Source organism: Symphalangus syndactylus, chromosome 3 (assembly GCF_028878055.3).
Source record: "Symphalangus syndactylus isolate Jambi chromosome 3, NHGRI_mSymSyn1-v2.1_pri, whole genome shotgun sequence".
Lineage (NCBI taxonomy): Eukaryota > Metazoa > Chordata > Mammalia > Primates > Hylobatidae > Symphalangus > Symphalangus syndactylus.
In genome coordinates, this window is record NC_072425.2 from 105492457 (window position 1) to 105564545 (window position 72089).

General features: G+C 39.3%; 1 protein-coding gene across 1 annotated transcript; it reads left to right on the forward strand.

Annotated features, from left to right (window-relative positions):
- The first annotated feature begins 5646 nt into the window (after positions 1–5646).
- Positions 5647–40979, forward strand: PON3 (paraoxonase 3). Its single transcript, XM_055269980.1, has 9 exons — positions 5647–5745; positions 7315–7385; positions 14295–14350; positions 28472–28637; positions 33299–33425; positions 36719–36919; positions 37941–38022; positions 38292–38420; positions 40705–40979. The coding sequence occupies exons 1-9, from the start codon at positions 5672–5674 to the stop codon at positions 40861–40863; spliced, it is 1065 nt and encodes a 354-aa protein (XP_055125955.1). The 5' UTR covers positions 5647–5671; the 3' UTR covers positions 40864–40979.
- The last annotated feature ends 31110 nt before the right edge of the window (positions 40980–72089 follow it).

A 72089-nucleotide genomic window follows, 5' to 3' on the forward strand; every position in this document is an offset into this window, starting at 1 on the left:
AAGGAGTAAGAAAGATTAAATATAAGCTATAATACAGTATTTTTTTCATGTTGCATATGGATTAATCCTTAATTGCAACTCATATAAAGCTGATTCTTTTCTCTGGACTTTGATTTGCTCAGTTTGAATCCTATCTTGGAGTCACAGCCAACCTAGGCTAGTGAATATCTACTCTACTCAGCAAAGCAATGAAAAAGTAATAGAAGTAACCCACCGCCACACCAGCCACTTCTACCTTTCTGTGGCTACTTGTAATTTTCATTACTCACACTGTTTTCCAGGGAAGGATTTCTGGGTGTGAGAGAAGCAGCTGGGTGGGAGAATCCCAGTAGCATTCTCTCTTAGCTTTCTGCTCCTGTTTTTCAGCACTTTTCTTCTACTGTGTTTTAATTTTCATTCTCTTTTTATGAGTTTAAGTACACTTTGAGATATTTAAGGAGATCTGTATTTATTTTTCTGTGAACTTTTTTTTTCCCTCAAGGATGTTGGCCTTTTTCTATGAATTTCTAGGAGTTCTTCATGTGTAAAGGAGGGAATTATTTTTCCAGTTCATAACTAAATCATCCGTTATGCAATTCTTGACAGGGATTGAAAACATCAGGAAATGATGTTTTCCATTAGAAGAGAAAGCAGTACAGATATTTTCAAACTTTTAAAATCGTGTAACCTGGTTGTCCCATCATAGGCAGTATTGAGTGCAGAAGACATTACTCAGACCTTTCTTAAGAAAGGGCTAATGTAAAAAATACATTTATTACATGAATTGATTCAAGGCCTGAAAATGATGATTAGGATAAACATGACTTTTGTCACTCCACTTTGAAGAAAACTCTCCAGATTTCTCCTATAATATAAAATGGAAATCACGGCTTTAAATGGACCCTCTGAGGCTGGGCACAGTGGCTCACACTTGTAATCCCAGCATTTTGGGAGGCTGAGGCAGGAGGATTGATTGAGCCCAGGAGTTCCTGACCAGCCTGGGCAACATAGCGAGACCCCCATCTCTATGTTTAAAAAAAAAAAAACTTAAAAAAAAATTACTACAGCTTTATATATAAGATATATGGTGGCACTTGCTGTAGTCCCAGGTACATGAGAGGCTGAGGTGGGTGGATCACATGAGCCTGGGAAGTAGAGGCTGCAGTGAGCCATGATCACACCACTGCACTCAAGCCTGGGCAGCAGAGTGAGACCATTTCTCTAAAAATTGTTTAAAAATGAATTCCCTGTTTTTCTATTCATGTTGCTTCTGTTTCTTGGTCCCTATATCCATAAATACAGCCCTCTTGAGCAGATTCTCCAAGCCTAGACACCTTTCATTTCTCCCTCTCCCTCACTGCCCCTTTGCTCATATCCAACCAATTGCCAGTCCCTCCACCTAAATATTTCTCAAATCCATACAATTCTAAGAACTTTGAGAAACAATCTCCTCACCTTCTCCAATCACCCTCACATATCTCACCCAGAAAGGCTTCTAACTATCTCCTAGCCTCCAGGAAAGGTAAGTGCTCCACCTGCTCCATAATCCACTCTCATCATTGTGGAGCAATGTTTCTAAAACACCTGCCAAAACATGTTACTTCCAGTGGCTTCCCAATGCCCCTTAGAATATAATTCAAGTTTCTTAACTTGGCCTACAATCTGCCTTCCTCTCCAGATTCAATTCTCACCATCTTCTCCCAATTCTTTAAGCTCAGTGATTCTCAAAGCATGGTCCCTGGGCCAGCAGCATCAGCATCACCTGCAAACTTGTTAGAGATGCAAATTCTCAAGCCCCACCCAAAATCTAACAAATCCGAAACACTGGGTCTAGGACTCAGCAATCTCTCTTTTAAGGAGCCCTCCAGGTGATTCTTAGGCCTGCTGAAGTTTGAGAACCACTGCTGTATCCATACTGGACTATTTCTGTTCCAGTTCCCCTACTTGTGGATGCCCTGACCTCTTTCTGTGAACCTCACCACCCTTTCTCCACTTAATTAATTCCTTCTCCTTGTCATACAATCTGACAAGTTCATGTTGAATCAAGTAATGTCATATGTTGAGTCTACCTTGAGATGTGTTCCAAACTAGAGTCGCTGAGGGGCTACCAGATATTGATGAAAAATCCCCTGAAGACAGTTAAAGTGGAAGATAAATCTGGAAAGAATCTTCCTGGCAAAGTGTGGCCTCTCAAGGATCCCCCCATTCACTTGGTGCTTACATAGTGAAATGTGAGTCTGCTGGAACCCTGGTGCTCATCCTGCTAAATACACTCAGCGCAGATGATTCCTAGCACACTGCAGGTTGCACCTGAAGTCCTGAGTGGGGGCACCTTCCCCATGGTGAGTTGCAGGAAGTCACCAAACAAGGTATCAGACTTTCACTACCTGACTTCATTATTAGGTGCATCTTCAGAATGAAATTGAGAATTTTATTTAAATTCAGATATACCTAAATATTTAAGTATAAATTAAAAATAATAAATTTTCTAAATAATAGAAGTCATTTCTTCAAATAATACAAATGTCTGGTCCTCTAGCTTTTCTCTCTCCTGAGCAGCACTAGACACATTAATGACATGTAGTCATACCCAGGTTTTAAACAGTGGTTTCTATGGCTTAGGACAATGTTTCCTAATGTTCTAAAATCCATATCGTCTTTTTAAAAAACAGCTTTATTGCAATATAATCGTAATCTCTTCTGCTTTGTTGCTCTTTTTCTCTATCACCACCTCTTTTTCTTGGCAAGATTCACTGATACAATCTTTTTAAACTAAAAATGTAGCAATTGTAAACATGATCAAGATATAAAGTTTGAAAATTTGAAACATTACAGAGGGTCGTACAGTAAAAGCAAAGTCTCCTTCCATACTCACTGACCTCCCCACTCTCCATGACCCCAATCTTCTGCTCTCAAAGTAACTACTCTTCAGTTTATGTCTAGCTTGTTTATACACACACACACACACACACACACACACACACACACACACATATGTGGATATGTAATTCTCCTAATTTTATACCTTAGAATTATACCACATGTATATTCTGCATCCCCCTTAATGGCATTTTGATTATCAATGGTGTCAGACTCCCTAGATTGATATACAGTATTGTGTTACTTACTGTTTAAACGTATAGCATTGAATTTGGTCTACATTAGCTCTTTGAAAGCCCCACTATACATGTAAGGAAAGAAGGGTCCAAAGGTGGTGATAAGTGATTTCAAAAGATTAAAGGGCCAACTACAAATGGAATTGGATCTTGAATTTAGGCCTTTTGAATTTATTTGTCCTGCTCTTTCAAAGTCAACAAACCCCTTTTACAATACTGATGTACCTGTGGCCTCTTGACCAAGTCAATTTGGCCTATTGCCAAGAGCAGATTTAGATGGTGGCACTCGATACAGTGGCCTCCAAAGTTTGGAATTCTTTAATGCTAATTTACCATGCTGGGGATTTGAATTACTGATAATGGTGTTCAAATAAAAACTAACCTCCTCTAGGGTTTAAAGTTAATGTACACACACACACACACAGACTCTTCTGCCTAAAGTGAAGAATTTTTAAACAAATTATAGCTAATACAGAACTTCAATCAATTGCCCAAGAATACGCTTCTTTCTTTACCCCCTTCTTCATGGTATGCTGCAAACACAGTGATAAGGAACATGAGCTCTAGAGTCACCTGATCTGAGTCCAGATGGAGGCACTGACACTTCTTAGTTATGTAACCTTAAGTGAATTATTACTTTACCTCTCTAAGCCTCAAAGCCTCACTTTCCTTCTTTTTAGTCCCATCAAACTTGCAGCAAGCAATTCACTTTACTTCTTTGTAGGTAAGGTTAATAAGAAGTAATGTGAAAAGGCATGCAAACGCTGAGTGAAATAATAATATGACTATTATTATTTCATTATCCACTCCATTTATTTTTATTCTTCTAATTTTTCTTTCTCCCAAGTCCATATTTTACATCCATCCATCTAATCATATTTATTGAGCCATTATTAAGCACAAAGTTCTGTGGATGGCACAGGAAAACCCAGTGATCAATGCGATGGAGTCCTTCCCTCAGGAGCCTACAATCTCAAGCAAAGTTCAGAATGAATTAGTGGTTAATCTTTACTGGCTTCATAAAACGTTATCAAGCACAGTGCAGAGCACTTGACACTCATTATCACATTTAATTTTAAGCTACCTATGAGGTGGACGCTGTTTTACAGAAGAGGAATCTGTAGCTTAATAAAGCGGAGTACCTTATGTAAGCTGGATCCAAACCCAGGCAGCCTGACTCCCAAACCCTGCAAGCATGTCTACATCACACCCCAGGCCCCTCAGCTCTGTGAGCCCTCCTGACTTTGATTCCTCCTCTGCTTGCACTCTTTTAACATTAGGCATCTTAACAGGAACTCTATACAATTCAAGACGTTACACTGTCCTTTTAATACAACCCTTCTTCCATAGCTTTTCTAGAGGCAGCATGGTAGAGGCAGCTCAGTTAAGGGCTCAGATTTTGGAGACTGCTGCTTGACAGCTGCGTGACCTACAGCAAGCCACATAAGCAATCTGTGCTGCAGGTCTCACCTGTAAAATTGGGGTAAAGCTACCCACACTCCAGAGATTGTGTTGATAATTAAATGCGTTAACATAGGTAAAGGTGTCAGCACAGGCAAAGCACACAGTCAGTACTGCATAAGCGGTGGGCTTCATTATTCATCCTGTAATTACGTATTCATACTAGAATCACGTATCCCATAGGTCAGGGACCACCTTTTCTTTTCTTAATACCCCCAGGATTGGCAAATCTTGCTCTCTCAACAAATAGTTTACTCGGTGGAACCCAGCAGAACTAATATTTCTTTCTGTCCGTAAATAAAAATAGATCATGCTTGAAGATGCTACTTTGCCCGAACTCCTCAAGTCTTCCCCCATCTTCAGTTCCTCCCCCTCCAACCTGGTCTTCGTCAAGAGAGGGGAAAGCGCATTTCTTGCCTGGCAGGAACTCAAGACCTAGAAGAAAGAGGGCCTATCCTGCCAAGGAAACGACCTTCCCCTTCCTCGCCTCTGCTCCTCTTCCCGTTTCCTATGTCTTTTCCTTCTTTTCTCCTGGTGTTTCCTTCTCCTGTTAACTGTGGGGACAGACACAGATATTCACATGTCCGTCTGGGCAGCACACTCCGAGGTAAGGCACGAAGGTCAGGAGACAGGTTCCTGTGCCCCAAATTCTGGAGAAGATGAGTTAAAGGTCTTCGCTTCGATTACCTTCGCCCTTCCCGTGTCTCGGGAGCAATTCAGTGTCGCCTCACGTCTTGCCTTGCAGAAGTCCGGAGTTCCGGCCCTGAACTGGAGCTCCGGTTTCCCCCTCAGGCCATCTGAGGAACTGAGGTAGGATTTCGCGGGTGTTAGGAGCAAACTCCCACCACAACTCGGTCCCGGGCTCCCTCTCCGTTGAGCCTTGACTTCTGCCCAAAAAACAAGGAATCGTGTGCGTGAAGGTGGCCTTGAACCCGGGCGGTGGGGCTGGGCGGGACTCGTCAGCGCCCTGCTGCCGCACCCGGGCCGCTCACCTGAGTGGGAGGCGTGCGCGGGCGGGGCCGAGCGGGCCCCAATCCTTAGGCGAGGCAGGAACCGCCCGCCACGCCCCCGGGAGCTCTCGGCGCCGCGCAGTCCCCGCTGGGCACCCCGAGACCATGGGGAAGCTCGTGGCGCTGGTCCTGCTGGGGGTCGGCCTGTCCTTAGTCGGGGAGATGTTCCTGGCGTTTAGGTGAGTGGCATCTTGACGCGGCGTCTTCGACTCTCTTTCTCTCCTCTTCCAAGTGAGGTCAGGGGCTGCCTGGCGCCCCCTTCCTAGCGGGTAGGAAAGAGCAACTTTGGAATCTCACTCCTCCGTCGCACCCAGCAAACCGCCCCTTGAGACTCGCTTATGGGGAAAGTGAGCTACTTGAGTTTCCAAAGACTGCCGAGCCGAATTACTCCCATTTATTTTTTGAAGGTTATGATCCCCCACTTTGCTTTCTGAAGGTCATGACCCCCTTTTACTTTGTGAACGTGATGACCCCTTTCCCAGCTCGCCCTCAACATTCTGCTTGGGAAAAAAGGACGTCCATTGGAAACGCTGGACTTGGGAGAGAGGATCAGGCTACCAGTTGGATGTTTATGGCTGACTGAGACATTGCCCAGATCTAGCTAACCACACAGAAGTACTGGATTATGGAACCTATCCTAGATTTTAAGAGCTGGCCAGACAGCAGGGCAAGCCAGCTGAAACCTGCAGGCGGTAACTGGCATTTTGTAGGCATTTGACCTTTTGAAGTGGAAGATACAATGGTGATAGCCAGCCTAGAAATGTCTCAGGAAAAGTCAATACTGGGCTAGAAAGAAGAACCTTTAAGTGATAATAATATACATTCATGAGTGGATCGAAAGCCTCTGCTTGCTCTCAGTTGTCTTTGAGTGTTTATGTATTTCTCTTAGTAGAAGCTGGTCTTCTCAGAGGATCACGTCTAGAATCTGTTGAGGTGCCTGGTGCCTATTAGTAATACTTCCAGTTTGAGAGTTTTATTGTTACATTTGCTCCCAGTGCGACCACATGGAGAATCATAAAATAATAGTAATAATAATAAAGTAGATCTAAGGGTATTTTTTAAATAAATGACTGTAAGATAAGTATTGAGTCTTCCTGAATATACCTTAATAAAAATTTTAAATTATCCCTGATATTAGAAGAATGTGGAAACATTCCATTTCACTCTGGAAACAAGAAAATTGTGTTGAAAAATAAATCGGCCAATTGTTTAAATTGTGGTTGGTTTAATGAATTTACATACTTGCGGAGTAAGTCAGCGTAAAATTTAAAAATTAAAGCAAAAGTGATAGAGTTTGACAATTAGGAGACCCTGTTGAATTTTGGGAAAGCAGTCTGGAAGGAAAAGTTCAAAGGGCAAGACTGTAGGGGATTAAGTGCAGATTTATAACAGATGATACTTCAGAAAATTAAGTAGAGCTATTTTGTGCATTTAAATTAATAATATTGTTCAGTTACTCATACTATTAAATAATGTCTTTTATTTGGGCAGCAGAATGTTTTCCATGTTGAATCATATTATATAGTTTTCAGCAATAATTGGGTAAGGTTAGCTGATATAGGTAAAATACCCACATAATGTCTACATTATGTAAATAAACATAAAAAGAGGTACCTACTTACTTGTTATGTCATTCATAAATTATGATAAAGATAGTTAACCAACATGAAGATGATTGAAGTCCACATTTAAACGTACATTTTGAATGCTGTGCCTTGACTTCCAGGGTTGGGTTTTATCTTCTACAGAGAAAGGATGAATGCCTCTCGAGAAGTGGAGCCAGTAGAACCTGAAAACTGTCGCCTTATTGAGGAACTTGGTATGTATGTGACAGTACCAAGAGGAGCCAGCACACCTTCTCTACCAGCTCATTTAATTACCTGTCACTGCTTAAGCCCTCCCAGTGGGACATCTGCCCCGTCCACTCTGCCCCATGCAAGGTCTTCAGGGGTGTGCTAAATGACATTCTTTGTGGGTTTTTCTCAGCACATTTCCTTACTGACATCTCTCCACATTACCTAAAGAATGTCATTGATCACACCCTGGTTTTCCCCTCACTGAATGCTTCTCCTTTCCCATCTGTGGTATTTCACTCTCCTCCTTGTCCTCTGTTACATTTCTTTTTTTTTTTTTTTTGCTTCCTTTCTTCTTTCCTTCCTCCCTCCCTTTCCTTATTGTCATTCCTGGCTTCAAGTGTTATTTTTTTTCAAACAATATGACGTAGCCCCTCCCCTCAAGAACCTCACAGCAGGCTGGGCACAGTGGCTCACACCTGTAATCCCAGCACTTGGGAGGCCGAGGGGGAGGAATCATGAGGTCAGGAGATCGAGACCATCCTGGCCAACATAGTGAAACCCCATCTCTGCTAAAAATACAACAATTAGCCGGGCATGGTGGTGGCGCGTGCCTGTAATCCCAGCTACTCGGAAGGCTGAGGCAGGAGAATCACTTGAACCAGGGAATCATCATCGGAGGTTGCAGTGAGCCGAGATTGCGCCATTGCACTCCAGCCTGGCAGCAGAGCGAGACTTTGTCTTAAAAAAAATAATAAATAAAGGAACCTCACAACCTACCTACCTTCTTTTAAAAAAATTCATCAAAAATCCACGGCCCAGTCCCTAACCTTTCAAACTGCAGCCCTTCTTTTTTAGTCAGTTAAAGGGTAGCCGCACCTCAAACTCTCCCTAACCTGAAATCTATTTTACATTTCTGTCGTTTTCTGCCTCATCCTCCCACCCACAACCAGCTCTGCTTCTAGACTTTTCCTATGTATGGTACCCCCATTCTCAAAAGATTCAGTTCAAAATCCAGGAACCATTGTTCCCCGCTTGTCCCTCATGCTTCTACGTGAGACATGGGCTAATCTCACCTACTAGTTAATGCCACAACTGCTTATTTGGGCTCCACAGCTCCAATTCTTCCTGACATTGCTGACAGAAAAATAAAATAAAATCAGGCTAGATTGTGTTCCCTGTTCTGGGAATATGTTCTTTCACTTTCTCACCTTTGCTTATGAAATTCCCTCCAAACTTACTGATTCCTCTGTCTCTGCTTACTGAAATCAGCTGCAAAATTCATCTCCTTCCTCTGAACTCTCACAGCACTCTGAAGCTCCGATTCACTTATGACACCTGCCACCTGCCTTATATTATAGCTAGCAGTGTTCTCTCTTTCACTATCAGATTGTAAACTCCCTAGGGCCAATAACTGTGACTTATTTATTAGAATGTGATGAGATAGCTTATTTTGGGATATGATGTTCTATTTTATTGCTACATTTAAAAATACAGAAAAAGTACCCTTTTGATTTGAGTTTTCTGCCTTTTTTTGCCTCTCAATTTCTAAAAAATAAAGTAATCTGAACCTTGCACTCCCTAGTCTTAGAGGTGATTTGTGCTAGCAGCTGGAAAGCAGAAGAAACTGAAGAAACTGCCTTTCCTGAATTGTTTTTAAAAACTGAGCCCCTTCAAGGGATTCTGGTGGAGAAGGGATATGAATATGTGGATATCTTTGAATAATGGGGACCCTTATCCCACTGGCTGACAGCATTCTGGGAGAGGAGCAGGACCTCAGAAGGAATGGTTGCAACGTATCTTTAGGGACGCTGGACCCTGTGTTCCAGCTAAGGTAAAGACCTTGTGTCAATGCATGACATGGAAGTAGCAGAATTGTCTAAATTAAAGGGGCAAGTAACTTTGGCAATGAATAATTCGATGATACGTAGTGTAGAATGAATGCCAGTGGCCTTTCCAAATCATTCTGCTTAGGTTTAGAACCCACCACCTAAAATGATTTCATAACCCTAACAGAGAAACCCAGTAATGACTCAGATTGGATTTTCCATCAACTTAGTGAAATGGGATATCAGAGTGATTTAATTTGATTTTAAAAATAAGGAAATGTGACATTTACTCATTTGTTTACTGTTTTGTGGTGTAGTAGTATTCATATTCACTATACAAATAACTGTCAAAATATATAAGCCTGCAAATAATTAAGAGGTATAATTAGACTAGATGATTGGTAAGGTCTAGTCTGACTCGAATTGTATCACTCAACTAGAGTTGAGAAGGTAAAATTAGAGTTAATATTGTAAGTCTTAGGTCAATGTTCTGATTATCCAAATATTTTGAAGAAAGTGACTTAAATAGTTGGAAGCAGGCTGGGAGCAGAAGAAAGAAATGCCATGTTACTTCTCATGTCTATTGGCATATGTTTGGTGAACTAAACAAGTTAGAATGATGATGGGTCATGTGTCAGTAGGACAATACTGATATATATCTTTTGAAAAAGCTGCTTTATCAAAGGCCTGGTGACTATGAGCAGCCTGTTGAGTCCTTTACGAACGTCTACATCATCCTCATAACCAATTTGTAAAGTGGATGCTGCTATCTATGCTTTGCAGATTAGGAAATTGACATACAGAAGAATTAAGTTGCTTGCCCAATGGTCTGGAACTAGGGGGTGATGGGCTTAGCTTATGAGCCAAGATCGTTTCCTTCTATGCCTTTGTACTCTCGGTTGTGTAACATTACCTTTCTGATCTACTGACAACACATTTTTTATTTTGGAAGCTTCAGGAAAGTATTGCAACAGTGGAAAACAGAAAATCTGAGATGCAAACAGCTGAAATATCACTAGATATATGTTAATCAAAACAAGGCAAACTAGATATTTAAATTAAGATAATGGATAAGATAATATTCAAAAGTCACAACTAGTTGAGGAGTAGAGGCTTAATAAAGCCCTGAAAAGCTGCTGAAGGATTTTAGGTAGGGTACAGTAGGCTGTAACAGAGCTGGAGAAAAATTCTTACTTGTGTTTTCAAGACCCAGACTTTTGAGGTTTATTTTATTGGTGGAAGAAACCCTTATTTTGTTTTTCTTCTCCAGTATTTTTTTCTGGGAAGAGAAGTTGAAAGGTGAAATATATCTTTCTCTGGAAATCGTATCTCATAGATCTTTTTGTGTTACGTTCATCTTTTTTTCCAAGGCTTTGAGGGTCAAGGATTGTTTTAACCAGGACGTTATCTGGCTGCCCTTGGCATCTAATCAAAGCTGCACTTGAAATATGAATACTTCAGTAGGGCTTTCACTGAGCAGGATTATCGAGTAGGTGGCTTCTGTATTTAATACCTACGTACCTTCCCTTCCACTCCTTTCCATTCTATAGCTTCCCATGTCTCCAGTATATGCTTCTACTCCATAATAGTTTCCATGTGTTTTCTTAGCTGGCTATCAGAAACTTCTCTCCAAGATGTGAAGTGACGATAATAAAATTAACTGATAGTAATGCTTTGATGTGATCCTTTATCAGAGTGCTTGTAGGGGATGACTGGAGAAATGAAGAAAAGAGTAAAGAAATGAAGTTATGCCAAGTAGCAGTAGGGTTGGCAGGCTAAGAAGCAGTCGGCACCTATTCATAAGACTGATTTTAGACTTAGCTGTGGGGTTTTAATGATAGTTGTGCATAGGCTAATAAGTGTGTGGGAAAGACTCAGAGGAAGGTATCCTGGGGGCTTTTGCTCCCACAGGTGCCATTGTTGCTGAGATGCATGGGGCCTGTCATGCAGGCACAGTGTAGGTGGGAAGGAGCGGTGGTGATACTGTGCAATCTTGTGTGGTAATTCTTTTCCACTGCTGAGTGCAAAGCACCAGCTTTTCCATGCTCTGGATGGAGCAAGTAAATAAAGACAGGCACAACACGTCTGAAAAATGCCCACTCTGTTTTAGGTGAGTTATTGAAGTAGGTTTATGCTGTCAGAGGAGACATGTAAAATTGTGTTTGGAAGAGAAGAGGAGCCAAACACAATTCAGGATATCTTGGACTCAGAAATCATCACCCACTTTTCAATAGTTTAAGCTGAATACAAGACAAAGTTCAAAAAACAAAAAGTGTTTATTTCTTTTTTGAACCAGCCAGCTTCATTAAGAGCTTCTGCAGTGAAAAGGAAGTATTATGTTGGGTATAAGGATACAACACTGAATAAAACCCAGTCCTTGCCTTCAGAAAGCAGACCATCTAGTAGGAAATTAACAAGTAAACAGAAGGGTGCAGCTCAGTATGAGAAAGATCATGTAGACATAGTCATAGATAACCATATTATACATAAAATGGATGCTGAAACCAGGAAAGTTTGCATAGGTTGAGAAGGTGGCCCCGAAACTCCGGGAGCCTGTGGCCTTGGCCAAGTAGAGGTAAGATTAGGATGGGGAAGGTCTGAGTGTTGCAAGGAGAAAGGAACATATGCACAGATGTGCTGGTGAATGAGTCTGGCCCATTTCACAAACTACTCACAGCACAGTAGTAAGTACCACAGCATAGCTGCAATGTAGAGTGGAGTGTGGGGCCACAATAACTGAGACTGGAGCCAAGATGTTTGGGACCTAGACCAAAGAGCTTGGGATTTATACTGCCAGCCCTAGTGGGCCTCTGGGAGGTTTTAAGCAGGAGGGTAACAAGGTCAACCTTAAATTTTAAAATATGACTCTCAGCAGTGCAGAGAATGGGTCCAGGGAAGCAAAGCTGAGTTATTGGGAAACTATTGTAGAAATCCAAGAGGAAGTCCTAGAGCTTGAATGACTGGTGATCAGTTGGATTTGGAAATTAAGGAAAAGGAATGCATCAAAGATAACTCCAAGCTTCCTGCTCTGGGTGTTTGTGGAATGGGGGCACCATTCATTGAAGTAGGAATATAGGAAATGGAGCAGATTCGAAGGAGAAACATTCCGATCAGTTTGGGACCTGTGGAATATAAGAAATAAAAGACCCAGGTAGAAATGTCCAACCTGCAGGTTAATACAAAGGTCTGGAACTTGGAAGAAAGCTTTGGGCTTGATTTAGAGATTGGGGATTCAAGAGCATCCAGGTGGAAACTGAAGCCATCTGCCATGACCCATGTGGGACTAGAGTGCGTCATCTGGGGAAAATGAGTGCTCTGCCATGAGAAAGAGCCATGGTCAGACAGATCCTGGAAAATATCCACCTTTAGGACAGAGATGGGAATGAGATTAAGGTACAAGGAAACCAAGAAGAGAGTGCAGAGAGGAAGGAGAAACACCAGAAAAGTAACCAACCAGTATTCAATGCAATTTTTTAAATGGCTTTATTCAGTTTGCTGGATTCTTCTGATGTCTATGCCATTTCATGTGGAAATAGCTATCGAGGTACCATATATAGGTAAATCTTGATTAACTGCAATGCCTAGGAAATGGGAAGTTCTGGTTAATTTGATTTTCATATTTCTAGGTGGGGATTACTTTCAACCTTCAGTATACTGAATAAAATAAACTCTTTCTCAACTTCTAAGTGCCTATTGTTCACCATTTTATTGATTTCAGTTTGCATCTTCTTTGACTTTGCTGCAATTTTCTTTTTCATATTTTCCCCTATACTTCCCCCATTGCCTTTTAACATTCTAGTAACCCAGTACCCTAGGCAGCCATTTCCCCACATGTTCCAATAACTATGACTGTGTAGCAAACCACCCCAAAACTTAATGACTTAAAACAACCACCATTATTTTGCTCAAGAATGTGCAATTTTGACAGGGCACAGTGTAGGCAGTCCACTCTGTTTCATTTACGTCAGCTAAAGTGACTCACAGGTTGGGAACTAGAGTCATCTCTAGCTCCTATGGCCTGAGCTAAAGATAATGCTGACTTTCCACTTTGGGTGATCCCTCTGTACTCTTTCCTCTGTAGTTTTACAATAGCCAGACTTTTTACATTTTGATCCAGAGTTCCCAAGGTGCATGTCTTAAGAAATAGAGAGACAGCCAGTGGCAGCTATGACTATGACTTAGCCTTGGATGTTATGTGGCATTGCATTTATCTTATTCTATTTGTCAAGGCAGTTACAAAGTTCTACCCAGCTTCAACAGGGGAGAATATAGACTTTACCTCTTGCTGGAGGAGTCTGAACATCACATTTTAAGAACAAATGGCTGTGGTACATATTGGTTTTGATGTATTTGTAGAATATAGTTTGCCACACTAGATAACCATTGCCTTCAATCTCACTTCTGTCTACTCGGAACCACGTCATATGCAGATCTCAGTTCCTACTAGAAGCCATGACAGCTCCTTTTTCATCTTGTCCTCAGTCAAAACTTACTTATTATATGTCTCTTTCCATAGAAAAAAATGCTGAAAACTAGCTCTTACTGAGAAAAAAGATCTAACTAAACTTTCATATTAATACTCAGTAATCTTTCATATTCATTTATACTCATTAATTTATGACTTAATAATTTCCCAATATGATTGTATAATATAGTGTTTTAGGCTTTATGTTGGAAGAGAAGGAATGCTTGGCAGAGAGGCCTGTAATAAAAGACCTTCACGATTATGACTTTCCAGATTTTATCACTGAGTCTATAGAGCAGCCTTCTATGGGGGATAAAGCTGAATCTCTCAGGACATGCCCTGTAAATTGTTACTTAAAGAGTAAATCTAGGATATGAGTTTATTTTCTAGGTATTTGCCTTTTTCTCCTGAAAATGGGGTTCTAAAAAAGGATTTAATATTTGAGGAGTCTGACTCAAGCTTTACTATAGAGTAGCATGCCTGTGAGATTCCCCAAAGTTAATATAGTTTCCCAAGTAAATAGTTGAACAAGTCAACAATTTCTAAAAGAAGTTTCCAAAAGATATTTGTAGTTTGGACTGTGAGATGTATTTTTTAAGCCTTTGTATATGCATTTTTCTGATTCTACCCTTCTTTTGCAGAAAATGGCTCTGAAGATATTGATATACTTCCTAGTGGGCTGGCTTTTATCTCCAGTGTGAGTATTTTCCATGCTTCTCTGATGCTCACGTCAATAGCTGTATAGACAGTGCATTAATATTGTCCTCTGGAGCTGCCAGATGGATCCCTATGCTCTCATCCCACCTTTGGGTAAACCAGTCAACTAAAAAAGCCAAAACAGGATTTTGGAGGGCTAATTAGAACACCACAGGAATGCCCAGCTTTGACTGCCTCATGGTGGGCAAGTCCCTGTGGGTAGTGACGTACTCAGTAGGGTCTTGATAAATGTGTATTGATTTCCACTCGATTCCTAGGCTAGTCTCCAGTTCTGTCCTATTGCTATCCATTCTCATCATTGCCCTATTTGACTGGGCTTCCACTCTGGTAGTCATCTTCCCACTAACTGGTATTCCTCTCACCATGTCTGCCTTTATTTGGAGCTCTGCAAATGTTTGTGGATCGAATATTAACCGTGTTACTCGATTTAAAACTCTAAGCACTTTCCATCTTGGGTTCCCTGCCATTCTTAACAAGTCTTTCAAAGAGAAATAGAGAAGAGACTGCATTTTAATTCCCAATACTGTCTTCACAGGAATAATCAAGAAGTTACACCAGGTACAGCATTTCGGTAAACAAAAAAATGTGTATTTATGAGATGTTGAAAATTTTCATATATTAATATTTGTTAAATCAATTGCATTTTGGAATGGGGATATGATTTTGAAAAAGTATATTTACCACATTTTCAATGTGAATTCTGATTGCTGGAATTGGATGTCTAATATTCCATTTGGGGCAATAAAATACCACCAAAGAACATGGATTTTGAATTTAAATATTTTTGGCCAAAAAAGGGGTACATATAATAACTGTGGCCTGAATTTATAAATTCATAAGTACATACAGTAGAATAGAGTGAGGCTCTCATTTGGACCTTAAACTGCTGCTGGTGTCACTGCTGGAACTGGTGCTAGTCTGTGTGGGCAAGATTTTATTTCTTTATTTTTCCTTCAAAATCAAGGATAAAACAAAATGGTCTAGAAAAGCTTTTTCCTTGTTGACTTAAATTTTCTATTGTCAGTTTAGTGTTTTTTTTATTATACTTTAAGTTCTAGGGTACATGTGCACAACGTGCAGGTTTGTTCCATAGTTATACATGTGCCATGCTGGTTTCCTATACCCATTAACTTGTCATTTACATTAGGTATTTCTCCTAACGCTATCCCTCCCCCAGCCTGCCATACCCTGACAGGCCCCAGTGTGTGATGTTCCCTGCCCTGTGTTCATGTGTTCTCATTGTTCAACTCCCACTTATGAGTGAAAACATGCGGTGTCTGGTTTTCTGTCCTTGTGATAGTTTGCTGAGATGGTAGTTTTCAGTTTCATCCATGTGCCTGCAAAGGACATGAACTCATCCTTTTTTATGGCTGCATAGTATTCCATGGTGTATATGTGACACATTTTCTTAATCCAGTCTATCACTGATGGACATTTGGGTTGGTTCCAAGTCATTACTATTGTGAATAGTGCTGCAATAAACATACATGTGCATGTGTCTTTATAGTAGCATGATTTATAATCCTTTGGGTATATACCCAGTAATGGGATTGCTGGGTCAAGTGGTATTTCTAGTTCTAGACCCTTGAGGAACTGCCACACTGTCTTCCACAATGGTTGAACTAATTTACACTCCCACCAACAGTGTAAAAGCGTTCCTATTTCTCCACATCTTCTCCACCATCTGTTGTTTCCTGACTTTTTAATGATCGCCATTCTAACTGGCGTGAGATGGTATCTCATTGTGGTTTTCATTTACATTTCTCTGATGACCAGTGATGATGAGCATTTATTCATGTCTGTTGACTGCATAAATGTCTTCTTTTGAGAAGTGTCAGTTCATATTCTTTGCCCACTTTTTGATGGGGTTGTTTGTTTTTTTCTTGTAAATTTGTTTAAGTTCCTTGTAGATTCTGGATATTAGCCCTTTGTCAGATGGGTAGATTGCAAAAATTTTCTCCCATTCCGTAGGCTGCTTGTTCACTCTGATGATAGTTTCTTTTGCTGGGCAGAAGCTCTTTAGTTAAATTAGATCCCATTTGTGAATTTTGGTTTTTGTTGCCATTGCTTTTGGTGTTTTAGTCATGAAGTCTTTGCCCATGCCTATGTCCTGAATGGTATTGCCTAGGTTTTCTTATAGGGTTTTTATGGTTTTAGGTCTTACATTTAAGTCTTTAATCCATCTTGAATTAATTTTTGTATAAGCGTGAGGAAGGGATCCAGTTTCGGCTTTCTACATATGGCTAGCCAGTTTTCCCAGCACCATTTATTACATAGGGTATAATTTTCCCATTGCTTGTTTTTGTCAGGTTTGTCAAAGATCAGATAGTTGTAGATGTGTGGTGTTTTTTATGAGGCCTGTGTTCTGTTCCATAGGTCTATATATCTGTTTTGGTACCAGTACCATGCTGTTTTGGTTACTGTAGCCTTGTAGTATAGCTTGAAGTCAGGTAGCATGATACCTCCAGCTTTGTTCTTTTTGCTTAGGATTGTCTTGGCTTTGCGGGCCCTTATTTGATTCCATATGAACTTTAAAGTAGTTTTTTCCAATTCTGTGAAGAAAGTCATTGGTAGCTTGATGGGAATGGCATTGAATCTATAAATTACCCTAAGCAGTATGGCCATTTTCATGATATTGATTCTTCCTGTCCATGAGCATGGAATGTTCTTCCATTTGTTTGTGTCCTCTTTTATTTTGTTGAGCAGTGGTTTGTAGTTCTCCTTGAAGAGGTCCTTCACATCCCTTGTAAGTTGGATTCCCAGGTATTTTATTCTCTTTACAGTAATTGTGAATGGGAGTTCACTCATGGTTGGCTCTCTGTTTGTCTATTATTGGTGTCTAGGAATGCTTGTGACTTTTGCACATTGATTTTTTTATCCTGAGACTTTGCTGAAGTTGCTTATCAGCTTAAGGAGATTTGAGGCTCAGACAATGGGATTTTCTAAATATACAATCATGTCGTCTGCAAACAGAGACAATTTGCCATCCTCTTTTCCTAATTGAATACGCTTTATTTCTTTCTCTTGCCCGATTGCCCTGGCCAGAATTTCCAACACTATGTTGAATAGGAGTGGTGAGAGAGGGCATCCTTGTCTTGTGCCGGTTTTCAAAGAGAACACTTCCAGTTTTTGCCTATTCAGTATGATATTGGCTATGGATTTGTCATAAATAGCTCTTATTATTTTGAGATATGTTCTATCAATAACTAGTTTATTGAGAGTTTTTAGCATGAAGCGCTGTTGAATTTTGTCAAAGGCCTTTTCTGCATCTATTGAGATAATCATGTGTTTTTTGTCATTGGTTCTGTTTATGTGATGGATTACCTTTATTGATTTGTGTATGTTGAACCAGCCTTGCATCCTAGGGATGAAGCCGACTTGATCATGGTGGGTAAGCTTTTTGATGTGTTGCTGGATTCGGTTTGCCAGTATTTTTTTGAGGGAGGATTTTCGCATCAATGTTCATCAGGGATATTGGCCTAAAATTCTCTTTTTTTGTTGTGTCTCTGCCAGGCTTTGGTATCAGGATGATGCTAGCCTCATAAAATGAGTTAGAGAGGATTCCCTCTTTTTCTATTGATTGGAATAGTTTCAGAAGGAATGGTACCAGCTCCTCTTTGTACCTCTGGTAGAATTTGTGAATCCGTCTGGTCCTGGACTTTCATTGGTTGGTAGGCTATTAATTATTGCCTCAATTTCAGAGCCTGTTATTGGTCTATTCAGAGATTCAACTTTTTCCTGGTTTAATCCTGGGAGGGTGGATGTGTCTAGGAATTTATCCATTTCTTTTAAATTTTCTAGTTTATTTGTGTAGAGCTGTTTTTAGTATTCTCTGATGGTAATTTGTATTTCTGTGGGATAAGTGGTGATATCCCCTTTATCATTTTTTATTGCATCTATTTGATTCATCTCTCATTTCTTCTTTATTAGTCTTGCTAGTGGTCTATTTGTTGATTTTTTCAAAAAAGCAGCTCCTGGATTCATTGATTTTTGGAAGGGGTTTTCATGTATCTATCTCCTTCAGTTCTGCTCTGATCTTAGTTATTTATTGCCCTCTGGTAGCTTTTGAATTTGTTTGCTCTTGCTTCTGTAGTTCTTTTAATTGTGAATAACCAGATAGCATCATGATGATGGATCAAATTCACACATAAGAATGCTAACCTGAAATGTAAATGGGCTAGGTGACAATTTTAGATCTTTCCTGCTTCCTCTTATGGGCATTTAGTGCTATAAATTTCCCTCTACACACTGCTTTAAATGTGTTCCAGAGATTCTGGTACATTGTGTCTTTGATGTCATTGATGTCAAAGAAAATCTTTATTTCTGCCTTCATTTCGTTATTTACCCAGTAGTCATTCAGGAACAGGTTGTTCAGTTTCCATGTAGTTGTGTAGTTTTGAGTGAGTTTCTTAATCTGGAGTTCTAATTTGATTGTACTGTGGTCTGAGAGACAGTTTGTGCTTTCTGTTCTTTTGCATTTGCTAAGGAATGTTAACTTCCAATTATGTGGTCAATTTTAGAATAAGTGCAATGTGGTGCTGAGAAGAATGTATATTCTGTTGATTTTGGCTGAAGAGTTCTGTGTGTGTCTATTAGATCTTCTTGGCCCAGAGCTGAGTTCAAGTCCTGGATATCCTTATTAACCTTCTGTCTCGTTCATCTGTCTAATATTGGCAGTGGGGTGTTAAAGTCTCCCATTAGTATTGTGTGGGAGTCTAAGTCTCTTGGCAGGTCTCTAAGGACTTGCTTTATGAATCTGGGTGCTCCTGTATTGGGTGCATATACATTTAGGATAGTTAGCTCTTCTTGTTGAATTGATCCCTCTACCATTATGTAATGGCCTTCTTTGTCTCTTTTGATCTTTGTTGGTTTAAAGTCTATTTTATCAGAGACTAGGATTGCAAAGCCTGCCTTTTTTTGTTTTCCATTTGCTTGATAGATCTTCCTCCATCCCTTTATTTTGAGTCTATGTGTGTCTCTGCACATGAGATGGGTTTCCTGCATACAGCACACTGATGGGTCTTGACTCTTTATCCAATTTGCCAGTCTGTGTCTTTTAATGAGAGCATTTAGCCCACTTACATTTAAGGTTAATATTGTTATGTGTGAATTTGATCCTGTCAATCCTGTCATTATGATGTTAGCTGGTTATTTTGCTCATTAGTTGATGCAGTTTCTTCCTAGCCTCAATGGTCTTTACAATTTGTCATGTTTTTGCAGTGGCTGGTACTGGTTGTTCCTTTCCATGTTTAGTGCTTCCTTCAGGAGCTCTTGTAGGGCAGGCCTGGTGGTGACCAAATCTCTCAGCATTTGCTTGTCTGTAAAGTATTTTATTTCTCCTTCACTTATGAATCTTAGTTTGGCTGGATATGAAATTCTGTGTTGAAAATTCTTTTCTTTAAGAACGTTGAATATTGGCCCCCACTCTCTTCTGGTTTGTAGAGTTTCTACTGAGAGATCAGATGTCAGTCTGATGGGCTTCCCTTTGTGGGTAACCTGACCTTTCTCTCTGGCTGCCCTTAACATTTTTTCCTTCATTTCAACCTTGGTGAGTCTGACAATTATGTGTCTTGGAGTTGCTCTTCTCGAGGAATATCTTTGTGGCATTCTTTGTATTTCCTGAATTTGAATGTTGGCCTGCCTTGCTAGGTTGGGGAAGTTCTCCTGGATAATATCCTGCAGAGTGTTTTCCAACTTGGTTCCATTCTCCCTGTCACTTTCAGGTACACCAATCAAACGTAGATTTGGTCTTTTCACATAGTCCCGTATTTCTTAGAGGCTTTGTTCATTTCTTTTTATTCTTTTTTCTCTAAACTTCTCTTCTTGCTTCATTTTATTCATTTGATCTTCAATCACTGTTACTCTTTCTTCCACTTGATCGAATTGGCTACTGAAGCTTGTGCATTAGTCATGTAGTTCTCATGCCATGGTTTACAGCTCCATCAGGTCCTTTAAGGACTTCTCTGCATTGGTTATTCTAGTTAGCCATTTGTCTAATCTTTTTTCAAGGTTTTTAACTTCTTTGCCATGGGTTCGAACTTCCTCCTTTAGCTCGGAGAAGTTTGATTGTCGGAAACCTTCTTCTCTCAACTTGTCAAAGTCATTTTCTGTCCAGCTTTGTTCCATTGCTGGTGAGGGGCTGCATTCCTTTGGAGGAGGAGAGGCACCCTGATTTTTAGAATTTTCAGTTTTTCTGTTCTGTTTTTTCCCATCTTTGTGGTTTTATCTACCTTTGGTCTTTGATGATACTGACGTAGAGATGGGATTTTGGTGTGGATGTCCTTTCTGTTTGTTAGTTTTCCTTCTAAGAGTCAGGACCCTCATCTGCAGGTCTGTTGGAGTTTGCTGGAGGTCCACTCCAGACCCTGTTTGCCTGGGTATCAGCAGCAGAGGCTGCAGAACAGTGCATATTGCTGAACAGCAAATGTTGCTGTCTGATTGTTCCTCTAGAGGTTTCATCTCAGAGGGGTGCTTGGCCATGTGAGATGTCAGTCTGCGCCTACTGGGGTGTGCCTCCCAGTTAGGCTACTTGGGAGTCAGGGACCCACTTGAGGAGGCAGTCTGCCCCTTCTCAGATCACCAGCTGCGTGCTGGGAGAACCACTACTCTCTTCAAAGCTGTCAGACAGGGACATTTTCTGCAGAGGTTTCTGCTGCCTTTTGTTCGGCTATGCCCTGCCCCCAGAGGTGGAGTCTACAGAGGCAGGCAGGCATCCTTGAGCTGCAGTGGGCTCCACCCAGTTCGAGCTTCCTGGCCACTTTGTTTACCTACTCAAGCCTCAGCAATTGCAGGCACCCCTCCCCCAGCCTCACTGCTCCCTTGCAGTTTGATCTCAAACTGCTGTGCTAGCAATGAACAAGGCTCTGTGGGCATGGGACCCTCCGAGCCAGGTGCGGAATATAATCTCTTGGTGTGCTGTTTGCTAAGACCATTGGAAAAGTGCAGTATTAGGGTGGGAGTGACCCGATTTTCCAGGTGCCGTCTGTCACAGCTTTGCTTGGCTATGAAAGGGAATTCCCTGACCCCTTGCACTTCCCTGCTGAGGTGATGCCTTGCCCTGCTTCGGCTCACACTTGGTGTGCTGCACCAACTGTCCTGCACCCACTCTCTGACAAGCCCCAGTGAGATGAACCCGGTACCTCAGTTGGAAATGCAGAAATCACCAGTCTTCTGCGTCACTCACACTGGGAGCTGTAGACTGGAGCTGTTCCTATTCGGCCATCTTGGATGGATGCATGTATATTTAGGATAGTTAGCTCTTCTTGTTGAATTGTTCCCTTTACCATTATGTAATGGCCTTCTTTGTCTCTTTTGATCTTTGTTAGTTTAAAGTCTGTTTTATCAGAGACCAGGATTGCAACTCCTGCTTTTTTTTTTTTTTTTTTTTGGTTTTTATTTGCTTTGTAGATCTGCCTCCATCCCTTTATTTTGAGCCTATGTGTATCTTAGCACATGAGATGGGTCTCCTGAATACAGCACACAGATGGGTCTTGACTCTATCCAATTTGCCAGTCTGTGTCTTTTAATTGGGGCATTTAGCCCATTTACATTTAAGGTTAATATTGTTATGTGTGAATTTGGCCCTGTCATTATGATGTTAGCTGGTTATTTTGCCCATTAATTTATGCAGTTTCTTCCTAGCATTGATGGTCTTTACAATGTGGCATGTTTTTGCAGTGGCTGGTACCAGTTGTTCCTTTCCATGTTTAGTGCTTCCTTCAGGAGCTCTTGTAAGGCAGGCCTGGCAGTGACAGAATCTCTCAGCATTTGTTGTCTGTAAAGGATTTTATTTCTCCTTCACTTATGAAGCTTAGTTTGGCTGGATATGAAATTCTGGGTTGAAAATTCTTTTCTTTAAGAATGTTGAATATTGGCCCCCACTCTCTTCTGGCTTGTAGGATTTGTGCTGAGAGATCTGCTGTTAGTCTGATGGGCTTCCTTTTGTGGGTAACCCAGCCTTTCTCTCTGGCTGCCTTTAACATTTTTTCCTTCATTTCAACCTTGGTGAATCTGACAATTATATGTCTTGGAGTTGCTCTTCTCAAGGAGTATCTTTGTGATGTTCTCTTTATTTCCTGAATTTGAATGTTGGCCTGACTTGCTAGGTTGGGGAAGTTCTCCTGGATAATATCCTGAAGAGTGTTTTCTAACTTGGATCCATTCTCCCTGTCACCTTCAGGAACACCAATCGAACGTAGATTTGGTCTTTTCACAGAGTCCCATATTTCTTGGAGGCTTTGTTCGTTTTTTTTCACTCTTCTCTAATCTTGTCATCTCACTTTATTTCATTAATTTGATCTTCAATCACTTATATCCTTTCTTCCACTTGATCAAATTGGCTATTGAAGCTTGTGCATGCATCAGGAAGTTCTCGTGCCATGGTTTTCAGCTCCATCAGGTTGTTTAAGGTCTTCTCTACACTGTTTATTCTAGTTATCCATTTGTCTAACCTTTTTTCAAGGTTTTCAGCTTCCTTGCGATGGGTTAGAACATGCTCCTTTAGCTCGGAGAAGTTTGTTATTACTGACCTTCTGAAGCCTACTTCTGTCAACTCATCACACTCATTCTTCATCCAGTTTTGTTTCTTTGCTGGCAAGGAGCTGTGATTCTTTGGAGAAGAGGCACTCTGGTTTTTGGAATTTTCAGCTTTTCTGCTCTGGTTTCTCCCCATCTTTGTGGTTTTATCTACCTTTGGTCTTTGATGTTGGTGACCTACAGATGGGGTTTTGGTGTAGATGTGCTCTTTGTTGATGTTGATGCTATTCCTTTCTGTTTGTTAGTTTTCCTTCTAACAGTCAGGCCCCTCAGCTGCAGGTCTGTTGGAGTTTGCTGGAGGTCCACTCCAGACCCTGTTTGCCTGGGTATCACCAGTGGAGGCTGCAGAACAGCAAATATTGCTGCCTGATTTTTCTTCTGGAAGCTTTGTCCCAGAGGGGCATCCGCCTGTATGAGGTGTCTGTCAGCCCCTACTGGGAGGTGTCTCCCAGTCAGGCTACATGGGTGTCAGAGACCCACTTGAGGAGGCAGTCTGTCTGTTCTCAGAGCTCAAATGCCATGCTGGGAGAACTACTGCTCTCTTCAGAGCTGTCAGACAGGGACGTTTAGGTCTGCTGAAGCTGTCTGCTGCCTTTTGTTCTGATTTGCCCTGCCCACAGAGGTGGAATCTACAGCAAGGCAGTAGGCCTTGCTGAGTTGTGGTGGGCTCTGCCCAGTTCAAGCTTCCCGGCCTCTTTGTTTACACTGTGAGCACAAAACCGCCTACTCAAGCCTCAGCAATGGTGGACGCCCCTCCCCCTGCCAAGCTGCAGCATTGCAGGTTGATCTCAGACTGCTGTGCTAGCAGTGAGCAAGGCTCAGTGGGCGTAGGACCCACTGAGCCAGACACGGGAGGGAATTTCCTGGTCTGCTGGTTGCGAAGGCTGTGGGAAAAGCACAGTATTTGGGCAGGAGTGTACTGTTCCTCCAGGTACAGACTGTCACGGCTTCCTTTGGCTAGGAAAGGGAAATCCCCTGACCCCTTGCACTTCCTGGGTGAGGCGACACCGTGCCCCACTTTGGCTTTCCCTCCATGGGCTGCACCCACTGTCCAACCAGTCTCAATGAGATGGACCAGGTACTCAGTTGGAAATGCAGAAATCACCTGTCTTCTGTGTTGATCTCGCTGGGAGCTGCAGACTGGAGCTGTTCCTATTCTGCCATCTTAGAAGCCTCCTTTCAGTTTAAATTTTCAATGTTATGCCAAATACACCACTAAAAGTGATTATTCTATAGCTAGGAGATTTATTTGCTGTTGTGAAATAATGTTTGTCCTTCCTACTGTATGTTTTCTTTTCTTTTTGTTTAATTTTCACTGGAACTAAAAGTTCTGAATCATTGCTATACAGGAAGTATATATTTTCATCACAAATAATTTTATGAGAAATGTTAACATGAAGCTTTAAATACTGGATCTCCTTTTGTAAATGAACAAACAACTTATAGGATAAGGATTATGTTGTTTGCTTGTTTGTAATCATTCTGCACTATAATAAATTCAGGACCTTGTTCTTTTGGTTTCTCCTTTTACCCTTTTTTGCCATCCTAGAAGATGTTTGGAAGTTGCTGATTTGGAGAATAATTCTGTGCAGTAGATATTTCTAGTCTATTTAGGGATGACAAACAGGATATTTTCTTCCCTGCCTTGGGACTTGACATGCTTCTCTTTGACTCCAAGATTACTCCCTTCTTCACACTTTGCCAGCTAACTCCCACTTCTTTGTGAGGGTTCATTGTGGTGGCACTTTACTTCCTCAGGAGAGTCTTCCCTGGCACTCTCTTGTGGGGTGAGGTGCCTCTTCAATGTTCCCTCTTGAATATTCCCTCACATCCTCTGAGTTTAGGCTGTTATAAACCACACCATACTTATGTGCTTGCTCTAGGTTTCAAGATCCTTGAACTCAAGACTTTGGAGCATGTATTGACATGTCCAACACTGAACATACTACCAGGCATTTGCAAGTCCTCGAATATTTACTGAGTACATGTGGTGGTGGATGAGGATAGTGGAAGAGTTCATTGATTGTCCACATATACCTGTAGTTTGTTGGGAAAAATAAGATTCCTGCATGTCTAGATGATGATTTTCATCACTTTCACCAGTGAATGGTATGAAAAGAATTGCTTACAGTCATTAACACACAGTTGGTTTGCTGCCACAAATTCCTACCTAACTGCTTTACACAGAAAACTAGGTGAATGTGAAGCCATTTATCAGAAGTGTTTCTTTGATCATCACACTTAATCTAGACCAAGCTTGTTTGCAGTGCCCTGCCCTTATCTATCTATCAGATTATTTTATTTCTGTAACATCCAGTCTTTCCACTAGCTGGCTATGCTCCACCTTTCTCCAAGCTACCAAGGTACTTGCCATTGTGTTCTGTCTTGAGCTGCCTTCCTGAGCAATATTGTTTACTTCCAAACCTTTCTGTATGTGTGGCAGAGAGAGTCTGAACAATAAATGATCTGAGTGATTTAGGCAAATCACTCTTCTAGGCCTCATTTCCCTCATGTGAAAGGGAAGATGTGAGATTAGATGCCCCTAATATATTTATATATATATAATTATTATATATTTTTTATTTTTAACGTGTGTGTGTATATATATATACATACATATACACACACATACATATATATATATATATATATGTACACACATACATATATACATAAAATTTTTTCTCCAGTACTACTATTATCTGAGCCATTGAGCTTGGTGATAAATTGATTATGGGGAAAAGAGTGGATTGAAAATTGAATTTTATGGTCTGATGTTGGGGAGCATAGTGATGTCCTTAACTGAGAAGAATAGATATAAATGAGAGGATGGATTCGAGGGGAGAATGTTGATTTTGGTTTTGACTAGTTGATTTTGAGCTGCCCTTTGGGAGGAAGTTGGGAATGCAAGCTAGAGTTACAGAGTTACAAATTAATGTGCAGACTTGAAAGTCCTTGATATAAAGGAAATACCTGAATCTTTATGTATAAGATCTGCAAGGAAAGAGCATAGAGTGAGAGGGGAGGAGGGATCGATAAAAACAGAAGGAGGCAGAAATCCAAGAGTCAGGAAGAGGAGCAAGATTTCTATCTGGGAACTCTACTTTTGACGTTTTGATAAGAAAGAAGAAGGTATACTGTAGTGTCGAATGCCACAGAGAAGCAGATTAGAAGTAGAAAAGTTATCAAAATAAAGTAATTTGGAGACCATTTATATGATCTTTATAAGGGTATTTCTACAAACTGGTGGGAGTAGAATACTAACTTCAGGGAATTGAGAGTTGGAGCAGTTTACATTAGGCAATAAGATCAGGTGATGTTTCTAAGAAATTTGATGGTGAGGGGAAGAGAGATAAATGCATATATGAAGAGGCAGTAAAGTTAGGAAAATATTTATTTCAAGGAAGGAAACCTTGTAATTTTTTAGGCCAAAGAAGAAGCTGTTATGAAAAATGAGTGGTAAAGCAACAGAGAGAGGGTGTAATCTCTAGAGACAGACCCTAGAGAACAGGAAACCAAGAAAGCAGGTAAAGGATTTAACCTAAGAACAGAGGAGGGACATTTCTTACTTGAGGAAAGAGAGAGAAAGAAAGAGAATGAATAAAACTGAAGAAGAATTACTGGGACAGAAAGGAAAGAATTATAGGAAATTCATGTTAAATGACATGACATTTTCAGAGACGTAGTAAGTAAAGTCATCCACTCATAATAAAGAGGAAGAAAGGATGGGCTCTAGAACAGTGGTCCCAGACTTTTGGGCACCAGGGACCAGTTTCGTGGAAGACGATTTTTTCCACAGATCGTGGAGGGGGAGTGGGGAATGGTCAAGATAAAACTGTTCTACCTCAGATCATCAGGCATTAGATTCTCATAAGGAGCATCCAACCTAGATCACTTGCAGGCTCAGTTCACAATAGGGTTTGCACTCCTATGAGAATCTAATGCCACTGCTGATCTTACAGAAGGTGGAGCTAAGGTGGTAATGCTCACTCACCCGCAGCTCACCTCCTGTTGTTCCTTGTAAGGCCCAGTTCCTTATAGGCTACGGACCGGTACCAGTCTATGGCACAGGGGTTGGGGACCCCTACTCTAGAAGATAATGAAATAAACTTAGAAGTGAGACATGAGGAAATCCAATAGATTGCCTATCATAATGAGCAAAAAAAATCAATAAACAGTACTAAATGTCTGGCTGAAGTTGGGGTGGTGACTTTGTTGTGGAGTTTTTCAACCTGATTTTAGACTTGCCCTATATAAGAGCTAGACTAAGGCAAAGGGAGTTGAAACAGAATGTGATAAGGAAGCAAAGGGTGTAGCTATTGATGACGACAGAATTATGATCTGGAAGCAGAAGTTTGTGGCTAGGGACATGCCAATCCCTTCTCCAGATGTGCTGACTTAAGGAGAATAAAGAGGGAACAGTGCCTCCTCTGATGAGCTTCTGTAGTGCCAGTGTTGTCTGGGAAAAGCCAGGTTTCCCCCAGATAACATTGGGACATACGATTTGGGCATAGAAGGACTGTTCAAAAAAAGTTTGAAGATATAGCTGGGGTTGTTCAGAAAAGATTGACTACCTCAAGAGGGCTCAGTGGAAGAGCCAGTAATAGTATTATAAGTGTATGTGTACGTGTGTGTAGAAAGGACAGGGAGAGGGAAAGAGGCAGAAAGACAAGGTGAAATAGGAAAGAGAGAATTGTAATAGACTATAAAAGAAGATAAAGTTAGCAGAGAAGATATAAAGTTATTGATATTGATATATATCCAGTGATAGATAGGGGACATGGAGAGGAAGTGGACTGTTTTGTAACTGGTGTAGAATAAACCAACCCCAAGGTTTGTCACAGTGGACTCAGATGCAGCAAAGGCTTCATGCATTCAGGATGCCTATTGTTGATTGATAGCTACCTGATCCTAATAGTAGAAAGGACCACTGTCCAAGTTACTGGAATAAACTTTTTGTGATATTTGAGTAAAGCATTCATGTCAGAATTTTCAGACATACTTATAGGAGCAAAATAGGTCAAAAATAGTCAACTATATAAGACTGGTATCCTTATGTTAATTCTTAGCCAGCTATACTGTTTGCCACTACATGATATAATCATTGTAGGAATGGGAAGGATACAATTAAACTGTACACCCCTTCCCTCTGCTTTGAAGAAGGTTAGTTATAGAATACCAGGACCAGAAATAATCTTACCATCATGTATTTGAACTTCTTCATTTTATAGATGAGGAATGTGAGGTACAGGCATGTGAAGGGATTCACACAAAGTAACAGCCTAGTTTCTTCTGTTATATTTTTTGGCTTAACTCCTTTTCTCTAAATTAAATACTCTTCCTTATCTTGAATATGGTTCTTTCTGTGTTCATAACCAATGTTTAGATGACATCAGTAACATCCCAGATCAGATCATGGAAACAGCTGACAGAGTGAAAAATCCCAGAAATCTAAATGAAATTTAGAACTTTGAACATTTTTATTTGGCTTTGAGATTTTAAATTCCATATGAAAATATTGTTTTGATATGTATATGTGTGCACACTTGTTCTTTATTTTTAAAAGGGATTAAAATATCCAAGCTTGCCAAACTTTGCACCAGATGAACCAGGAAAAATCTTCTTGATGGATCTGAATGAACAAAACCCAAGGGCACAAGCACTAGAAATCAGTGGTGGATTTGACAAAGAATTATTTAATCCACATGGGATCAGTATTTTCATCGACAAAGGTAAAGCCTGTATGTTTAGGGATAAGGGGGAAATGAGGGAAAAAGAAACCATTTATCTCCAGCCCCTCAATATTTATGTAACAGGAAGAGAGAAGATGCTATTTTACCATACAGATATGTTTTTGTAAAATGATAAGTAGGTATAAAACATTGTAAACATTGCATTAAAGAAGGAACGCTAGTATTTTTGGCCCTATGTGGCCTCCTCCTCTTCCTTCTATCCACTTGTCTTCTTGTTTGACTGTCACAGTTTGAATACTGTTCTCAGAAATCTAACATACAAACTAAAGGCCGTTTAGTTTAGTTGTCACTAAAGACAACTGTGAGACGTTACAACATAACATAAAGGGGAAAAAAAAAACAAATTAGACTCATCAAAGTTAAAAGCTTTTGTGCTTCAAAAGACACCATCAAGACAGTGAAAAACAACCCAAAGAATGAGAGATAGTATTTGTAAATCATATATTAGATGAGAGACTTGTATTCAGACAATATAAATAATTCTTACAACTTAACAACAAAACACAAATAACATAATTTAAAAATGGACAAAGTACCTACCCAGATAGACATTTCTCCTAAGATACACAAAGGCCTGTAAGCACATGAAAGATGTTTATCATCCTTAGTCATTAGGAAACTACAGATCAAAACCAGAATGAGATACTATTTCACACCCACTAGGATGGTGATAATTAAAAAGACAGACAATAACAAATGTTGGCAAGGATGTAGAAAAATTGGAACCCTCATACTTTGCCAGTGGGATTGTGAAATAATGTAACCACTTTGGGAAGCAGTTTTGCATTTCCTCAACATGTTAAACATAGAGTTACCACACAATCCAGCAATTCTGCACCTTGGTGTATGCTCAAGAGAATTGAAAACATATCCATGCAAAAACCTGTACACAAATGTTCATAGCAGCATTACTCCTAATACAAAAGGTGGAAATAACCCAAATGTCTATCAACTGATGCATTCATCAACAAAATGTGATAGGTATTTATACAATAGAACACTATTTGGCAATAAAAAGAAATGAACTACTCATGCATGCTATAATATGGATGAAGCTTGTAAATATTATGCCAACTGAAGGAATTTGGTCACTAAAAGCCACACATTATGTGATTCCATTTAATTGAAGTGTCCAGAATAGGTGAATTTGCAGACAGAAAAATTGTTGGCAGGAGCCAGGGAAGTGGGGAAGGAGGAATGACAGCTGATGAGTAGGTGATTTCTTTTTGGGTGATGAAAATATTCTGGAACTAGCTAGTGGTTGTGGTTGCACAATTCTGTGAATATACTAAAACCCACTGAAGTTTACATTTTAAAAGTCTGAATTCAATGGTGTGTGAATTATATCTCAAAAATATATTATAAAAACATAACAGTTATTAATATACCATGTATGCTTTAAAAACAATAGTTTCCAATATTATTTTTGACTTGTTCACAGTTTATAATTTCAAACATTTAATTTTAAAATATTTTGGGGTCTATACAGCATGAAGAAAAGTAAGAACAGGGAAACCTCACTAACAGTAACCACATGAAAGCAGGGCCAAATTGAAGTGCTAGAATTCCATGAAATCTTATATACACTTTTATTTGCTTAGCAAGCTCTGCTTTAAAAGATAATTGAATCTAACAATTTTTCATTGGTTTATAGTATACAAACTATTTTCATATATAATGGTGTCTTTACTTCTCGAAATAAAATCCTGGACCCAACGTTGACACTTCCTCTCCCTGGCCCTTTTGATCAACTCATTATAATGTTTTGTTTAATGTATCTCTCCAGTCTGAAATATCTGTCCACCTCTCCCCATCCTCACTGCCACCAGCAGTTCAAGGCCCCAGCATGCCTTCCCTGATTCTGCATGGGCCCCCAACTGTACCTTCCTTCTCATACCACCTCAATTCATTGTCATAGTAAGGATTACTTTTTATGCAAATCTGATTATGTCCCTCTTTTCATCAAATTTTCCATATTGTTCTGCCACTCTGAGGATAAACCCCAAATCTCCAGAATGGTCTGGGTTCCTGGGTGCTTCCCCTGTACCTTCTGGCATCTGTATGCTCTCCAGTTTCACTGGAAACCATTCTCCCCCAGACTCTCTGGACAAGCCATACTGGATTTCTTTTCATTCGATGAAGTGTCTCATGCCTCAGGATCTTTACATCTGCTGTTCCCTCTGCCTGGAATGTCCTTCTGCCACTTCTGGCTCACTCTTTGTCATCATTGAAGCCTCAGCTTAAATATCATCTTCTCAGGGAAACCTTCCTACCATCTTGTTCCAATTTGTGTACCTTTCTATATTTCTTCTCAATGTACCTCGTTTTCAAAAGCATTCATTACAGTGGTAACTAATTTTTTTTTTGAGATGAAGTTTTGCTCGTCACCCAAGCTGGAGTGCAGTGGCACGATCTCAGCTCACTGCAACTTCTGCCTCCCGGGTTCAAGAGATTCTCCTGCCTCAGCCTTCCAAGTAGCTGGGATTACAGGCATGCGCCACCATGCCCGGCTAATTTTTTGTATTTTTAGTAGAGACAGGGTTTCACCATGTTGGCCAGGCTGGTCTCGAACTCCTGACCGCAGGTGATTCACCTGCCTTGGCCTTCCAAAGTGTTAGGATTACAGGTGTGAGCCACCACTCCCAGCCTACAGTAGTAACTATTTTTTTTAAATGTTAAAGGATAGCAATTTTCTTTCCCTCTCCTGCTCTTGCTCTATAGCAATTTCCTAAACTTAACTGTTACTCTTCAAATGAATGACACTCTATGAAGAACGTGTCTCCCCACTGTAGTATTCTTTGTTTTAATTTATTTAATAATTTTTCCTCCTTGTTTTCCTCTCTCAAATATAATCACCATAAAAGCATATGTGATTGGTCCATTGCTGGATTCTGAGAGTCTAGAACAGTATCTGATGCACAGTAGGTACTCTATGAACACATATTAAATGAATAAATAAACGAACCCTATAGGACAGGCAGAGCACATAGTAATATTCAACTTTATAGATGGATACAATAAAGTTTAGAGGAATGCAGTGAAGTGTGACTTCACTTCTCCAATTAGTAAATGGCCGATCCATAACTCAGACAGAGGAGGTCTCACTTCTAATCCTGTGTCTTTTACTAAGGTGAGATTAGGACTCTATTTAAATAATTTTAAAACCACAACTGTTTTGCCTGACACTGTACAAGACATAAGATTCTTCATTGGAGATGGTATAATAAGTGATTAGATTTACCTGAAACTATTTCATTGCATGGGATCGTATTAGAGGTAGAGGTGGAGGTGGGTTTGGGGCTTTTTTCTTTCGTTTTTTTTTGTTTTTGTTTTTTTGTTTTTGTTTTTGAGATGGGACATGTTTACACAATAACACTCAGTCATATAATCAGGCTTCCATAAGTTGAGTATATTATGATTCACAGCTTATCTTATTTGTCATCTCCCTTAATTATGTATTTAATTCATAAGGCCAAAATATTACACATAGAAATAGAGATGGAGTGAGGAGATGGAGAAGAAAAGTATTCTCACTAAGTATATCTTATTTGGAAAGGGGGGATTCAGTAGATGCACTAGAAGAAATGAAATCAGGACAGCACATGTGATTGTTCACTATTGTGTCTAGCAAAAGACTGAAGGTCTGTGTTGGGGCTGAAATCCAACCCATGTTCTGTTTGCCAAGCCCTGAGCCTTGGAACAGAGCTGGATCAGACCAGAAGGAAGATTTCCTCTGTGAGCGAGCACCTTTCCTTAATTTGCATCAAAGTGCCCAGTGTGTTTCAGAGGTCCTGGTTATGAATTTTGCATCTCAGGGTTCGGGCTTGTTCCATCACATGCTTAAAAACTACATTTGGGAAAGGAGTAGGGAAGATGAATACAGATCAAGTTCTACAGTGGGAGGATAGGGCCAGACCCTTTAAAACTCCAGAGCTCATCAAACCTAGAACTCCTGGTAAGTCAGAAGACAGCACTCTCAGAGGCCAAATTACTACCCTCAATCTTGTTCACAGCAGTTCACATTCCAATTGAAATGGGTGGGTGACATTTCTGAGGTGGGTACTACCTGGAATTAGTTGGTTTGTTTTATCTTGCATTCATATTTACATGCCATGTCCATTGAGCTCACTAAATATTGTTATGTTGGCTTGTGTCAGAAATTCATTGTCTAGCTGGGAAATGTTGCTTATTTTAAGGTGTTTACACTGCCCTGACATTCACTGAGCTTCTGTTGTAATGTAGATAATTATTGCACACACACAGCATCTCAGCAAAGTTTTGTTTGCTTGCACTCACTTCTCTTGCTGAAGGGCCATCTGGGGAAACCACATCCCTGTTTATGCATCATTATACTTCTGTAGGCTCCTGTTAGACAGGATGTGCCTATAAGGGTGAAGTGACTATCGCAAAACGTCTTGGTTCTGCCACTTTGTGGTGATAAAATTGCTGATGGGTCATTCACCTCCTGAGCTTCAATTTCCTCAACTAAATCTGGATTCTGGCATTTGTCTGACTTACCTATCATGTAGACTGTGAGATGCAACATGTATGAAGAAAATTTTTGGAAGTGAACAAGTTTTAAAACAAGTCTAATATTAGTTGTGATAGAGGTAACTTTCCTGGAAATTTTTTTCATGTAGATAATACTGTGTATATTTATGTTGTGAATCATCCCCACATGAAGTCCACTGTGGAGATATTTAAATTTGAGGAACAACAACGTTCTCTGGTATACCTGAAAACTATAAAACATGAACTTCTTAAAAGGTACGGAATGAAAGTATTGTGCGGTTCTATTTACTTTGCACCTCTGCTGTGTGCTTTGTTTTCTTTGGTTCAGTAGGCTTTCTTAAACTTTTGTTTTGAAATCGTTTTAGATTTTTTTCTAAAGCTTTCTAATGATTCCCATGGTGACTCTTCCCAGCACCTCACTAGAAATTGCCATGTTACGTATTGAATATGCCTATATTTTCCAGCATTTTGAAAGCATTTTAATCCTATAAAGGTGCTCAGTTAGATTCCCAGCTCTAATTCCATCCTCTTTACCACAGCAACTCAATACCTACTATCCATCTCTGTTTAAACACCTACACCCTTTTCTGGTTGTCCTGGTAGGTTGTGTTCTGTGAGCCTCACCCACTGGGTGTTATAACCAACCTCCAGATGAGCCACTTCTTTGTTTAATTACAGCTTTAAAGTAGAATTTTTTAAAAACCCGTGGGCACTTATAAGTTAAGCATTGACTATGTGCCAGGCACTATGCCAGAATACTTAATTTAATTTAATTCTCACAAAGCCTTTAATAATAGGCATGGGTAAACTAAGACTTAGAGAAAGTTTGGGTTAGGTAACTTGCCCAAGTTACACAATTTGTAAGTGGCAGAAACAGGGTATAAACCTAGATTCATCTGAATTCAAAGCTGAGCTCTCAATTGCAATGAACATCTTTCTTAGGACGTTCATTAAAATAACAGGCTTTTCAGTGGAGAGGCTGCCTGTTTAAAGGCTGTAGCAAACAATAAAGAATTCATCTTTTATCAAATGGACTTACCACTAAAAAACTGGCTCCAAAACAGTATACTGTTTCATGGGATAGAAGAATAGGAAAAGAAAAGAAAGTTCATCTTCTTTCCTTTGCTCTCTTTCTCAACATCATATATTAATTTCTCCCCACAGAATATGGAGGAAACAAATGCAGAGCGTAGAAGTAAGAGAAGTTGAAGTTATTGAACTCTGCTCCTAATGCACTGTACAGAGTTCTGAGGCCATAGTGGAGAACAGGACTTCCACAGGGTTGCTGGGAAACTGTGGAGAAGTCACTTAATTGGTGCCTCAATTTCTTGAGCAAAATGGGGATTCTCATTTGCCTGACTTACCTAACTAGTGGATTGTGAGGATCAACTGCATTGCATAGGATCTCACAGGAAGAGTCTCCCAGCAAGTGCAGCCTGAGGGCACACCTGATATGTGGCCACTTCATTAGGGAGTACAATCCCAGGAAGCAGACTTGAGAAACCAGTGTGAGGCAAGGAAGGGAGAATGTTGTGGGTTGAATTTTGTGTCCCCCTGCCCTCCCTGCCCCACCACCCCACCAAAAAATATGTTAAAATCCCAACCACCACTTCCTCAGAAGGCGACACTATTTGGAAATTGAGTCATTGCGGATCTAATTAGTAAAGATAAAATCATGCTGAAATAGAGTACCCTTAATGCAGTAGAACTGGTGTCCTTGCAAGAAGACAGGCAGATATACAGGCAGAATATTATGTGAAGATGGATACTGACATTGGAGTGATGTATCTACAAGCCAAGGAATGCCTGGGCCTACTGGAATGCCTTGCTGAAAGAGTGAAGGAAGGATCCTTCCCTAGAACCTTCAGAGAGACCATGACCCTACCAACAACATGGTTTTGGATTCCTAGCCTCCAAAACTGCGAGGCAATACATTTCTGGTGTTTAAGCCACTGAGTTTGTGGTTCTTTGCTGTTCCAGCCCTAGGAAACACATACAGTGAGGGAGGTACAGCAAAGGCATCATTAAGCCAACCACTGCTAAGTGCAACTGACTGCTTGAAATCATGGGCTTATCCTCCAGTAATCAACGTAAGCTGCATCTCAGGACAATCTGGTCAAGGAGAAAAAGGGAGAAGGGTTTATCCACCAGCTCCATCTCCTATTAGTCAAAGGTTTGCCTCAAGAGGCCTTCATTTTCCCACATTTTTGGTGGTTGTGCATGTGCAAGTCTAGTTTTGTGGTATCCTATGACTCAATGCCAACATGAAGTCTGGAAGTGGGAGGCAAGAGGCCCACAGTAGGCATGAGCTGAGACACTGCCAGGCTGCCCCTGTGGGAAGTACATCAGACCTGTGCAGAACTGGTTGAAATAGCAGCAGCTGGAACAAGGTAGGTGAGGCCATGAGGATCTAAAGAGGAGCCTGAGGGTACACTGGCACAGGCATTGATAAGCACTTACAAGGGGGCATAACAGAGAGCTACAGAAACAAATTGTGAGGCAGTTTAACCTAATTTATGGTGTCAGGCAATACTTTTTGGAGTAAGGAATGCTTAAGCTGAGATACAAAAGGTGAGTAGCCCAGTGACCTTGGGAAAGTCATTATATGTCAAAACCTCAAAGTATTTCCTGATTCACCCAAATTTTCCTCCCTAAAATTTAATCTAAAAATGTTTAAGCATTATTTTTTCAAGTCATTTTTTTTTCTTTTCAAAAATAAAAATGACTTTATTGTTCTTACGGATTGTAAGAATAAGACTTGCTCCATTTTAAAATGTCAATGATATTGAAGAACGTAAGAAAGAATATCACCCATAATTCCATCTACTCAGAGAAAATATAAAGGTCCAGATGAACTGGGTTATGCTATGATAACAGGACAGCAAAACCCTAACATCTTGGTGGCTCAGAACTGCCAAGGTTTGTTTTGTTTTCTCATGCATGCTATGTATCCAGTGTAGGTGATTTAGGGACTCAGTTTCATATAATCCTCATTAAGGGCCCTAGGAGGACTACAGTCTCTGTCATCATAAAAGTTGCTCATTACTGTGGAAACATGAGGGAAACATGGTGAAACAAGCACTGGTTCTTAAAATCTTCCATCCACAAGCCACTCACCTCATTTCATTTCATTTCATTGGCCAAAGCAAGTCACATGGCTGTGCCTAACTGCAAGGGGATGGGGAAGTGTAATTCCTGAAGAAGGATAACCATAGCTATCAGTGAACTGCACTACAACTGTCACAGATAACTATGATCAACATTTACAAGTCAACAGATTTTGGAGTTTGAGATTTATTTGTGAATTTATTTTTTTTCACTGATTTCTGTGAAAGAGAAGAGTAAGAAAATAACAAATGGCTAAAGAAAACCCATCAGGGCAATGCAGGATCATGATTTTCTGTGGAATTCCTTAATCCATACTAGTTCATGTATCCTTTCTCAAATTGTTGAACATATTAGTCTATGTAGAGATAAGTGATTTTGACAAGGATAAAGGATATTTAAATATCTCATGGGTCTCTTTTTCCACCTCTCTTTCACTTTAGTGTGAATGACATTGTGGTTCTTGGACCAGAACAGTTCTATGCCACCAGAGACCACTATTTTACCAACTCCTTCCTGTCATTTTTTGAGATGATCTTGGATCTTTGCTGGACTTACGTTCTTCTCTACAGCCCAAGGGAGGTTAAAGTGGTGGCCAAAGGATTTTGTAGTGCCAATGGGATCACAGTCTCAGCAGACCAGAAGTAAGCTCTTTTATATATTTTTCTATCCTTTGCCCTTGACATTTTGGTGGACTCCTTTCCTTACGAGGAAGTTACTTCCTTACTTAGGCTTATATAGTGAATATATGTGTGGAGGGATCAGTTGTGGCCAGGGTTCACACTAAATCTGTGATCCTAAGCAATCCATTTGTTTCCTTGGACTTTAGGTTCTTCCCAGTTAAAGGAGGGATGTGGACTTAAGGATATAAGGACCTCATTCCAAATTTTTACATAACTCTTGAAACACACTTTCCGAACACACTACAAAGGAAGATAAATGAGCAATACCTCTGCCCCTTATGAGACTACGAAGTATTTGACCACTTATGCTAAGTTCAGTTACACAAAAGCTCTTAGGAGAGAGGGAAGGCTACCTTAGATTGGGCATAGGGATTGTATAAGTTTCAGACTTACTGACTTACAACAGCAGACCATTCAGTGAGAAAACACTATTTTAAACAGCATGAAATTTTATGAGAAAACACTTTTAAAAAGTGTTTAAAAATTGAAGGTTTTTTAATAAACAGAATTACCTTGAATATTAACATGTATATTTGAGATAATGAACAGAGATGATCCCTGTAGAAAACACCTCTCAGTGTCCTTCCTCTTTTAAAATATTGTGATTGAGCTTTATGGTCATTTGATACTTCTTTTCAAGCACTAGTTTTTAGAAGTATATACACTTTTGGCCTTATAAGAGATCCACTTACCTTCATTCAATTTAAGGAAAAAGTTGTGACTTCGAAGTAATAAGATTGAGCCTATATATGTCATCTAGAAACACCAGTTTCATTATGGTCATAACTCATATTCAAAGCCTGTTTAAAGCACTTCAAGAATATTAAAAATACTACTCCATTATCTTCTTTTACTGTGGTTTAGAAATGGATTGCAGTGGTACTTTCAAGGAGTGTTCATTTTTATACCTCTTCTCCAAAATAAAAGTGAGTGTTGTCTCTCATTACCACATGCTTAAGTGTAAATGTCATTTACTTCAAAGGTATGTCTATGTAGCTGATGTAGCAGCTAAGAACATTCACATAATGGAAAAACATGATAACTGGGATTTAAGTCAACTGAAGGTAAGAGTACCCTGTCTGGCCCACACAATCTGACTTCTTACCTTAGTCCCATACTTGACCCAGGAATGTGCCCCTTGAATGAGGAAAACATGGCTATTTGAGAGCAATGCCAGTGAGATTATGCATGCATTTCTAAAATACAGAAGCAGAGCCCCCTAAAAATACCAATTTTAGGTGCCAGAAGGAGCTGTAGGGGTTGTGGGGATGAATAGGGAAGAAAGCGAGGAATCATTGAGACAATGCCTTCACTACTCCCTCTTTGTTGTAAGGTGATACAGTTGGGCACCTTTGTGGATAACCTGACTGTCGATCCTGCCACAGGAGACATTTTGGCAGGATGCCATCCTAATCTTATGAAGCTGCTGAACTATAACCCTGAGGCCCCTCCAGGATCAGAAGTAAGTTCCTATACCTCTCTGAGCTCACAGGCAAAGCTGCAAGAACAAATTTGTTGGGTTGACTTGGGAGAATTTAAGCCAGTCATATTTGGTGTTATAGAACTAAAGAAATTTTACGTATGAGAAAAGTAAAGTTTTTGACAGGTAGGGAGATAATGTTCGTTAACTCTTTTAGGCCACCATTAACTTTTCAATAACTCTTGCTATTGGGAATAATGGAAAAACATAAGCTAGCAATTATTCTTATTGACCCATATTGCCATATCATATTTCCAATCAGGAGATAGTCTCTGAGCAGGTCTTGCAGTTAGACAAAGAGAGAGTTGTATATGGTACCATCTTCTTTCACGCTGTCCAACATGAAGCTCAGATTAAAGGATTTAAATAACTGTCACCTCAAAATAAAATGAGTTTTTGCCTGTAAGTTCTAACATATATGATGGTGTTGAAAATTGTCTTATTTTCAAGATATCATTTGTGTTATTTTAAAATATCTCTTCTAAAACAATAGCATAATCCATTGAATTTTCTACATTAAAAACATTATAAGATAACTGCATTTTCTGTGGCATTAAGGTTAACAATTTAAAAATCTTTAGTGAATTTATATATAGCTATAAATTCTAGGCACACATACTCAGAGATTTATTCACAAAAATTTATTGAGTACCTATAATGTGTCAGACATTGTTCTTATGTTTAGGGTATATCAGAAAAAATATACAGAGATCCTTGATCTTAAGAAAGGGGGACAAACAATGAACAATAAGCATAAGAAATAAGTAAATTACATAGTAACTTTGAAGATGGCAAATTCTATGGGAAAAAAATCTCAGCAGAGTAAAGGGGATCAGGATTACTATATGCAGGAGGATGAGCAGGTCCTACTACTAAAGTCAGAGATCAGGGTAGGCCTCATTGAGAAAGTACAATTTGAAAAAAATTAAAATGTGTGAATCAACATTTGGGGATTTGGGAAACTGAAATTCAAATTCAAACCCAGTAATTGGCCTAGTGGGTAAATTAGGACATACAGTTATTTCTACTTCCAATATTGCTGTTTTTCAGTTAAAAATATGATTATTTCTTTTTTTGTTAATGTATTAGTCACAGCTTCTTAAAAAGAACACAAGAAATGTAAAAAGAAACAAAAGTCCAACCTAAGCCTAGAACCAGAATTGTTACCCTAAACTAGGAAGCAATCCTTGCCTCAGATATGTACCCCTAAGAGTGATAGACAAAACTTTCCTTTAAAAGCCCAACCACAATGTCTGCCTTAAGGAAATGAAATATGATACATAGGATTATTGGAAAATTGTTTAGGATCTTTTTCATAGCTCTATTTTCAAGTTGAATTATTTTTAAAATTTTAGATAAGACTTTTTGTCACAATTACTGACACCCTTTAATTTCGGTTTAATCTCATGTTTTCTACATGAAATCAAAGCTTAAGTATTTTTGTGTAACAAACCTGAGATGAAGGATCTCCCTTAAGATAAAAAAAGAACAAACTCTATTCTAATAAGAGATATCAATATAGACTCGTAACTCATAAATTTCTAATTGTTTTCCTTTAATTCCAAAATAAAAATTTAATTTTATTTTGTTTGTGTGAACTTCATCCAGCCTATTTGGAAGCCTGAGTGCTTAAATATATACTGATTAGCAAAGTTAAGTGTATTAATCCTGGGATCAATAACAGTACTAGGCAGTGATGTGTCAGATGAAATTCCAAAGTAGTATCCATTATTTATGCTTTCTAGCAATTTTGCAGATGTGAAGGGGCTCCAGCTGTGATGACTGCCATCCCATCAGTTACCAGGTTGGGTTGGCTGGATAACTGGGTGTTTCTTCATTATTTTGTCTTGTTTCTCTCCCCATACTGTAATCTCAAAGGCAAGATTCTTCCCACAGAGGGAGGACCACTGTGGTGGTCAAGAGGGAGGATCCTCTTGAAAACTAAAGGATCCTCAAGAGGGAGGATCCACTTGAGAACTAAATAAGAGCATCTTATCTCCTTCTATAAGGGATGCCTGCACTAAAAAAAATTGTGTAAGTCATCCCTGAGGAATTTGGCTAATGTCAGAAAGCCAGTTCACTTTGGTGCATAGATATCTTTATGACATAGTACTTTCATCAGAAGATGAACTATTTATTGAAGATATACAGATTTTAGCTTCTGATTTCTGAAAAATAGATTCATCCTAGAATGTTTGGGAAGGACAACATCATGAAACAGCTGTTTACTCACATAATATACTAATAAACAATCTTTTCTTGACAGGTACTTCGCATCCAGAATGTTTTGTCTGAGAAGCCCAGGGTGAGCACCGTGTATGCCAACAATGGTTCTGTGCTTCAGGGCACCTCCGTGGCTTCCGTGTACCATGGGAAAATTCTCATAGGCACCGTATTTCACAAAACTCTGTACTGTGAGCTCTAGACTCCAGATAGTAAAAAAAAAAAAAAAAAAAAAAAAAAAAAAAAATCTACGTATTTGCTAAAAGTAAACTGATAATTGTATGATAAGTGGAACTGTAAGTAAATAGCAAACACCAACCAGTGAGTGTGACTTTTCTTATGGATAGAAGTAAAGGAGCAGACAGAGATTCCATGATAGCCATCAAATTGCAAGTCAGGTTGATGACAGTCCAACAAGAAGCCAAACTTTACAGATCTTTGTTAGCAGCCCCAATATTCTTTCTACAATAAAACATGTGGACTATGTCCAGTGAGGTCTCTAACTCACCTAGAGGTCCTTGGTAACTGGGTCCAAGTTTCCTCCTACAGTTTTGACATTCTGGGTCTCCTACAGTCCAGACCAAGAGAAAAGCTAATGTTCAAGTATTTACAACCCCTGTTCTCTCCCCCAAGTTGTGCTGGGCACAGACAGTTAATTAAGTGTTCCAGTCTGCAGATAAAGAATTAGCATCATGTGATTGCCCAAAGCCCTTAGAACTTGCATTCTCCCAGGGTACCAACACATAGGAAATTGGGTTCTGAGAGATCTGACAGTTGGGCCTCAGAGGCTACCTTAGGGCAGGGGGTGCTTATCTGTAATAGGCCCTTATTTGTATTGATGCTTGTATCTGAAGTACAGTTGGCCCTCTGTAACTTCAAGTTCTACATCCATGGATTCAACCAACCAGAGATTGAAAATATTTGGAAAAAAATGGATGGTTCCATCTGTACTGAACATGTACAGACTTTTTTTGGTCATTAATCCCTAAACAACACAGTATAACACGTATTTACATAATATTTACATGATATTAGGTATTATAAGTGATCTAGAGATTACCTACATAGAGGAATGAACACAGGTTGTATGCAAATACTATGCCATTTTATATCAGGGATTTGAGCATCCATGGATGTTGGTACCCATCAGAGTCCTGGAATCAATCCTCCATGGTTATTGAGGGACAACTGTTTTGCTAACATGCTGGGCTCTGAATCTTAGATGAAGCCTTAAGGCAGTTATCTTTGACTGCCTTTAGCTTGCTCTTCTGGTTTATTCAATAAACACTTATTAAGCAACCTCCAGTAAATTTGGCCCTAAGGAATCTGAAATGAGTAGAATGGTTCCGGCCTAATGTCCTATCTTAAAGACCAACCTTAAACTTAATTTGATGAGAATGAATAAAAGTGTCCTTTTTTGGTCCAAAACCAGTACAACCTTTAGCAAACAAACCATTAATGAAAGAGCACCCAAGCACCTCCCTTCCCTTTTTGTGACTTTTATTCAGGAGTGGTTGGTTGATGCTTTTTCTCTTTTGGGGAGACCACTTTATATCCAAAAGAACATTGCTCAGTTTTGTGTAGGTTTGCTGACAAGTTTTGCAGGGTAAAATTCTCCTTTTTTCCCCTTGTAACCCATTGTGATTTTGACTATAAGACTGTAGTTTTCATTGCTTCAAAGAGGAATAAACATTCAGCAGAATGCTATAGTCAGTTATTAGATTTTAAATTTCAAAAGCCTAGCTATCAAGAGAACACAGAATAAAAAAGAAATTAAAGACATAATTTAAGAAAATAAGTAGAGTCAGTTTTGAAGAATATAATAGTCTTTGTTTTAGTTCCTAGCCCTCATACTTATTATATTATAATGTTTAACAGACTAGGGGAGAATAAAGAGAGATAGGAAAAGACAAAGATAATTTAGATACTGGTGAGTTCCAGAGAATTGATCCTGCTCTGACTTCTCCTCAGGCCAAGTTAGAAAGGCTGGGGGATAAAACCCCTCAGGAAATTTGGGTGATCTGATTGCTGAGGGACTAATGTGTCCTTTCCCTGGGAGGGGCTGGGAAAGTCACAAAGCCCTAGGGATTCTCTGTGCTCAGCCTGATGAAAAAACAGAGAAGAAATGCTAGTGTGATTTACTGGGGATGGCATCACACCTACACTTGAACTTGGCACAGAAGCAAATTCCCACGTGCCCAGAGGGCTATGGGGGTTAGCAGAGAAAGAACTGATAGACTTAAAAAGGTCTTGCTGTCAGGAAAAAGAAAATAAGTAGTCATCTGATTCAAATGAAGACCGAAGTTTAGACAGTGACATCAAAGACCAGCTGTCTCCCATGATGCTTTAGCTCTCCCTCCTGGATTTTAGACAAAACTCCCAGGATTGGGAGGGGGCTTTGGAATTGCCTTATACATTGATTTGTGCTTCCAAACAATGTGTGGGGACTCAAAAATAAAATTACATGAGGCTGTGGAAAAAATAAATTCTGATACACTTCATGGTTTTAGCTTTTTCAGAATTGGAACAGGATAGAGTGGAAAGGACTTAGTCTTTTGCTAATGGACATGTGATTAGTATCTTTTATTGCTTGTTCTGTGGCTAAGACCAATGGACTATTAAGTTGGCTCTCTCCTGGAAATGCCAGTGGAAGATCCAGCATAATCTCTTTTACACTTCACCCCTGCACTTGCTCCAAATAGGTCCCTCTCAACCTTCAGCTACTGGGATCCCCTCACTCAGTGTGTCCTCTCTTTAGGATAGGCCCTGGCAAGATGGTTGAAGCTTGGATTCCTCCTGGAGTAGGCAATTTACCCATTCTTTCCAAAGGATAGGGTTGTTGATTGTCCCACTATCATTCTCTCTTTGCCTTGTCATCTCCCTTCAATAAGTTTTTTCTCCTCTTCATAGGGAGGCACAGGTTTACCAACAGGCCTGCAGCCTAGACAGTTATCTCAACCAATTTTCCCTTTGCATAAGCACTCCCAATCTTTATGTGATTATCTTGAGCCTCTTCCCTCACTTGGCTTGGGAAGGAGAAGAATCGCTCCTCACAATAAATGCTACATTTTGGTAATTCATTCTCTTCTCTTCCCCAGTCTTTCTGCTTAATTATCAGAGACATGAATTGGGAATACAAGGGTGAGGGTTGGGGTAGATGAACTCTTCCAGGAGCCACAAACAAGCTTTGGTTGTGATATTTGACTTCAAGTATTTTCAGCTATTTTCAGAATGTGGGGTACTTGGTGCTTTGTTGTTTTTATCTTTGAGCCCTTCGATGCTGATTCTATAATCACAGAAAAATTCTCATTTTATATTCCTTTGGCATCAAACAGGTTTTAGTTTCAGGTAGCAGAAACCACTCTATCTAGTTTTTGGGGAAAGTGATCAAATGCAGGAACCAACGCTTCACAAAATGCTGGAGTATTTCCTTTGGGTTTGGAAATAAGACAAAGATTCTCTATTTTACCATGACTGTTGTTTAACATAGGATTGGAAATCCTGACCAATGCTATAAGATAAGAAAAAGAAATAGGCTGGGCACGGTGGCTGACACTTGTAATCCCAGCACTTTGGGAGGCTAAAGAGGGCAGATTGCTTAAGTCTAGGAGCTCCACACCAGTCTGGGCAACTTGGCAAAATCCCATCTCTACTAAAAATACAAAAAATTAACCAGCATGGCGGCACATTCTTGTAGTCCCAGCTACTTGGGAGGCTGAGGTGGGAGGATCACTTGATCCCAGAAGGTCAAGGCTGCAGTGAGCTGTGATCACACCACTGCACTCCAGTCTGGGCAACAGAGAGAGACCCTCACTTAAAAAATGAAAGAAAAAGAAATAAGAACTGTAAGAATTGTAAGGGAAGAAATAGAACTATTATTGTTTGTAGATTACATAATCATCTACTTGAAAATAAAACAATAGAACCAAGAGATATACCATTAGGATACTCAACAGTGTTGCCTGATACAAGCTAAATAATAATATTTAATAGCAATGACAATTATGAATTTGAATCAAAGAGAAGATAGCACTCACAATAGCAAGAAAATCTATACAGCATCTAATAAATAAATATGTTAACTGGCCGGGCGCGGTGGCTCACGCCTGTAATCCCAACACTTTGGGAGGCCGAGGCGGGTGGATCACGAGGTGAGGAGATCAAGACCATCCTGGCTAACACGGTGAAACCCCGTCTCTACTAAATATACAAAAAATTAGCTGGGCGTAGTGGCAGGCGACTGTATTCCCAGCTACTCAGAAGGCTGAGGCAGGAGAATGGCGTGAACCCAAGGGGCGGAGCTTGCAGTGAGCAGAGATCACGCCACTGCACTCCAGCCGGGGTGACAGAGCGCGACTCCGTCTCAAAAAAAAAAAAAAATGTTAACCACGAGTACACAAGACCTCTATGGAGAAAATGTTCAAACTCTAATAAAAGATCTAAAAAATATTTTGAATATGTAGATACATATTCTAGGCTCCTGGATAAGGTGAACTTATAAGGATATAAATTCTCTCCAAATTAATCAATAAATTCAAAGTCTAGTAGAATTTTTTTAAATAAATGGCATAAACTTATTTATATCTTAAAGGGACAACTTTGATTTCTAGCAATACAACAGGCTAAATAATTCAGAACAAAATAGTCTAATATAAACAAAAAAAGATAACAGATAAAATATTTTTGAAAGCATCAAATATCTCACAAGATAATATGGAATCAGCAAATAATAATTTAAAGGAAAGCAGAAATCCAGAAAGATAAGCAGGATTGAATTTGGTCTTGTCCTGAGGGCATCTTAACTGATTTATCTTGTGCTTTGGGTATTAATGTCTCAGAGGGCAAGGGGAACAGAAGCCAAATCCCAGTTCATCCTAAAGTGGAGTCTAATAAGGGACCAACGCCTATAAAACCAAAACCCTCTGACCCCAAAGGGCTAAATATTCATCTAAGGTTGAAGTAAATATAAATCCATTCAATATTTCGACTCCCAGAAACCTAAAAAGAAAATTGTCTTGGGACTGAGAAAAGTAAAATAAATACATTTAATGTTGCTGATTAATTTAATATTGCTGAAATAAATTCAAGATTGTTGTTGATATCCATCTGCTTATCATCACTCAGATTTTGAGCCAAATTCCCACCAATTGAATGGAAAAAAAAAAAACTCAAGCTGTAAATTTAGTATAAAGTCACACCATATTTGTTGTATATTTACTTACCTGGCAGAAACAAACACATATCCTCTCTGGATTTTATCCTAGATCTTAAGAAACCTAACAAATAATTATAGAAGCAATGAGCAACAAATCACAGTAAATAAATAAATAAATAAATAACCGGAGAAACAAAAGCCAGTAGAAACAAGTGATGGCAGAAACAGACTTGCAGAGACCCCAAATACAGAAATGATCAAATAGAGACTCAATAACTATACTTACAGAGTTTAAAGAAATAAAAGACAATTTTAAACCCAGGGTACAGTAAATTGTATAAAAAAATTGCAACAGATTTGAAAAATATAAAATTGAACTTTCAGAAATGAAAGTCTAGTAATAGAAATTTAAAACTTAATAAGTAGCCAGGAAACATTTTATTATTGAGGTATAGCAGCTTAAAAATTGTTCAAATATACATTTATAAAGGCTCTCACAATCTGAGGGAAACATTTTCCACTGTTTAATTTCAAAGCACACAAAAAGTGTTACTCCATTGGAAAGGCTATGAGGATGGCTTCTAATCTTCAGGACTCAAATGCCTTGGGATAGTCACTCAAAGCCTTCTTTTTTTTTTTTTGAGACAGGATTTCTCTCTGTCACCCAGGCTGGAGCGCAATGGTGTGATCATGGCTCACTGCAGCCTTGACCTCCTGGGCTTAAGCAATCCCTCCACCTGAGTAGCTGGGACTGCAGGCGTGCACCACCACACCCAGCTAATTTTTTTTTAATAGATAGGGTTTCCCCACATTGCCCAGGCTGGTCTCAAACCCCTCCTAGGCTCAAGCAATCTACTTGCCTCAGCCTCCCAAAGTGCTGGGATTACAGGCATCAGCCACTGCATCTGGCCCCACACAAAGCCTCTAAATACACCCTCTAAAGGTAGATGACTAGTGAGGTCATGTAGCTTGTAAATAAACACAGGCCAAAACATGCTCAGGCTCAGATAAAGTCATGGGTTATGTGATGCACGTGGCTAGTTATTGGAAAGGGCGAAAGGGACCTGAATTCATTCTTAAGTTTTTGAGGTCAGTTTTTAGGAAACAGTGTGGGGTTGTGTCAAGGACATTAGGGAGCCAAAAAAAAAAAAAAAAAGAAAGAAAAGAAAATGAGAGAGAGAAACAAAAACCTTTAATGGGTGAATTTAACAGGAAATGAAGCAGATCTGAAGAGATAATTAATGAAATGAAAAATAGTTCATGGGAGATTATATTCAGTATAACACAGAGAAACTGAGAGATGGAAACTCTAAAAAAGACATGGAGGCTAAAAGTGAGAAGATCTAGCATAGGACGAATTGGATCCCCACAAGGAAAGGAAAAAAAGAAAAGAGTTGGGTAGAGAAAATATTTTAATCATGCTGAGACTTAGAAATTCATACCTAGCCATATCTTGGTGAAAGTGCAGAGTATCAAACACAAAGACTTTAAAAGGAGCCAAGGGTGGGAAGAACTATACTGTTCAATCAAAATAGACTTTGATGGTAAAAGTATTACCATGGATAGAAGGGACCACCCAGAAGATAGAGTGATTTTAAGTGTACATGTTCCTTCTAATACAACCTTAAAATATACAAAGCAAAAATTTGCTGAACTACTACAAGAAAAATACAAACAGTCATACTGTCATCATGGTTGATTTTAACTTGCATTCATTTTTTATTGGTAGAACTAGCAAATTTTTAAAAAAAGATTAGTGAGAACAGAGAGCACCTAAAATACACAATTAGGAAACTTAACCTAATAGGATTATATAGAACCTTGTGCCAAGTAGTTGCAGATACACATTATTTCAAGCTCACAAGGAGCATCTACAAAAATTGACTATATACCTGGCTATCAAGCGAGTCTTGATAATAGTATATATTGTCTGACTACAATGCAATTAAGCTTAGACTCAATTTTTTAAAAACCTAGAAAGTTTGCATGTTGAAAAATTATGTAACATTTCTAAATAATCCGTGGGTCAAAAAAGAAAAAGAAGTAAAATGGAAATGAAAGCGATTTTAATGGAATAATAAAAAATTTCCAGCAGATAAAATCTTATAGGAAACAGCTAAAATTAAATTTAAGCAAAATTTATACTCTTAAATGAATACATTAGAAAAGAAGAAAGACTGATATTAAAGAGGTAATATCCTTTTGTTGATAGAAAAAAACAGCAAAGTAAGACCAAAGAAAGTTCAAGAAGGGAAATAGTAAACATCAGAGCAAAAACTAACATAGTAGATAGCTCTAGGATTGTTAGCAGTGGTGGATCCATATGGGTCTGCAGCAACTTGATTCTTGCCTCCTCAAAGGAAATAATTTACCTAAGGGGTATAAGGTAGAGTGAGAGACCAAGGCAAGTTTTTGAACAGGAATGAGAGTTTATTCCTGTGAATGAGAGAGCAGGAGTGAAAGGAAAGAAAGTATACTTGGAAGAGGGCCAAGCACGAAACTTAAGAGATCCAAGTGCCTCATCCAACCCTTCACTTGGGGTTTTTATACATTGGCATGGTTCTGAGGTTTGCATCTCTCCTTCCTTGATTTTTCCTTAAGGTGGGATTTCCACGTGTGCAGTGGCCTGCCAGCACTTGGGAGGGGCTGCATATGCAATGTGTTTACTGAAGTTTTGTGTGTGCTCACTTGAGGCATTTTTCCCTTACCAGTTGAGCATTCCTAGAGGAAGGTCATATACCAATTAAACTCCACCATTTTGCCTCTTACTGTGCATGCTCAGGCCCACTCACCCAACCCCTGAGACCTTATCGGGAAGCTGCTGATTATGTTTCAGGTGTTTTCTATCTGTGGGGAGCCTGCCTGTCCCTGGCATCAGCTGCAACCAATTACTATTTTAGTGAGACAGCTTAACAATCACCTGGCCATCACCTGATCATCTGATGGTTGCCTGAGTTTCACGGAAGCAGCGGCAGGGTGGGTGCCTCTTTTGCCCCGTTCATGTCTGCCAAACTACCTACTCTAACATCCCCGACCCAATTCTTTGGGAAAATGGATAAAGGTCAGTCTTCCGTAACTGCTTCCTGCTGACAGAAGGACAGTGATGATTGTTCTGTGGGTCTTGGCGTCTTGCTGTCAGGGCAGGGTGGCTTTGTGAGTTGGTGAAAGTGGTATCCAGCAAGGTCCAAGGGAGACAGGGGCAGGATTTTGCTTCTTTCATGTCTCACTGATGGGCAGTCTAGTGGTCCTCTGTAGAAGGGTGACTCTTGAATATTGAGACGATGGTATCTCTCACTGAGGAACATCTGAAGCTTGATGGCCTGAAGGTGTGAGGAGACAAATCAGGTTGCTAGATTTAGAAGACATGGCCCAAAACGGAGCAAAAGTAGGAGACTAACAAGTGGGCCTAAAAGGGGAATAACTCAGGAGAAGCATTTCCAGCTCCCTTCCCAATCTAACCAGCCCTAAGAGGCTTGTTCCAGTAAACTTGAGGCTTAATTTAGGAGTTGTCTGATATTGTACTTTCCCCGATTGATTGACCCATAAGCAACATTTTTCATCTGAGGCTAAACAAATTTCTCTCTGTGCTGCGGTTTCTGTGCTGCCGTTAACTTATCTAACTCCTGATAACTTTGGAGGACTATAGCTGCTAAAGAGTCAATTTGTTCTTGCACAGTTAAGGTTTTAGCCATGGCATCAATGTTCTTGGCTATTTCCCTTGAAGGCTGGCTATGGGTCAAGGAGTCTTTTGTGATTCTAGCAATTCTGGTTCCCATACTGGCTATAATACCAAGTCCTGTGAGAAGGAGAATTAATTGAATAGCCCTCCCCATCCTGGAAAAGATGGAATGCCTGTAGATTGGTGCTGGAAGAGAGAGATTGCCAGGGACTATGAAGATGTCTAGGGATGCATAGCCTATGGTACAAGTTCCAGTCCAGTCAGTGGGGAGGCACTGGTGAACTGGCAGGCCACAAATATAGTAAGTTCCTTGGGTTTTAAGATAAGTAGAGATGTAAAAATGAAACAAGGGGGTGAGGACAGCTCCAAGAAATGCCAAGGCTGCCAACACACCCAGGTAGCTGGTGGCTATAGTCATGCCTGCTAAGACTTATGTGCATGGGCTTTGGTTCTGTTTAGTTCCCTTGGTTTTATTTTCCTAAAAAAGAGAATTTTGAGTCTGGTCCAATAGAACCCATTCTTCTGTAGAACTGAAATTGGTAATTTGCAGGCATTGGTTGTGTCAGCAGGCCGGAACCAGAAATTTTGAATACTGCAGGAGCTTGGGTGTCCCTGGCAAAACTGGGTGGATTTATCCAGCAAAGTTCCCATAGGAAAGGTAATATTTGAAGGTTTGGGGAATCTTGTGTGATGGTAGAATTAGTTGTGGGTGTACGTTTGGCAAGTTCGTTGGTTAGGATCTACAGTGAGAGTAAGATTGCTAACTGTACTGGAAAGAGCCCCAACATCCATTCCATTTTTCTTATTGGCCATAACGCAAATAGGGGCTAGTCCCATTAAAGTGATATTAGAAAAGATGGATCCAAAATTGGGAGGTTCTTTGCAGATATCAAGGAAATCTTGCTTTACTTTTGCAAGAAGGCTATTTGCAGGCCCAAACATCTCTGATTAACCTCCCATTGATAGAAAATATGCAGTTCTGCCTTTATACTTGTCCAATCTCTTGGTGAGGCTGAATAAGCTCTCCCTGCTGTTTTAGCAGAAGAGCTGGTACATAAGCAGCAATTGGTGGAGTAAGGGGATCCTGTGCTTTGGAGCAGTTACTGAGCTTTTTCCAATAATGGGAAATCAGGATGGTAGTGTCCTGCTAGTAAATGGGTGAGACTGAGAACCAACAGGAGCAGGCCCATAGCAACCTAAGGTGACTGTGAAGAGAGAAACTGGTCACAAAGAAAGCTGCCACTGGAATGCCTAGTGGTGTACAAGTTAGGGTTAAAATAGTGATAATAATCAGAGCAATTGCGAGTAAGATTTCTAATATTAAGATCATCTTACTCTGAAGAGAAAGGATGTTGAGGGGCATTACTTATCTTTTCACTTAAAGAGGAATCACAGATTTTCCAGTGCCTCGCAAGTGTGTTCTGGAGCTGAGGGCATTGCTTCCAGATCTGGTGTTTTGGAGCCTGTCCATGGCTTCACTCAGGTATGATGTATCCAACTGACAATCTCTGATACTTTAATGGCTCTAAGGGTGAAGAGGCCCCTTCAGACTGCAGTTAGTTGGGAATTCAGAGTTCCATCCCTCCAAGCTTTAATGAGAACTAGTGAGCCTGGAGGATACAGAGGCTGGTATTTTTCCCCTTCTGATTTTGGCTTTCTTTGTAATCAAAATTCCTGGAAAGCCTGTTGGAAACCTGCTAAAGAAGAGGCACAGTAGGTGATTTTGGCAGTTTTTTCATCTAGCATTAAGTCTGAATATAGGAATGGCCTACCATATAAGGCCTCAAAGGAGATTAATTGCAAGGGAGTCTGAGGGGCAATATGGATCCAAAGGAGGACTAACAGTAAGAGGTCCACCCATGGCTGTGCTGTTTTCTGACAGAGTTTATTGAGTATGTGTTCGAGGGTTTCTTTAGTTCTTTCCACTTTTCCTGAAGATTGTGATCACCAGGCAAAGTGAAGGTACATTTATGCCTACTAAGGGCCCTACTAACCTGTTGACTTACTTGGGAAATAAAGGATGGACCATTGTCACTTTGCAATGCCCTGGGTAGCTCAAACCAGGAAATGCGTTCCTTTAAGAGGAATTTAGTTACCTCCTGTGCCTTCTCAGGCTTTGTGGAGCAGGCTTCTACCCATTTTGTGAAGGTATCTACACAGACCAAGAGGTACTTATACCTGAAGTCTGCAGGGAGATAAGTGAAGTCCATTTGCCAGTCCTCCCCAGGGTAGGTACCTCTCCTCTGGATTGGACTTATTAATGGAGGGGGCTTCCCTCTCTGGGAATTATTTATGGTACATAGGGTATAGGCTTGACAAACCTGTTGAATAGTTTTGTTTAGTCCCTTCCCACTGAACACTTATTTACAAATTTGTCCTAGACTGTCCTTTGCAAGGTGGCAGAAGCTGTAAAAACTCTTAATGACTTTCCATTGGGAGGTTCCATTTTTGGACCCATCTTTTCTAATATCACTTTAATGGGAATAGCCCCATTTGCATTATGGCCAAGAAGAAAAATGGAATAGATGTAGGGGCTCTTCCCAGTACAGTTTGCAGTGTGACTCTCACTGTAGACCCTAACCAACAGACTTACCAAACACACCCACAACCAATTCTGCCATCAACCAAGATTCCCCACACTTTTCCCCATCTACCTGCCAATTTCTTCATCTCTCCTCCAATTTCTCCATCTACCTCCCGATGGAAAGGTTTTCACTGGGAGGCTTTCCACTGGGAGGTAGATGGAAAAAGTCTTCCAATCTGTACCATCCATTGGTTTCTTCTTTATACCCATGTTGGGTGGCCCAATCTATTTCTTCCTTAGTGTATTGGAGAAAGGGCAGTTCACTGGGGAGAGAGAGGAACAAGTCTCCCATAAAGGTATCATTTGACATGGCTGCCTCTTCATCGTTTTTGTCAGCTAACCTATTTCCCCATGTAGTTTCATAGGAGCCCCTGTGATGTCCTTCACAGTGCACAACTGCCACTTCCTGGGGCAAATGAACAGCCTCCAGTAGCTCTAAGATTTGAGGCCCATACTTAATAGGAGCATCCTGAGCTGTTAGGTACCCTCTTTCCTTCCAGATAGCCATGTGGGCATGAAGCACCAAGAAGACATATTTGGAATCTGTATAGATGGTTATTCTTTTTCTTTCCCCTAGTTTTAGGGCTCTGGTTACTGTGATGAATTCAGCTAGTTTCACTGAGGTCCCTGGGGACAGAGCTTTAGTCTCTACAACCTGGTGATGGGACTCTATAGCATACCCTACATATCTAGTTCCATCCCTGACAAAACTACTGCCATCTGAAAACCATATTTTATCTGGATTATCTATGGGCTGATCCTTTAAGTTTTCCCAGCTGGCATAAATTTTGTTAAGAATCTCACAGCATGAATATGTTGAGTTATCATCTCCTGGTAGTGGCAGTAAGAGGGCTGGGTTAATGGTGGAACACTGCTCAACTGTTACCTGTGGGTTTTCCAACAACAAGACTTGGTACTTTAGCATTGTGTTGTCAGTGAGCCATTATGGTCCTTTTAAATTCAATAAAGGGTCTATTTGGTGGGACATTAGGAGCCAGATTGATTGTCCCATTGTGATATTGAAGGCCTCCTCGAGAAGAAGGGCTACTGTACCCACTACCTTGAGGCAATGTGGCCATCATTGTGCTGCTGGGTCTAGGTTCTTTGAAAAGTAATCTACAACATGTTTGGCTGGCCCAAAGGTTTGAGTTAGAACTCCTAGTGCTATACCTTGCCTTTTCAGTGATGAAAAACTGAAATGTTTTGGTTAGTATGGGTAACTCAAGGGCTGGGGCTTGTGAGAGGGCAGTTTTTAACTGCCTAAAGGCTTGCTCCTGATTCTTTTCCGAGAGATTGAGTCCCTATTAGTCCCTTCTTTTAAAGCCTGATATAAGGATTTAATAATTCCACCACATTCCAGTATCCAAAGTCTGCAATATCTTGTGATCCCCAGAAAAGCTCAAAATTGCTTTTGGGTGGTTGGAGTAAGTATTCTAAGGATTGCCTGTATCTATTCTGCAGAAAGCTTGTGTGATTATCCCCAGGTATTGGACTGCTTGTCTTAATAGCTGTGTCTTGGCCTTGGAAATCTTGTACCTTCTGTCTGCAAGGAAATTTAGATGCTGGATTCCTAACTCTCTTGTTGGGGAGCAGATTAACAGGTCATCCACATACTGTAGGAGATCCCCTCCCACATAAAGACTTAGGTCCTGCAAATATCTAGCCAAGGCTTGCCCAAGTCTTTGCTATTGTGAATAGTGCCGCAATAAACATACGTGTGCATGTGTCTTTATAGCAGCATGATTTATACTCCTTTAGGTATATACCCAGTAATGGCTGGGTCAAATGATATTTCTAGTTCTAGATCCCTGAGGAATGGCCACACTGACTTCCACAATGGTTGAACTAGTTTACAGTCCCACCAACAGTGTAAAAGTGTTCCTATTTCCTCCACATCCTCTCCAGCACCTGTTGTTTCCTGACTTTTTAATGATCGCCATTCTAACTGGTGTGAGATGGTATCTCATTGTGGTTTTGGTTTGCAGTTCTCTGATGGCCAGTGATGATGAGCATTTTTTCATGTGTGTTTTGGCTGCATAAATGCCTTCTTTTGAGAAGTGTCTGTTCATGTCCTTCACCCACTTTTTGATGGGGTTGTTTGTTTTTTTCTTGTAAATTTGTTTGAGTTCATTGTAGATTCTGGATATTAGCCCTTTGTCAGATGAGTAGGTTGTGAAAATTTTCTCGCATTTTGTAGGTTGCCTGTTCACTCTGATGGTCGTTTCTCTTGCTGTGCAGAAACTCTTTAGTTTAATTAGATCCCATTTGTGAATTTTGGCTTTTGTTGCCATTGCTTTTGGTGTTTTAGACATGAAGTCCTTTCCCATGCCTATGTCCTGAATGGTATTGCCTAGGTTTTCTTCTAGGGTTTTTATGGTTTTAGGTCTAACATGTAAGTCTTTAATCCATCTTGAATTAATTTTTGTATAAGGTATAAGGAAGGGATCCAGTTTCAGCTTTCTACATATGGCTAGCCAGTTTTCCCAGCACCATTTATTAAATAGGGAATCCTTTTCCCATTGCTTGTTTTTGTCAGGTTTGTCAAAGATCAGATAGTTGTACATATGTGGCATTATTTCTGAGGGCTCTGTTCTGATCCATTGATCTATGTCCCTGTTGTGGTACCAGTACCATGCTGTTTTGGTTACTGTAGCCTTGTAGTATAGTTTGAAGTCAGGTAGCGTGATGCCTCCAGCTTTGTTCTTTTGGCTTAGGATTGACTTGGCGATGTGGACTCTTTTTTGGTTCTGTATGAACTTTAAAGTAGTTTTTTCCAATTCTGTGAAGAAAGTCATTGGTAGCTTGATGGGGATGGCATTGAATCTATAAATTACCTTGGGCAGTATGGCCGTTTTCACGATATTGATTCTTCCAACACATGAGCATGGAATGTTCTTCCATTTGTTTGTATCCTCTTTTATTTCATTGAGCAGTGGTTTGTAGTTCTCCTTGAAGAGGTCTTTCACGTCTCTTGTAAGTTGGATTCCTAGGTATTTGATTGTCTTTGAAGCAATTGTGAATGGGAGTTCACTCATGATTTGGCTCTCTGTTTGTCTGTGATTGGTGTACAAGAATGCTTGTGATTTTTGTACATTGATTTTGTATCCTGAGACTTTGCTGAAGTTGCTAATCAGCTTAAGGAGATTTTGGGCTGAGACAATGGGGTTTTCTAGATATACAATCATATCATCTGCAAACAGGGACAATTTGACTTCCTCTTTTCCTAATTGAATACCCTTTATTTCCTTCTCCTGCCTGATTGCCCCGGCCAGAACTTCTAGCACTATGTTGAATAGGAGTGGTGAGAGAGGGCATCCCTGTCTTGTGCCAGTTTTCAGAGGGAATGCTTCCAGTTTTTGCCCATTCAATATGATATTGGCTGTGGGTTTGTCATAGATAGCTCTTATTATTTTGAGATACGTCTCATCGATACCTAATTTATTGAGAGTTTTTAGCATGAAGGGTTGTTGAATTTTGTCAAAGGCCTTTTCTGCGTCTATTGAGATAATCATGTGGTTTTTGTCTTTGGTTCTGTTTATATGCTGGATTACATTTCTTGATTTGCGTATGTTGAACCAGCCTTGCATCCCAGGGATGAAGCCCACTTGATCATGGTGGATAAGCTTTTTGATGTGCTGCTGGATTCGGTTTGCCAGTATTTTATTGAGGATTTTTGCATCAATGTTCATCAAGGATATTGGTCTGAAATTCTCTTTTTTTGTTGTGTCTCTGCCAGGCTTTGGTATCAGGATGATGCTGGCCTCATAAAATATGTTAGGGAGGATTCCCTCTTTTTCTATCGATTGGAATAGTTTCAGAAGGAATGGTACCAGTTTCTCCTTGTACCTCTGGTAGAATTCGGCTGTGAATCCATCAGGTCCTGGACTCTTTTTGGTTGGTAAGCTATTGATTATTGCCACAATTTCAGAGCCTGTTATTGGTCTATTCAGAGATTCAACTTCTTCCTGGTTTAGTCTTGGGAGGGTGTATTTGTTGAGGAATTTATCCATTTCTTCTAGATTTTCTAGTTTATTTGCATAGTGGTGTTTGTAGTATTCTCTGATGGTAGATTGTATTTCTGTGGGATAAGTGGTGATATCCCCTTTATCATTTTTTATTGCGTCTATTTGATTCTTCTCTCTTTTCTTCTTTATTAGTCTTGCTAGCGGTCTATCAATTTCATTGATCTTTTCAAAAAACCAGCTCCTGGATTCATTAATTTTTTGAAGGGTTTTTTGTGTTTCTATTTCCTTCAGTTCTCCTCTGATTTTAGTTATTTCTTGCCTTCTGCTAGCTTTTGAATGTGTTTGCTCTTGCTTTTTTTGTTCTTTTTAGCATTGGTAAGAATATTAAAAGAGTTACTATATATAACATTTAGAGTTAATGTATGTTATATGACAATGCTATAGAAGTATCTGCTAATTTTTTTAGAACATTTATATTCTCTTTCACATAAGAGATCTCAGATAATTATTCCAAATCAGTGTGAAAATTCTGATACTTCAGGGGACTGAGAACATTCCATTGAGTTGCTTACACTCTATGGGGCATTGTCATTAGCATCCTGATCAAAAGTCGCTCACCATCACATCAGATTCCAGCCATGGAAAGAAGAAAGAGAGTATGAGAAGACACATCAAATATCTTTGGGCCCAATTTGGAAATGGCACAAACTACCTCCCCTGACATTCTATTAATAAGAGAATAGTTACACAATTATAGCTAAGTGAAGGAAGCTGGAAACTTTAGTTTAGCTGGTGGTGTGGTTTAGCTGTGTCCCCACCCAAATCTCATCTTGAATTGTAATCCCTGTAATTCCCAAGTGTCGAGGAAAGGATCAGTGGGAGGTGATTGGCTCATGGGGGCAGTTTCCCCCATGCTGTTCTTGTGACAGTGTGTGAGTTCTCATGAGATCTGATGGTTTTATAAGGCAGTTTTCTCTGCTCTTGTTCACACTCTCTCCTGCTGTCTTGTGAAGAAGGTGCCTGCTTCCCCCTCTGCCATAATTGTAAGTTTCCTGAGGCTTCCCCAGCCATGCAGAACTGTGAGTCAATTAAACCTCTTCCCTTTATAAATTACCCAGTCTTGGGTCTTTCTTTCTTTTCTTTCCTTTCTTTCCCTTTCTTTTCCTTCCTTCCTTCCATTCATTCATTCATTCATTCATTTTGAGACAGAGTCTCACTCTGTCGCCCAGACTGGAGTGCACGGGTGCGATCTCAGCTCACTGCAAACTCTGCCTCCCGGGATCAAGCAATTCTCCTGCCTCAGCCTCCCGAGTAGCTGGGATTACAGGCGCACACCACCACACCCGGCTAATTTTTGTATATTTAGTAGAGACAGGGTTTTACCACTTTTGGCCAGGCTAGTCTTGAACTCCTGACTTCAGGTGATCTGCCCACCTTGACTTCCCAAACTGTTGGGATTACAAACGTGAGCCACTGTGCCCAGCCTCAGGTATGTCTTTATAGCAGTGTGAGAATAGACTAATACAGCTGGGTAGCCTCTTGCCCAGAAAGGAAGAATTTTGGTAGACAGTTAGTACATTCTACCACAGTTCCTTAAACTGACTCGAAAAGAGCTTGGAATGTATTATAATTCTATAACTATTGAGGAAATTAAGTTAGTGAAATAGTGTAAAATATCGTTATATTAAAAGAAACTAAAAAATCAAAACAATGAAAGGTGTATAAACATTGAAATGGATAAATATAGTAGATTCATACAATGAAATATAGACAGCAATTTATCCCACAACTAGAGATACATGCTAACAACATGTATGCATTTTACAAATAATGTTGAGCTAAAGAAAACAAAAACAATTCACGTAGTATGATTTTGTTGTGGGGGAATTCCAAAAGAAGCAAAATCAAACAATGTTGTTTGAAGATGCATGCCTAGGAGGTTAAACTAGAGAGAATAGAAAGGTGATGATTATCATAAGAGTTAGGACATTTGTTGCTTCAGGGAAAGCAGTCAAGGGAAGGTACAGGGGAGGCTTCTGGGTTGTTAGTAATATTATATTTTAACTTGGATGGTGATTTACACTGGTGTTTGTTTTATAACTGTCCTATAGAAGGATATATGTATTTTATACACTCTCAGGTATATATGATATATGTCACTATTTTCTAATGGATATGAGAGAGCAAAGTCAGCTTCAAAAAATAAAAGGCAAGGGTAGGCCTAATAATAAATTAGTTTAGTATTTGTGCAAGAAAAAACAAATAGACCAATTGAACAGAAGAGAGACCTCAGAAAACTACATATTTATATATATGGAATTGATATAAGATAAAGTTAGCCGCACCAGTCAATAGGGAAAGGATGTTTTGTTTAGGAGATGGTATTGGGAGAATTGTCTCACTCTAAGGAAACAAAACTATATCTTATCCAACATCTCTAGATAACTACCTAAGAAAGGTGGACTCTGGATGGGTTAAAGATCTTAAGGTGAAGGATAACTTTTAGTTAATAGAAAACAATAAAGGAGAGTATCTTTATGACCTAAAGAAAGGGAAGAACTTCTGAAACAAAATTTAAAAAGCATTAACCCTAAGACTAAAAAACCTGATTGAATTTGAATAATCAAAATTAAGGATTTCCACTCCTTGAAAAACACCATGGCAAAGATAAACTGACAAAGTATTAGTAAGTAGACTATATTAGGAACTCTTAAAAATAACGAAGTGGGGATAATAACCCCAAGGAATAACAGACAAATGGTGTGAAGAAGCAATTTACAGAAGAGGGGGAAAAATGACACACATGAAAGATGCTCAGAATCCTAGTAATCAGAGACATGCCAATTGAAGCAGCCCTTTTAAATTACTTTATACCTATTAGACTAGCAAAAAATTAAAAGGCTTGATATTGTCAAGTGTTGATGAGGAGGCGGGGATGTAGGGGACCTTATGCATCATTGATGGGAGAGTAGATAGTTGTACTTGTGACAGGTAAGATCCAGAGCTCAAGGAACCACAAGAACTGTAGGCTCCAGAACCACTCCTGCAGCCACAGGCCTCCCTGAAAAATAGATGCTTGCAATATTGCCTCTTTCCTCAATTATTTCTAAATTTTAGTTTTGCTCAAGTCCTGGCTAACTTAGACACAAAATTACATCCTATACTCTGGCTTCAAGGCAGTTGAAGGAATATAGCCTTTAGTTTCTACCTCTGCAGGGCAGGTATGCACACTAGAAGAGTGAGGTCCAACCCCCCAGTTGGGGTTCAGGCACTGGTATTTTATAAAAACTCCATACATTATTCTAATGTATGAGCCAATATTTAAAAACACTGCACCAAAAGGATGTTGGAAAAGAGCTTGAAGGTCCTGATTTAGTGTCCTCACTACACATCACAGAAGTAAGACCTAGGTGCACACTAAGTATTATTGACGTGTTCATGTTTCATTGTCACAATACAGCAGAAATTTGTCTACAGCAAGAAAACAAATCATTTACTTTTTGCCGAAGCTCATTTTTGTTGTGCAATGAGATTTTCTAGAAAAGTGATTCACTAGAAATGTAAATGACCATATTAGCACAGCCAAGAGCAAGTCATCCAACTGAGGGAAACCAAGAAGAATGTCCTTAAGCAGAAGCAGAGAATGTAATGAAAATTTTTAACATATTCAGTTTCATATTCTAACAGATGTAGCAGAAAAAGCTCAGTCCTTTAGGGATGACTTTGGGAAATGGTGAATGAATAGATATCACATACTTGTGTTCATCAAGCTCTAGGCTTTGCATACCAGAGGAGTTCTGTGGTTTCTGACAGCTAGCTGGTGAATCACATAAACCATAGAATGTAATTGATTCTATCAAGAAGTAAAATCAAATGAAGTATAGATGGAGCATTCCATGGACTGTTATCAATTTTCTCTAGAGAAAAAAAGAATTGGCTTCTGCCATGAATCTGAAGATTGTCTGTGGGTAAAATGAAATGGAAAATAAATTGTTCATGAATGAATTCTAGAAAAGCCCACTGGTATTCAGAGAGAGAGAAAGTAAATATCTATATAGAAATTTTGGGAATAATAAAGTCAGATGTGCCCTATACTATTAATAGGTTTAAACATTTTGATCATTTCCCTATCTTTATCTTGCTTTACTCACTACTTTCCAGGACTTTTCCTATCAGGCACTGCCAATAAATCATGTGCTTCTGAATTCCTCTGTCTCCCATTCTAGGGAACCAGACAGACATCAAACATGTATCTAAGTTGCCCAAGACAGGAGCCAGATACTCACTTTATCAGCCTTTGTGGTACACTGGACAACTGTTTTCCAAATATTCCATTTCTCTTCTTGCTGTGCCACCCTCAGTGGGCTGAGTATACATCCCTGTGTTATTAAACTCAGGAATGGCCATGTGACTTAGTTTGGCCAATGAAATACACAGATAGAAGTAACACAGTAGAAGTAACACAGATCACTTTCAGATAGAAATTTTAAGAGCCACTGTAGTTCACTGTGTCTCTTTTCTCTTTGCCCCCAGACTGGTAATGTTTTAGATATGGTTGGCTCTGCCAGACTGGACCCTGGATTAGTGATGATCAGAAGCAGAGCCAGAGCTAACTTGCAATGGACAAGTAGCATGAGCAATAAATGTTAAACATAAACAGCAAACCATTGTTGTTATGAGCCTCTGTTGCAGCATGCTGCAGTAGTTCATTCTTTTTCATTTACTGTGTATGGTATTTCATTGTGTGAATATTTCACAATTTTTCCATTCCACTATTGATAGACACTTATGTTTATCCAAGTTTTTGTACATTATGAATAAACTGCAATGAATTTTCTTGTAAAATGTATTTAAATGCATTTATGTAAACATTTCTTTTTACTATATAGAATTGGAATTACTGATTAATAAAGCACATATATGTGCAGCTTTTGCAAGTACTGTCAAGCAGTTTTCCAAAGTGGTTGTAGCAGCATACTCCTTCACAAATAATGTTGGAGAGTTCTAGTTGCTTCATTTCTTTGCCAACACTTAATAGTATTAGTTTTTCTTCTTTAACTTTTAACTATTTGGATTGTTATGTAAGAATATCTCATTGTGGTTTTATTTGCATTTCTTAGATGACTAATGGAGTTGAACACTTTGTCTTATGGTTGTTGGCCAATTGGAATCCTTGTTTGTGCAGTGAATATTTAACATTTTGTTCGTTTAAGAAATGAGGTTGACATTATTTTTCTTATTGATTTGTAGGTATGAATCCTTTGTGCATACATGTATTGAAAATATATTCTATTTTTTGGAGTCTTTTTCTTAATCACTTCTGTTGATGAACAGAAAGCCTGCAATTTTAATGAAATCTAACATCAATATTTTTGTTTATGAATGTTGCTTTGAATATCCTCCTTTAAAAATCTTTATGTACCCCAAAATTATGAAATATGCTTCCTTGTGATCTTATAAAATATTTATAGTTATTTTTCACATTTAGATTTTTCATCCACCTGGAATATATTTTTGGTTGTCCTGTGAGTAGGAATCAAGATTCATTTTGGCCATATGTATATCCAATCTATACAGCATCATTTTATTGAAAAGAAAATCTTTTCTCCACTCATTGCAGCAGCACTTTATCATAAATAAGGTAACCATGTATGTGTTGGTCTACATCTGGACCTTTTTTTTTTTTTTGAGATGGAGTTTCACTCTTGTTGCCCAGGCTGGAGTGCAGTGGCACCATCTTGTCTCAGTGCAACCTCTGCCTTCTGGTTTCAGGCGATTCTCTGGCCTCAGCCTCCCGAGTAGCTGGGATTACAGGCGCCCACCACCATGCCCAGCTGATTTTTGTATTTTTAGTAGAGATGGGGTTTCATCATGTTGGCCAAGCTTGTCTCGAACTCCCGACCTTGTGATCCACCCACCTTGGCCTCCCAAAGTCCTGGGATTACAGGCGTGAGCCACCACGCCTGGCCTATATCTGGACTTTTTGTTCTGTTCCGTTGGATTATTTGTCAATCATTGCACAAAATCAGAGTGTTTTAATTATAATAGATTTATAATAAACCTTGATTTTTGGTAATCCCCCAAATTTGTTCTTCCTCAAAATTTTTTATGGATATTCTTAACTCTTCATATTTTCACTTAAATTTAGAGCCAGATTGCCAATTTGTACAAAATCTTTCTAGGATTTGTGTTGGAATTTTATTGAGCTCCTTGTAGATCAATGTGGGGAGAATGTACATCATTAAATTGCCACATTTCCAAGATCTGAAGTTGGTATATGTGTCTCTTTAAATGTTTAGTTTCTGTTAGTGAAGTTGTAGATTTTCGTGTAGAGATTTTGAACATCTGTTACATCCTAAGAGTTTAGTAGTTCTGATGCTCTTGTAGATAATATCTTCTTAAAATTTCATTTTCTAATTGTTTGTTACTACACAAGAACAAATGATTCTGTATACTGACTCTATAGCTAGGTACCTTTGTAAATTTATGTTTTTATTTTAATAGTTTATCTGTAGAGTCTTTTGTATTATCTACATACCAAGCACGTTGTCTGTAAATAATGAGTGTTCTAGATCTTCTTTTCCAGGCTTGACATCTCCTCTTTCTTTTTCTTACCTTTAGTTTAATATTGGGCATAAGGGATAATCACGAATATCTTTGTTTCTTTCTCAGTCACCAGGGAAAGCTTTCAAATTCTCATCGAGTGTGAAAATTGCTGTAACTTTTTCTCTTTGGCAAATATTCTTCACCTGATTAAGAAATTTGCATTCTCTTTCTAGTTTACTAAAAATGTTTTTAATTGTAAATGAGTGTTGGATTTTTAAAATACTTTTTCTGCATCTATTGAGATCATTTTTCCCCTTTATTCTGTTAATTATATGTTGACTTAAAACTTCAAGCCAAACTCCCATATGATTTATAAACCTTACTTGATTATGATATTATTATGTTTTTATAATTGTGGACTTAGTTGACTAATATTTTAAGATATTAATGTCCATGTTCATAATAAAGATTGGCCTGTAATTTTAATTTCCCTTTTTTGTAATTAATTGTCAGGTTTTAGTATCAAGGTTATATTCACCTGGTGAAAGAGTTGAGAGTTATTTCTTCTTTTTTTATTCTCTAAAAGTTAAGTAAAATTTAGCATGTTTTCTTCCTTAAGTGTTTGGAATAATTCACTTATGAAGCTACCTGGGACTAAAGATTTCTTTTTTTTTTTTTTTTTTTTTTTTTTTTTTTTTTTTTTTTTTTTTTTTTTTATTTTTTTTTTTTATTATACTTTAGGGTTTTAGGGTACATGTGCACAATGTGCAGGTTTGTTACATATGTATCCATGTGCCATGTTGATTTCCTGCACCCATTAATTCGTCATTTAGCATTAGGTGTATCTCCTAATGCTGTCCCTCCCCCCTCCCCCCACCCCACAACAGTCCCCGGAGCGTGATGTTCCCCTTCCTGTGTCCATGAGTTCTCATTGTTCAATTCCCACCTATGAGTGAGAACATGCGGTGTTTGGTTTTTTGTCCTTGCGATAGTTTACTGAGAATGATGTTTTCCAGTTTCATCCATGTCCCTACAAAGGACACGAACTCATCATTTTTTATGGCTGCATAGTATTCCATGGTGTATATGTGCCACATTTTCTTAATCCAGTCTATCGTTGTTGGACATTTGGGTTGGTTCCAACTCTTTGCTATTGTGAATAGTGCCGCAATAAACATATGTGTGCATGTGTCTTTATAGCAGCATGATTTATAGTCCTTTGGGTATATACCCAGTAATGGGATGGCTGGGTCAAATGGTATTTCTAGTTCTAGATCCCTGAGGAATCGCCACACTGACTTCCACAATGGTTGAACTAGTTTACAGTCCCACCAACAGTGTAAAAGTGTTCCTATTTCTCCACATCCTCTCCAGCACCTGTTGTTTCCTGATTTTTTAATGATGGCCATTCTAACTGGTGTGAGATGGTATCTCACTGTGGTTTTGATTTGCATTTCTCTGATGGCCAGTGATGAGGAGCATTTCTTCATGTGTTTTTTGGCTGCATAAATGTCTTCTTTTGAGAAGTGTCTGTTCATGTCCTCTGCCCACTTTTTGATGGGGTTGTTTGTTTTTTTCTTGTAAATTTGTTTGAGTTCATTGTAGATTCTGGATATTAGCCCTTTGTCAGATGAGTAGGTTGCAAAAATTTTCTCCCATTGTGTAGGTTGCCTGTTCACTCTGATGATAGTTTCTTTTGCTGTGCAGAAGCTCTTTAGTTTAATGAGATCCCATTTGTCGATTTTGGCTTTTGTTGCCATTGCTTTTGGTGTTTTAGACATGAAGTCCTTGCCCACGCCTATGTCCTGAATGGTATTGCCTAGGTTTTCTTGTAGGATTTTAATGGTTTTAGGTCTAACATATAAGTCTTTAATCCATCTTGAATTAATTTTTGTATAAGGTGTAAGGAAGGGATCCAGTTGCAGCTTTCTACATATGGCTAGCCAGTTTTCCCAGCACCATTTATTGAATAGGGAATCCTTTCCCCATTTCTTGTTTTTGTCAGGTTTGTCGAAGATCAGATAGTTGTAGCTATGCGGCATCATTTCTGAGGGCTCTGTTCTGTTCCATTGATCTATGTCTCTGTTGTGGTACCAGTACCATGCTGTTTTGGTTACTGTAGCCTTGTAGTATAGTTTAAAGTCAGGTAGCGTGATGCCTCCAGCTTTGTTCTTTTGGCTTAGGATTGACTTGGCGATGCGGGCTCTTTTTTGGTTCCATATGAACTTTAAAGTAGTTTTTTCCAATTCTGTGAAGAACGTCATTGGTAGCTTGATGGGGATGGCATTGAATCTATAAATTACCTTGGGCAGTATGGCCATTTTCACAATATTGATTCTTCCAACCCATGAGCATGGAATGTTCTTCCATTTGTTTGTATCCTCTTTTATTTCATTGAGCAGTGGTTTGTAGTTCTCCTTGAAGAGGTCCTTCACATCCCTTGTAAGTTGGATTCCTAGGTATTTTATTCTCTTTGAAGCAATTGTGAATGGGAGTTCACTCATGATTTGGCTCTCTGTTTGTCTGTTATTGGTGTACAAGAATGCTTGTGATTTTTGTACATTAATTTTGTATCCTGAGACTTTGCTGAAGTTGCTAATCAGCTTAAGGAGATTTTGGGCTGAGACAATGGGGTTTTCTAGATATACAATCATGTCATCTGCAAACAGGGACAATTTGACTTCCTCTTTTCCTAATTGAATACCCTTTATTTCCTTCTCCTGCCTGATTGCTCTGGCCAGAACTTCCAGCACTATGTTGAATAGTAGCGGTGAGAGAGGGCATCCCTGTCTTGTGCCAGTTTTCAGAGGGAATGCTTCCAGTTTTTGCCCATTCAGTATGATATTGGCTGTGGGTTTGTTGTAGATAGCTCTTATTATTTTGAGATACGTCCCATCAATACCTAATTTATTGAGAGTTTTTAGCATGAAGGGTTGTTGAATTTTGTCAAAGGCCTTTTCTGCATCTATTGAGATAATCATGTGGTTTTTGTCTTTGGTTCTGTTTATATGCTGGATTACATTTATTGATTTGCGTATGTTGAACCAGCCTTGCATCCCAGGGATGAAGCCCACTTGATCATGGTGGATAAGCTTTTTGATGTGCTGCTGGATTCGGTTTGCCAGTATTTTATTGAGGATTTTTGCATCAATGTTCATCAAGGATATTGGTCTGAAATTCTCTTTTTTGGTTATGTCTCTGCCAGGTTTTGGTATTAGGATGATGCTGGCTTCGTAAAATGTGTTAGGGAGGATTCCCTCTTTTTCTATCGATTGGAATAGTTTCAGAAGGAATGGTACCAGTTCCTCCTTGTACCTCTGGTAGAATTCAGCTGTGAATCCATCAGGTCCTGGACTCTTTTTGGTTGGTAAGCTATTGATTATTGCCACAATTTCAGAACCTGTTATTGGTCTATTCAGAGATTCAACTTCTTCCTGGTTTAGTCTTGGGAGGGTGTATTTGTCGAGGAATTTATCCATTTCTTCCAGATTTTCTAGTTTATTTGCATAGAGGTGTTTGTAGTATTCTCTGATGGTAGATTGTATTTCTGTGGGATCGGTGGTGATATCCCCTTTTTCGTTTTTTATTGCATCTATTTGATTCTTCTCTCTTTTCTTCTTTATTAGTCTTGCTAGCGGTCCATCAATTTTGTTGATCTTTTCAAAAAACCAGCTCCTGGATTCATTAATTTTTTGAAGGGTTTTTTGTGTCTCTATTTCCTTCAGTTCTGCTCTGATTTTAGTTATTTCTAGCCTTCTGCTAGCTTTTGAATGTGTTTGCTCTTGCTTTTCTAGTTCTTTTAATTGTGATGTTAGGGTGTCAATTTTGGATCTTTCCTGCTTTCTCTTGTGGGCATTTAGTGCTATAAATTTTCCTCTACACACTGCTTTGAATGTGTCCCAGAGATTCTGGTATGTTGTGTCTTTGTTCTCGTTGGTTTCAAAGAACATCTTTATTTCTGCCTTCATTTCATTATGTACCCAATAGTCATTCAGGAGCAGGTTGTTCAGTTTCCATGTAGTTGAGCGGTTTTGACTGAGTTTCTTAATCCTGAGTTCTAGTTTGATTGCACTGTGGTCTGAGAGACAGTTTGTTATAATCTCTGTTCTTTTACATTTGCTGAGAAGAGCTTTACTTCCAACTATGTGGTCAATTTTGGAATAGGTGTGGTGTGGTGCTGAAAAAAATGTATATTCTGTTGATTTGGGGTGGAGAGTTCTGTAGATGTCTATTAGGTCCACTTTGTGTAGAGCTGAGTTCAATTCCTGGATATCCTTGTTAACTTTCTGTCTCGTTGATCTGTCTAATGTTGACAGTGGGGTGTTAAAATCTCCCATTATTATTGTGTGGGAGTTTAAGTCCCTTTGTAGGTCACTGAGGACTTGCTTTATGAATCTGGGTGCTCCTGTGTTGGGTGCATATATATTTAGGATAGTTAGCTCTTCTTGTTGAATTGATCCCTGGACTAAAGATTTCTTTAAGGGGGATTTTAAAGTATAGATTACATTTATTTAAAAAATATAGAAATATTGAGATTAAATGTTTCTTCTTGTGTATGCTTTGATAAATTTAGCAATTCATTCTTTTCATTTAAATTTGCAAATTTAGTGGAATAAAGTAGTTCATAATATCCTCTTGTTACATATTTAGGATCTGCGATAATATCCTCTTTATTTCTCACGTTTTGTTTTCTTTCTCATTTTCTTTCTGTCAGTCTTACCACAGTTTTATATCTTTCATTAGTCTTTTCAATAATCAACTTTTGAATGTTTTGTCTTAAGTTTTTATTGTAGTAAATTTCACATAGTATAAAATTCATCATTTAACCATTCAATGACATACAATTCAATGGCATTAAGTATGGTCACAATATTGTGCAACCATCACCATGATCTTGTGCCAGGATATTTTTCACCATCTCAGAAGGAAACCCATATTCATTAAGTAGTTATTCCCCATCCTCCTCTACCCTGCAGTTCCTGACAACTACTAATCTGCTTTCTGTCTTTATGGATTTGCCTTTTCTGTCTATTTCATATAAATGGAATCCTATAATATGCTGCCTTTTGTGTTTGGCTTCTTTCACTTAGCATAATGATTTCAAGGTGCACCTATGTTGTGGCATGTATTAGGACTTTATTCTTTTTTGTGACTGAATGACACTTCATACAATGGATAGTCTCTCTTCGAGTTTGTTTTTTATTTCATTGATTGCTGGTTTTATCTTCATTTCCATCCTTCTCTTTTCTTTGGGTTTTTAAGCGTTTTGAGATGCGTGCTTAGACAATTGAAGTGAAGTGACATAGTTCTGTTAGCTTTCCCTTTCTATACTTTCAGGTTCTGTTTTTAGGTGCACATCAGTTTTGGATTGCCCATATCTAGACATACAAAATTAGGGCTCCTACACTTCCTAACTAGATGACTTTGTATGAATGGGGATAATCATATTGATCCTCTCTCCTTGTCCAGGGTCTTGTGAGAGAATGTAAGGTAAAAGCATTTTGTAAACTAACTTCTAGACTTGGATAGTACCTTGTACTTTGCACTGCCATTGCTTTATATCTGCATAGTGGTTTCACAGGTTTTTAAAAATTTAATACAGCAAATCCACAGGAATTATCTCCATTTTACAGATGTTATTTCTGCTACTATAGAATTTTCAGGAAGTGACCATGAATTTAGTATTTAAAGCCCAGGGTTTTTTTTGTTTTTTTTCTTCCAGCTTTACTATAGCTGCCTCATGCAGAATGGTATTATTGGCATTCTTAGAACATTGGAATTTCACACTTTCAGAAACTTGAGAACATTGCAACAACTGCCAACAGGGCTCAAAATCCTCTGCAGATGAACAACACCAAGTGGTACAGTCACCCAATCAATCCTTTTGCACTTCTACAAAATTAAGCTCGGCAAATTTGGCTCTGGCTTTCTACCAATTCATTGACAGTTTTTATGACTACTCCGTGAATTAGGCTTTTTGTGGGAAAATAAAAGAATGGGTTGATGTGATTGTTACCAAATATATTTAGGAAGAAGTATTTGAACATGTGCAAATAAATACTTAGCACATGAGGACCAAGGGAGGAAAGGAAAGGGATTCTAATAGTCAAGGTGAGATCTGAGTTTTTTCATAAATTTGCTTTTTAAATGTTTGGTTATACATTTCTGGTGATAAAAAAATTCTAAGTTGAAAACACCTTCATAATTTCTCATAACATTTAAAATCTTCACATTGCATGGACTCATACTCTTGTTTGCACATTTTAACATGTGTGAAATAGGAAATTATTGTATAAGTAATAGTATCTTAGAATTGTGTTATAGATTAATTATAGTTTTTCTTTTTTAGTAGTACATAAAATAAAAGAATAATAGTAAGATAGTTATGTATTTAACATTGATGGCATTACAGCAAATAAAATATGGAACATTAAAGTATTCCAGAGGATTCTGTAATAACTTTTAAACATTCATTCATTCATTCATGTATTCAACAATATTTATTGAGCACCTAGATTTTGTTAGGTGCTGTACCAGGTGTTAGAGCTATAATAACAAGCAAGGCATTTTTACACAGGCTTCTGGTCTAGTGAGAAAAACAGTACCGTAATAAAGTATCAACAATACAGAGTGGCAGGAATAATAAAGAAGCAGCATGGTGCAATGAGACATATGAGAAGGGTATCCAAGATTTAGACATCAGGAAAAACTAGTAGAAATAAATTGCAAACAGGTGCCTGAAGGAGCAGGTAGGATTTGATCATGTTAAGAATGGGGAGTAGTATTCACACCCTCTTGTAATTCCTTCACCTTGAGAGAACAGAATGAATACAACATGGTAAAAATGATATGTCACTTTGAAAATTAGGTTACAAAGAGATGGTGACTTCCATCTTGCTTGTTAAAATGAGATCACAGCCCTGGCCAATGCCTGGGCTATGACCTTGGGAAAGACACTGAGGCAGAGGCACCAGGTAAGTTGTAGTCATAATGCTGGCCCACAAAAAGTGAGAGGTGATAAGTGTTTGTTGTTATAAGCTGATACATTTCAGGCTTGTTTGTTACACGATGGTAGATAACTAATACATCTGTAGGGAAGCAGGGTGGACATAGGTATGAGAGGCATGAGAGGGATTGCAAATAGGCATGAAGAAATTTGGAGGCAAATGATATATTTATAACCTTGATGCCTGTGATGGCTTCATGGGTGAGTATATATGTCAAAACTTATTAATTTATATATATTGACTTATATATTGAATTATAAACATATATAATTATATTTATATATTATAAATGTGTGCAGTTTATTGTGTATAAATTATATATCAATAAAGATGTTTGTTTTTTAAAATGGAGAATAAAAAGCTTATGGAAAGACAGCGTTTCAGGCAAAAGAGCAAATGAAAACAAAAGCCCAGAGCAAGAGCTCCAGAGACAGCAGACCATTTCAAAGTGTGCATTGACTTGCAAAACCTTTGCTCTTGGATTTGAAAGAGATAAGTAGGTTAGGGGAAGGAAGGAGGACAAGATTGGTTGTGAAAAGAGGGAAAAGAGAACAAATAGTCAGAGACTTCAAACAAATACCATGGATTTTTGTGCAAGAAAGACCACTTGTGTTCTTTAAGGCCCATAGGACAACTGGGTCAGAAAAGGAGAGAGTGGCATCTCTAGTCTACTCCCAAACCATCTTTCACTCCCTGCTCCTCCTGCCTCCTTTATCCCCAACCCCTTGCCACTCATTTATACTTTCCTTCCCTTTACAAATATTTGAGCATTTACTATGTGCCAGAAACTGTTCTAGGAGTTGGAGAGAAGGTAGTTAGCAAGTTAAGGTCTGTGACCTCTAAAAGTTTACATGCTAGTAGGGGAAGGCAGGTGGCATTAAGTAGGAAGATGATTTCCTATGGAGTGCTGTGAAGACAGTGGTGATAAAGTCCTTAACAACAGGTATGGCACAGCGTCAATCAGTCAGTTCAGTACCAGCTGAACAAAACACTATTTGGAAGAAGAATCCTAGAGACCCTACTATGCCAGGAAATAATACCTTGGTTGCTAGATCATGGTAAAGTGAGGGAGGATTCCAGGGAAGAGAGAATGGTCAGTATTGTGGAGGACCTCTTGGAGGGTCTGAGGAAGTGGTTATTTACCAACCACTGTAGAAATATGTCATTATTCTAATAACGAGTAATTCTGTGCTGGAGCTAACCATTTGATATCAGCACTGAGGTCTTAGTAACTGGTGCAGAGAGAGGGTTCAGGAGAAGAGAGTATGGAGGAAGCCTACTCTAGATGGTAATATTGGGAAAGTCCTCTCAGAAGAAGTGACATTTAAGCTATGACCTGAATGAAAAGAAAGAGAAATGCAAGGGGCAGTTAAGTCAGGGGGATGGGAAGAGGATTCTAGCCAAAGAATAGCAAAGACAATGATGGTGAAGTGCAATAAACTTGGTGTGTGTACCGAGTGGTACAAAAGCTAATGTTGCTGCCATGTTATGCTGAGTGAATTATAAGAAATTAGGCCAGATGATAAGCACAGCCCAGATCTTGTGGGGCCTTTCAGGCCACAATAAGAAAATAAAATGAGAAGCCAGAAGAGGGAGGATTTTAAGCATGGAAATGATATAATCCGATTTACATTTTTAAAGGATTACATGGGCCTTGATAAGAAGAATGAATTTGTGGGGAGGGTGATTAGGGAGAGAACAGTGGAGAATCTGTTCTAGCCTGGAGATGATAGCAGCCTGAACCAGAGTCATGGCAGTGGAAATGGGGAAAATTGGGTTGATTCAAGATTATTTGAAAGTTGTGGTGGTTTCAAAGGGAGATCTATACATTCTTTGATATGTGGGCTAGGCCGTTTTTACACTGCTATAAACACCTGAGGCTGGGTAATTTATATAAAAAAAGTTTTAATTGGTTCATGGTTCTGTAGGCTGTACAGGAAGCATGGTGTCAACATCTGCTTAGGTTCTGATGAGGACCTCAGGAAGCTTAAAATCATGGGGGAAGGTGGTGGGCATCACCAGCATGTCACATGGCAAGAGAGGGAGTGGGGGTGGGGGGAGGTGCTATAGTCTTTTAAACAACCAGATCTCAAGTGAACTCAGAGCAAGAGAACTCACTCATTACCATGAGGATGGCACCAAGACAATTCAGAGGGATCCGCCACCATGACCCAACCCCTCCCACCAGGTCCCACCTCCACCATTGGGGATCACATTTCAGCATGAGATTTAGAGGGGACAAACATCCAAACCATATCAATATGCCTCAAGGCATATGGAGGGGAGCCTCAAAAGGTGAAGTTTAATTCTTCTCCCCTTGAATGTAAACTGGAGTTAGTAGTTTGCATCTAACAAACAGAACATGACAGAAGTTAGGGGATGTCATTTCAGAAGTTAGGTTAATAAAAGATTGTGGCATCCATTTTGGAGGCATGCCATCTCACTCTTTCAGATTGCTCATTCTAGTGAAAGTCAGCTACCTTGTTCTGTTG

Coding starts and splice junctions, on each gene's coding strand:
- PON3 (XM_055269980.1), top strand. CDS start 5,672: ATGGGGAAGCTCGTGGCGCTGGTCCTGCTGGGGGTCGGCCTGTCCTTA. Junction 28,638..33,298: donor CAGTATTTTCATCGACAAAG/GTAAAGCCTGTA, acceptor TTTTTCATGTAG/ATAATACTGTGTATATTTAT. Junction 38,023..38,291: donor GGGATTTAAGTCAACTGAAG/GTAAGAGTACCC, acceptor CTTTGTTGTAAG/GTGATACAGTTGGGCACCTT.